The 65,737-nt window shown below is 36.8% G+C and overlaps 4 protein-coding genes across 4 annotated transcripts; 2 read left to right on the top strand and 2 right to left on the bottom strand.

The window, feature by feature from the left end:
- Positions 1 to 23,495: 23,495 nt before the first annotated feature.
- LOC109178481 (zinc finger BED domain-containing protein RICESLEEPER 2-like) lies at positions 23,496 to 26,299 on the bottom strand. Its single transcript, XM_019328114.1, has 6 exons — positions 25,667 to 26,299; positions 24,201 to 25,593; positions 24,040 to 24,107; positions 23,905 to 23,944; positions 23,721 to 23,791; positions 23,496 to 23,507 (listed from the first exon to the last, which is right to left on the bottom strand). Exons 1-6 carry the CDS (start codon positions 26,297 to 26,299, stop codon positions 23,496 to 23,498), a joined length of 2,217 nt encoding a protein of 738 aa, XP_019183659.1.
- A 1,429-nt stretch (positions 26,300 to 27,728) lies between these two features.
- LOC109178528 (putative oxidoreductase TDA3) lies at positions 27,729 to 29,785 on the top strand. Its single transcript, XM_019328162.1, has 2 exons — positions 27,729 to 28,762; positions 29,284 to 29,785. The coding sequence occupies exons 1-2, from the start codon at positions 27,898 to 27,900 to the stop codon at positions 29,658 to 29,660; spliced, it is 1,242 nt and encodes a 413-aa protein (XP_019183707.1). The 5' UTR covers positions 27,729 to 27,897; the 3' UTR covers positions 29,661 to 29,785.
- A 2,824-nt stretch (positions 29,786 to 32,609) lies between these two features.
- Positions 32,610 to 33,038, top strand: LOC109178480 (RING-H2 finger protein ATL1-like). The gene has a single exon (XM_019328113.1). It carries the CDS (start codon positions 32,610 to 32,612, stop codon positions 33,036 to 33,038), a length of 429 nt encoding a protein of 142 aa, XP_019183658.1.
- Positions 33,039 to 52,596: 19,558 nt separating this feature from the next.
- LOC109178443 (high mobility group B protein 3-like) lies at positions 52,597 to 53,690 on the bottom strand. Its single transcript, XM_019328077.1, has 4 exons — positions 53,503 to 53,690; positions 53,281 to 53,325; positions 53,087 to 53,170; positions 52,597 to 52,964 (listed from the first exon to the last, which is right to left on the bottom strand). The coding sequence occupies exons 1-4, from the start codon at positions 53,569 to 53,571 to the stop codon at positions 52,875 to 52,877; spliced, it is 288 nt and encodes a 95-aa protein (XP_019183622.1). The 5' UTR covers positions 53,572 to 53,690; the 3' UTR covers positions 52,597 to 52,874.
- Between the last annotated feature and the right edge of the window lie 12,047 nt (positions 53,691 to 65,737).

The following is a 65,737-nucleotide window of genomic DNA, read 5'->3' as shown; positions in this document are numbered from 1 at the left end:
AGAATCCTAAAAAGGCGTGCCGAGAGCCCATTGTGTTTACCGACCGAGATTTACCAGCCGGTGAAACACCGCATCGAGATGCCTTGGTTATAGCTATGGATATCAATGGCGTTGTCGTTCGACGAATCTTGGTGGACACCGGAGCAGCGTCAATGTGCTGTACCTCGAAACCTTCATCAAAATGGGAATGACTCGGGAACAGCTGAGTCCTGTCAAAACTCCCCTCGCCGGTTTCACAGGGGATTCGGTGGAGGCGGAAGGATCGATCACACTTCCAGTTGAGATCGCAGTTACCCAGACGTACAGAGACTCAGCATGAAGTTCATTGTGGTGAATCTGGCCTGTTCACATAACGCTATACTCGGCCGACCGGGTCTCGAGGATTTGGGAGCGTTGATTTCAATTGAGCATCTTTGCTTAAAATTCCGCACGCCAAACGGAATAGGCACGGTGCGCTGTGACCGTAAGGTCGCTCGCGATTGCTACCTACAGGCATGTAAAGGGATGGGCAAGCGCGAGATACAGGTCCATGAGATCACCGAGAGGCCCCCAAAAACAATGAATACCACGTCCGGAGCCTGCCGTCGAGTTGGAAGAAGTCGAGATCGACTCTACGCAGCCGGACGACGAGTCCGAATTGGAGTCGGCCTCCCGAGGAAGTAAAGGAAGAATTATAAAGGTGCTCCGGGAACACCGGATGGTCTTTGCTGGTGCCCGGAAGACATGCCAGGCGTCGACCGATCGATCATATCGCACAGACTCGCTGTGGATCCCGGGCATCGACCGGTTGTGCAGAAGAGCGATACCTGGCCAACGACCGAAGAGAATTTGTGAAGAAGGAAGTGAGCACGCTACTCGCAGCCGGACACGTCCGCGAAGTTAAGTACCCAGAGTGGTTGGCGAATGTGGTCCTTGTACCCAAGCCCCGGCGTGGCGGATGTGCGTGGACTATACCGACCTTAATAAGGCCTGCCCAAAAGATCCGTTTCCCTTACCGCGGATCGATCAACTGGTCGACGAGACGGCGGGGTCGGCGCTGTTGAGCTTTATGGACGCCTTTAGGGGGTATCATCAGATATTCATGCACTCGGCGGACGAAGAAAAGACCGCGTTTCTGACACCGGACGGAGTTTATTGTTACCGAGTCATGCCGTTTGGGCTCAAGAACGCCGGAGCCACGTATACCCGAATGGTGGCCGATTGTTTCAGCACCTGCTGGGAAAATCGATGGCCGCGTACGTCGACGACATGCTCGTCAAGAGCCGAGAGGAGAGCAAACACGCAGGGGACTTGGCCGACTGCTTCAAGGTAATGTTAAGGTACAACCTCTCGGCTGAACCCTAAGAAATGTGCGTTCGCCGTGCAAGGTGGAAAGTTCCTGGGTTACATGGTCACCAAGCGAGGTATCGAGCCTAACCCCTTGAGAAAGTACAGGCCATCATCGACATGCAGCCTCCCAGAACTATAAAAGACCTGCAACGGCTGACCGGGCCGATTGGCCGCCCTTAGTCGCTTCCTAAGCATGGCGGCAGATAAGACCGTGCCCTTCTTCGAAGCCATGAAGAAGAAAGAAGGATTCGCTTGGACACCAGAGTGCCAGCAGTCGTTTGAAGAATTGAAACAATACCTCTCGACACCCCGGTATTGTCCACCCCCCAGGAGGGCGAGCCTTGCTTCTGTACTTAGCGCCTCTCGCAAGGCGGTGAGTTCGGTATTGGTCCGAGAGGAAGAGCGAGTCCAGCACCCGGTTTACTATGCAAGCCGGTCTCTGAAGGCTGCCGAGTCGAGGTATACCGCCTTGGAAAAAATTGTATACGCGTTGGTGATTACCGTGCGCAAGTTGGCGCCCTACTTCCAGGCTCACACTGTCCGAGTACTGACGGACCAACCTCTCGGAAGTGTTTTGCGAAACCCGTCGTCGTCCGGGCCGCCTGGTAAAATGGGCCGTAGAACTGACCCAATATGGGATCGAATACCAGCCCCGGCCTTTCCGTGAAAGGTCAGGCCTTGGCCGATTTCTTGGTCGAATGGCACCGCAAGTGAGGAAGAAAAGGAACGCGCCGCGGAGAGCTGCCCGGGCGAATGGTGGGAAATGCATGCGGATGGAGCCTCGAGTCGACAGCACTGCGGAGGAGGTGTTGTGCTCATTACCCCCGAAGGATTTCGACTGTATTATGCCCTGAGCTATCTGTTCCAAGCCTCCAACAACCGAGTCCGAGTACGAAGCTGTGTTAAATGGCCTCCGACTCGCCAGGGCCTTAAGGGTCGAGAGGTTACGAATCAAGACTGACTCTAAGTTAGTAGTCGGGCAGATCTCAGGCACATGCGAGGCAAAGAATGCCCGGATGACTCTATACAGAGAACGCGCGGTTGAGATGCTGAAAGAATTCGAAGCCTACGAAATAGAGTATATATCTCGAACGGATAACGTAGAAGCTGACATATTGTCCAAGATTGCCTTGGAAGGAGTACCGGACCACCTTGGTAAAAATCTGTCAGAAAGAGGAGCTAAACCGACCAAGCATTGAAGAAGCACCGCTAAGGGTCCAGCAGGTGACCGGCGAGGAATGGGACCGAGAGAAAAATCCCGAGATGTTCTGGATAGAGGACATCCGGCGATTCGTAGAAAAAGGCGAGTTACCGGAAGACCAAGGAGTCGCGCGAAGGTTCGACGAATGGCCCCCTCTTTCCAGATCGTTGATGGGCAGTTATATAAACGGTCGTTCGGAGGACCTTTGTTAAGATGTTTGCTCAGGCCCGAGGCCGAGAAAATAATGGACGAAGCCCATAGAGCATCTGTGCGCGCACCAGGGTGCCCACACACTCGCTCGGAAGCTGGTCGTCCAAGGATATTATTGGCCCACCATGATGCGAGACTGTATTGAATGGATATCCAAGTGCGGCGTTTGCCAGGCATTCGCCAAGAAAGATACTCGCCCAGCTACTTTTTACACGCCGGTCACCACCGCTATCCCATTTGCCAAGTGGGGGATTGATCTGCTGGGCCCATTGCCAGTCGCCCCCAGAGGTTTGAAGTTCTGTGTCGTAGCTATCGACTACTACACCAAGTGGGTCGAGGCGGAACCACTGGTCACCATCACCGAGTACCAATGCTGACGTTTTTTATGGAAAAGGGTAATTTGCCGCTTCGGCCTGCCCGAGCACATCGTTAGCGACAACGGACGACAGTTCGATTGCCAGGCATTCACCGACTTCTGCCGCCGACATGAAATTCGCCACACTAAGGTGTCGGTAGCATATCCACAAGCCAATGGACAAGTCGAGAATGTGAACCGAACGTTAGTGGATGGAATTCGGAAGAAATTGGAAGACATTCGAGTGAATTGGGCGGATGAGCTCGACCGAGTCCTATGGCTTATCGCACCACCCAACGACGAGCAACGGAGAAAGTCCGTTCTCCCTCGCGTATGGCTTTGAGGCCAAGGTTCCAATTGAGGTGGTCGAGCCCACTCACCGGGTCCGTACCTATTCAGACACGGAGAACGAAGAAAGTCTTCGAATTGAGAAAAATTTCCTAGAAGAAAGGATGGAAGCCGCGAGCGCACGAATGGTTGAATACCAACAGGCGGTGAAAAGATATCACGATCGGCGGATTCGTCCGCGAGCCTTCCAGGTCGGCGACCTCGTGCTACGGGATCGACAGGCCAGTCAACCCACAGAAGGGGCAAGCTTGCGATCAAATGGGAGGGACCATACCGTATCGCCGCAGTTGTCCGAGCGGGGACCTACAAACTAGAAACCATGGAGGGCAAGCCCGTGGATCGAATTTGGAACGTCATCCACCTGAAGAAGTTTTATCAATAGACAGGGACAGAGCATGTATGGGCCTGCGGGTCCTGAAATACTTGAATAAAAGTACGAGTTACGGTTGACCACTCCAGGGACTCGGCGAGTATATAAAGAAACAATGGGGCACTGACCCTAAAACGTTTCTAAGAAAGTAAAAGCCTAAGGAGTCGCCTCGATTGAGGGACTCGGCGAGAAAGAGTTAGGAAACAAGGGCCCAGACCCTTAGTCGTTTCCGTGAAAAAGCCAAGAGGAGTCGCCTCGTCTGAGGGACTCGGCGAGTATATAAAGAAACAATGGGGCACTGACCCTAAAACGTTTCTAAGAAAGTAAAAGCCTAAGGAGTCGCCTCGACTGAGGGACTCGGCGAGAAAGAGTTAGGAAACAAGGGCCCAGACCCTTAGTCGTTTCCGTGAAAAAGCCAAGAGGAGTCGCCTCGTCTGGGGGACTCGGCGAGTATATAAAGAAACAATGGGGCACTGACCCTAAAACGTTTCTGAGAAAGTAAAAGCCTAAGGAGTCGCCTCGACTGAGGGACTCGGCGAGAAAGAGTTAGGAAACAAGGGCCCAGACCCTTAGTCGTTTCCGTGAAAAAGCCAAGAGGAGTCGCCTCGTCTGAGGGACTCGGCGAGTATATAAAGAAATAATGGGGCACTGACCCTAAGACGTTTCTAAGAAAGTAAAAGCCTAAGGAGTCGCCTCGACTGAGGGACTCGGCGAGAAAGAGTTAGGAAACAAGGGCCCAGACCCTTAGTCGTTTCCGTGAAAAAGCCAAGAGGAGTCGCCTCATCTGAGGGACTCGGCGAGTATATAAAGAAACAGTGGGGCACTGACCCTAAAACGTTTCTAAGAAAGTGAAAGCCTAAGGAGTCGCCTCGACTGAGGGACTCGGCGAGAAAGAGTTAGGAAACAAGGGCCCAGACCCTTAGTCGTTTTCGTGAAAAAGCCAAGAGGAGTCGCCTTGTCTGAGGGACTCGGCGAGTATATAAAGAAACAATGGGGCACTGACCCTAAAACGTTTCTGAGAAAGTAAAAGCCTAAGGAGTCGCCTCGACTGAGGGACTCGGCGAGAAAGAGTTAGGAAACAAGGGCCCAGACCCTTAGTCGTTTCCGTGAAAAAGCCAAGAGGAGTCGCCTCGTCTGAGGGACTCGGCGAGTATATAAAGAAACAATGGGGCACTGACCCTAAAACATTTCTAAGAAAGTAAAAGCCTAAGGAGTCGCCTCGACTGAGGGACTCGGCGAGAAAGAGTTAGGAAACAAGGGCCCAGACCCTTAGTCGTTTCCGTGAAAAAGCCAAGAGGAGTCGCCTCATCTAAGGGACTCGGCGAGTATATAAAGAAACAGTGGGGCACTGACCCTAAAACGTTTCTAAGAAAGTAAAAGCCTAAGGAGTCGCCTCGACTGAGGGACTCGGCGAGAAAGAGTTAGGAAACAAGGGCCCAGACCCTTAGTCATGTTCGTGAAAAAGCCGAGAGGGATCGCCTCGACTGAGGGACTCGGCGAGCAATTAAGGAAAACAGGGTTGAAGAGAAAGCCCCAAGCTCAAGATAATACGAAAGAGAAGAGAAAATGGTAGTTCTATTAAAAAAAAAAAGGCCCGAAAAGGAGGCCAGCCTTTACAAAAGAGACTATCCCAGACAGGATAGCCCTAAACTACTGGGGAGGGGGTGTCAACGTCAATCCCTTCGACTTGAGCCCCTGCCGTTGGTCCAGCCAGGGGAACAGAAGAAGGGTCCTCGGCCTGAAGAGAGGACTCGGCGAGCTCAGGAGGTGGTGCTGAGGGAAGAGTCGTCGGATCAGAGGCTGCCGGAAGAGCCGCCGAGTTCGCGGTCGCCGACTGTCCTTCAGTCGCCGGAAGAGCATCTATTACGGGCTTGAGGCCCCAGCTCTCGGGAGTGAAGGAGGATTCCCGGACCAACAAGGCAGAATGGATCTCTGTCTACGGCTCGCGAAAGCCGAGGCGATAGTCACGCTCGCCCAAGTCCAGGAGGAACTCGTCACCATCCGGCATCGACAGCTACTCCTTAGCAATTTCTTTCTGGCGAGCCTCTATCGCCGCCTTCACCTCCGCCTCGAAGGCAGCCGACTTCTTGTATTCTTCGACAGAGGTCGCAGCAATCGTCGCCACTTTGTCCCGCTCTTCCTCCCACTGACGGGTGACCCTCAGCATCTCGGAATTGTGCACCTCCACCACCTTGAGGTGCTTCGCCTGCTCTTCCAAAAAGGGCTCCTCCGTCTGGCGCAGCTTGAGGACCACAGACCGCATTTCGGTCCTGTAGTTCTGCAGCCGCTTACTCATCCCCATTTGGAAGGTGAGGTTCTGCGAAATGACCACGAGTCAGATAAAAAAAAAAAAAAAAAAAAAAAAAAAAAACGAATGAGAGGAATTCGATGGGAAACACTTACGCGGTACGACTGGCGCAGCGAGGCCTCAATGATGTACTCGTCCCCCAGCGCATGAGTCGCCTCCATGTCCTTAGGCAGGAGGACGTTTGCACACCACTTACGAACGGAGGAGGTGCCCATCCAGATCTGGGCATCCTCCTCTGCCTCATGGCACAGCCGGATTCTTTTTGGAGCCGGCTCATCAGTTTGACCGGCCGGGCGTTTAGAGCTGGGGCTCTCTGTTTGAGGAGGAGGCGGCTGCCGAGTGGGCGACACCACTGGCGACGGAGTCAAATCCACCACATTTCGAGGTGGTGGAGGAGTCGGCCTAGGAGCAGGAGACGGTTGGGATGAAGAGGCAGCAGCAGTGCCGGAAGTGCGCTGGGTCAGCCGACGCCTCATCTTTTCGGCTCTATCCGCCATCTCGGGAGTCCGCTCAACCGCTTCGTCGGAGCTGGAGGAGTCGGAATCGTACGGACCTGCGGAAAGGGGAGAAAAACCATAAGCATTCCGAGTCGGAATGTGGCAAGATAAGAAAAGAAGAGGAACGAGGGGTAACGAAGACTACCTACGGTGGCCGCACCCTCCGGTAGCAAGCCACGCTTAGCCATGGCTCGGACTCGGGACCAGTACTTGACAGAGTACGGCTCGAAGCCCTTCAAGAACTCGCCACCCAGGACCGCATCATCAGAAGGAACGGCACGTCGAGAGCAAGGCTTGAATAGAGCGGCCGGCCACAAGGTCGGAAAAGTGAAGGAAGAAAAAGCAGGGCGAACGAAGAAATAGAGGAGCTTCCAGTCCTTAATGGAATCGGACAGCCCCTCGAAAAGCTGCCGCCCCGGGCGAGCGTCGACTTGGACGAAGCCCGACGAGTGCGAGCCGACCTTGTTCACAGTGAAAAGATACCAGAACAGGTCAAGGTCAGGCTCGCACAACCACCAATGGCAGAGGTTGACGAAGCAAGTGAGGAGTCGGTGAGAATTGGGCACCAGCTGGCCCGGAACTAGGTTGTAATGGCGGTAAAAAAGGGAAAGAAAAGAACACGGGGGAACCCGGAAGCCAAAAGCAACCGAATGTAAATGAATACCGACATAACCCTCGGGAGGGTCGCAAATTTGCCGGCCCTCCGGGGCGAGGACTACGGCAGAAGGCCCAAGAAGGTATCGGGCCATTTCCAGGTCCACCGCATTAACGACGGATGGTGGCCCGGAAGGGCGGACGATGGAATCGAACTTACCTCGCGGCCGTCCGACGCCACCCAGCAGAGCCGCCACCGTCGTTAGAGGAGCGGGGCTCAGCGGAGTAACCGCCCCCGAAGAAGAGGGGGTCGGTGGAAGAGAAGATGTCGATGGAACGTCCGCCGGAAGTTCCATACGACGAGGAGAGGACGTCGATGGAATGTCCGCCGGAAGTTCCATACGACGGGGAGGAGAAGAAGAAGACGAAGAAGGAGAAGACGAAGAGGGAGAGGTCGTCTCAAGGTTATCGACCGAGTAACGACGAGAAGAAGAAGAATGTGAGGAAGAAGACATTACCTAAGTTAGGAGAGAGATCGGAGGAAATACTGAGTGGCCGGAGAAGCTCAAAGTTGAAGCTGAGAAGAAAGACTAGAGAAGAAAAGGGAAGGAGAGACGAAATGGCTATTTAAAGGGGAGGAATTTCAAAGGACGGCCACGTGCCGCCTTCTCGTTGGAGGAAGAGGAGGTGACGAGACGTGAAGGGACGCCGCATTTAATGCCTCAAAAGGCGGGGCGACGGTTCAGGCCTAGGGTTAGCCTACAGACGGCGCATCTGTCCTAGGCTAAGGGTCGAACATCAAGTGACCCGGCCTGCTAAGCCGGAAGCCCGTAGTGGGCCATGGCCTCTGGGCCCATATGATACGAGCTGGAAGCTCCTAAAATGACCCGGTAGAACCCGGCTCATCGAATGATATCAGCCGAGTTCACGAAGAGACTCCCGTAACCAGGTCGGCAATCAGACTCGGCGACTCCCTCACCAGGAGGGTCTCGCCGTAACAAGGCTAGGAATTAGTCCCATAGACCAGAGGTCGGACGACAAAATACTAAGAAGATGTGGGGTCGGATAGAAAAACACACAATTTATTTAATTAGTACGAAGATTACAAGGCCCAGCACTCGGCCGATGCAAATTACAAGAGAAAAAAACGAGTCAAGGCTTGGCTTCTTTCTCTGTCGACGGGCTAGCGGTCGGAGGGCCTTCCAGGAGGTACTGAGAGCGGAAAGGCAGAGGACTCGGCTCAGGCTCAGGCATTTCGTCCAGATACACGGCGGGCTTCCCGTCATCGATCATTTGCAAAGGCCTCTCCAGAGCGCTCGGCGACATGGCCACACCGAAGAGGGGAGGAGCCTCCCACTTCTCTTCTACCATTGGTTCGGGATCTTCCACCACCGGCTCCATCTCCACCCCAGATTCCGTCTCCACGTCAATGGGTTCCATTCACATCAAGTCCGGCATATCTGGAAGCACCACGATGGGGTCGGAGGCCGAGTCGCCCCACCAAACGACCCCTGTTAGCCAACCTTTTCTGCCTCAGTTGCTCCAGGCGAGCATGCTCCTTGTTACGAATGGACCAGCAGCGATCACCGTCCCTATAACTCATGGCGCCGTACCTTCGCGAAGTGGAGAATGTTGCGATTTGCATCAGCGGTGAAGGGCCTTTATATAGCCCAGCATAGGCAAATACCTAGGCGGTGATCGCGGAGGAGATTATAACTGACATAACTGAGCCGGATTAGACGGATGACACGAATCTCTGTCAGAGATTAGTTCCGCCAGATCCGCTCGAGAAGAGCGAGATTCGCACGCCAATGCAGGAAAAAGTAGATTCGCCCAGGATATGGGGAATCTTGCAGGTGTCAGACCGAAAAGATTTCGATGACGTGACCGACCCCTTGGCCAGTCGTCCAGATGAGTACGTAATAGAACACGACAAGACATAAGGCAAGGATAGCATTTATTATTATTATTGCAAGAAGGAGGATACAAATGGCAAGGAGCTTATTACAATGAGAAATATGAAAATGTTCCTAAAAGAAATCCCTCCGAACTATGGCCGACTTCGGTACATACGATCACTCGCCAGGCGAGGAGGAGTCGCCCCCAAAGAACCCCCCCGATGGTGCAGGCGGGGATGGGCAGAACGAGTCCCAGAAAGCTGGCATGAGTGGCGGCGCAATCGGCTCCTCGTCATCCGGATACACCTCCAGGTAGCGGGCGTAGTCCTCATCATTCATCAGGCCCGTGACCGACCCGTCCAGGTCGTCCAGCGGAATCGAGAAGGTCATCTTGAAAGTGAGTTGCTCCGGAACCGCCACCTCAACAAAGGACCCGTCTTGAGAAGTCACTCTGGCAGTTGTGGGAGTAGGCGGATGGCGTGATGGCGGGGTGACCTCGCGTCGAGAAGGAGTCGGCGGCTGAGGAGCTGAGGACATAGCGCCGGCAGGAGACCTCTGAGGGGCTGGGCGAGGAGTCTTCTTCCCGTGTTCTCGTTCAGGCCGAGTCCGCTTAGAGGGCAGCGGACGCCAAGGAGACCCGAAGTCAATCCGTTTTCCTTTCAGAGGAGAACGACCCATGATAGACTTGAGAAGGTGAAAGAAAAGGAAGGACGCCATTTATAGGGTCCAAGTTTAGACGGAAGAATCCAAACGGCCCCGCGAGATCCGGAGGAGATGGCTGAGGATCCGGACGTTACTAAAAGAAATTTAAGAACGAAGATACAATGATTGGGAGGGACGAACAGTTGCTACTTTTCCAAACCCGGGCTAGCGGACCGGGTGTGGAAAAGTGAGGGACTAGTTGATGGGGTGAGGACCCCGGCCCAAGGTATAGGAGCCCAAAGAAAATAGATAGGAGAAGTGGGCCAGCGTCGAGAGGAGCCCGAAGAGCAATTGGGCCGAGTCCGAGAGTCGGCCCAGGCCCAAGCATGGGGCCCAGTTCCGAGCTGCCAAGAGGAGTCCAGTAGGAGCTTAGGCCGAGACAAGGAGTCGACCGAGGCCCAAGCCCAGGAAAGGACTCGGCTCAAGGAGCCGTTGAGAGCATTGAAGAGGCTCGTTTAAAAAGGGAGCCGTTGAGACATTGAAAAGCCGGACACGGTCAGGCCGTTACAAGCTTGGGAGAGCCGTTGGTCGACCGAGTGATGGCGTCCAACGGCTCCGTATCTTAATTAGCCATGAAGTCGGCCATCAAAGGCCTTCAAGTTGGTAGAGGAGGAGTCACTATATAAAGGCTCCTCCATTCTTGTAAAAGGGGGACGATTGAACACCCAAGGAGGGGAGAATACCAAAAAGTTCTAAGTGCTAGCATAAACTCGGAAATAGTTATACATTTCATTAAAAGGTGCACCCACCAGCCGAAGGTTGTGTTGGACCTCCTTGGGCCTGAAAACCCTAAAACCATCACATACCGACATCTATCCTTCCAAATGCTATTAGGTCGTAGTGTGGAAGATTTTTTATGTTGGAAATTTAACCTTTAGAGGAGAAACTATATTGAAATTCATTACTCCATATAGTTAAAAGTTATAGAAACAAATATTAATCAGTCATGACCTATGAACATAACATTTACGTCACCCAGAATTAAAGTTGACTAAAAATCTGTAAACCGTAGTGGTGCAGTCGTATAGAAATCGTCATGGTTTGAATATTTTTGGGGAGGGAAACAGAAAACTCGGAAAAAGCAAGGGTGGAAAGCAAGAAAAAGGAAAAATAAAAGAGATACGGCGATCATGGGACACGTTATTAACGCTCTAACGCCCTCTAACTGTTAATGGGACACCTGTCGGTGTTCTCGTGGACCATCGTCCTTAAGTTTGTTTTATCCGGTAACCTTTCCGTCTCCGAACCGTTACGGCATGTGCGAAGCGCCACATAATCACGTGCACCCCACCCCGGTTAATGGAGACACACGTGCGTCTTGCGTCCTCTGTAGCAACAGCGGAAGGAATCTCAAATTCTCAATCTACCATGCCGCCAGTTGAATTGTCAGATCTATCCTCACGTCCATCTATACAAAATCTCTTATCTTAACGAGTAACACAAGGATAGTATAGTAATTGAATCGGCTCAATTGTTTGTAACCATACGGTTGAAAGTACTGTCGTTTTGTACGATATTGCCAAGTGACTTTGGCTTCACGTGACAGTGAAAGGTGGGGTAGTTTCCTGAGACACTTGTTTAGTGGGCATTAATCCACATTACTTAATGGATTAAAGCATTAAGACAATAAGCATATGAAATGGTCGGTCAATTATTTATACATTATAAAAGTTGGTCTTACTATTCAATAGAAAACACCATGTAAATGTAAATGACACAAATGCAAAACAGGTTTCGCGAATTTGAAATATTATAAAAAACAATCCTTGAGTTAATATCTCAATGAATTGATATTAATAAAACAAGAAGATATAGGTCCTGTTTGGCAAAATGGCTGTTAGCTGATAGCTGTTAGTTGTTAGCTGATTGTGTTAATTAGAGGGTATAAATAGTTGATAATATTAGCTGATCGTAGAAAAGTGTTTGGTAAATTAGCTGTTAGCTGATAGCTGTTTGGTATAATTTCTTTTCTCAAAAAGCTAATTGAAAAAGTTGCTTGGAGTAGCTTTTTGAATTTTAGCCTTTTGGAGTTGCAAAAAGTTAATTAACCAAACATTTATATTGATATTTTGACTAAATCAAACAATTAATAATGGTCAAATAAACCAAAATTGACCTATAGGCCAATTTTTTACCAAACAGGGCCATAGTAAGTTGTCTGAACAAGGTTTGTCGTTTGTTCTGCATCAAGCAAGGCAACAATTCGTCCTTTAGTACATGGAACATAAATTTAGTTTCATCCCTTCATAAACGAATGAGTATTTACACTACAATTAACATATACGAAGTATGTTACAACGACTAAATCTATATACATGGAGCTTAGGATACAACTATCAACAACAAATCTTCATCCCAAATTGGTCATAGTATTATCCTCATGAAAGGACATTAAATGAAAGTCCTAAATTTGGTTAAGTCCACACGTCATTAAGTGATACTTAAGTATGCGCAATATTCTAGTGTCTTTGAGTGGAAAGGGCAACTCCAGTCAGATTGGTCAAAAGTAGTTTTTTTTTTTTTTTTTTGGTATAAATCACAATGTGGTTCGAGTCTTTCTCTGTCTGTTTAACGGTCCAGGTCCATTCGGTTCGCTCCGAGAGGCACATGAGCTGGTCCAAAGGGAATCGTCACTTGTGATAATCAAACCTGAGTTATCCTAGAATTCTCCCCCACAAAGAGAGCTCATTTGTCACTTGAGCTACCCTGTTGGGTTAAGTGGTCAAGTAGTTGACATAATAACCATAATGTTCTATGTTCGAATCCACATTTGAGTCGTCTTTTTACCTTCTTGATTTGAGCTGGTCAACAATAGACAACCTAGGTGCGTTTACCTCCATATGATTGCAACTAAAGTAAAAAGACTGATTTTACTTAGAGCGCATATTTGAGTAGCTATTGTAAATTTGTTTATAAATCAAAATTTAATATTGGGCAATAAAGTGATGTACTAAATAAGCAAAATTCGTAATATTTGACTATAATTTTCTGCAAAAATAATTCTTTCTCCACCCATCATCATAGATCCTATATTGCATCTAAATTAGACTATAACTAAAACTTATATAGTTAAATAAACCCGCAACATATACTGTTCAAACGGTCAAACCAACTACCATAAACTTTAGCAAAAAAAAAAAAAAAAACTCCTATTATGATTGTTATCAAAATTAAAAATGTAATAGTATACCAGTCATGCATTAAATTCTATGCAAGGACTAAAAAGGACAACACGACGTATACACAAAATTAAAACTAAATGTCCCAAAAATATTGTAAGGAATAGGTAAAACATGATTTTTTTTATTATAAAATCAAGAATTCGATTTTGGTCAATTTTAATACTATAATTATTTTCATTGTGTGATTTTTGAGTTATTAGAAATATATTTATTATTCATATTTTGTAGTTTGAGATATATTGACCTTGTTTGGTAAAAAAATTGGCCTATAGACTAATTTTGACTTATTTGATCTCTATTAATTATTTGATTTAGTTAAAATATCAATATAAATGTTTGGTTAATTAGCTTTTTGCAACTTCAAAAGACTAAAATTCAAGACTCTTAACAACTTTTTCAATTAGCTTTTTGAGAAAAGAAATTATACCAAACAGCTATTTACTAACAGCTAATTTACCAAATACTTTTCTACAATCAACTAATGTTATCAACTATTTATACTATTTACTTAACCCAATTAGCTAACAGCTAACAGTCATTTTACCAAACAGGGCATTATGTGAAAATGTGAATGGGGTTAGAGGATTAAGGCACGTGAGGAATAAAGAATAATATTATTAGGGGTATTATAATTTATAATTGGGGTGGTAGCAAGAATTTGGTGTTTAGCTTTTATTATGATTTATGAGGTTCCCACTTAAAACACACGTTGGAACATTCGACCGCCACGTTTCACAACCTCTGACACTCTAACTTCAGACACACCATAGTCCTGTCCATTTCTTCCACGCTGGCATTGTTAGTTGAAAATTCCACCCAACTCCGCTTTGTCTCTTTTCACCCAATCGTTATGCTGTGCATCCGTATGCACCATGCATGGTGCATACGGATGCCAAAATGACGTCGTTTTATTAAAAAACGCGCGTCTCTCTTTTAAAAAAAATTCAAGTTCGATTCCCAGCAACAACGTTATATTGTTCATTCATTTTAGAATTTTAGTTCATAGATTATGGAATTATAGTTCATTGATTATAGAATTATAGTTCATCGATTATGGAATTGTAGTTCATCGATTCTGAAATTTTAGTTTATAGATTATGGAATTTTAGTTCATTCATTCTGGAATTTTTAGTTCATAGATTAGATTATGGAATTATAGTTCATCGATTATGGAATTTTAGTTCATATGTTGTTGCTGGGAATCGAACCTGATTTTTTTTTAAGGAGAGACGCGCGTTTTATTAAAACGACGTCGTTTTTGCATCCGTATGCACCATGCATGGTGCATACGGATGCACAGCATAATTTGCCCTTTTCACCTCACCTTCTATTCTATCATCCGTCTCACATGATATATATAAAGCTCGGTAAAAATTTGTCCAAGGCCGTCTCATCAATTTTTGTCTATAAAATGGTAGGGTCAAAATAAAATATAATACATATACTAGTAAATATAATGTTAAATTATAAATAAAATATTTATTATTTATAAGAAAAAATATAATGTTTATTTTTAAAAAAATAATACTTTTACATTAAAATATAAAATTATTATATTTGTTCTTAAAAGTATTATATTTTTCCTATAAGTAATAAATATTTTATTGATGATTTAATATTATATTTATTAGTATAAGTATTATATTTACATATTAACCCGATTAGAACGGTCCCTCTCACAGATAAAGATCTCACACGAGTATATGGGTGTTGATTTTTTCATAAATTAAAGATAAGTTTAACGTTTTATCTTTTTTAAGAAAAAGGGAAATAATAATATAATAATAGTCGAGTGATTTGATGATGAAGCGTGAATGAGAAGAAGAGGTCACGCGGCGCACACATCTCAAGGACGGAAAGAATGGGGCCGTTGGATTGAGATTTGCCAGCTATAACGCATTACTTCTTTTTGTTTTCGTTTTCACAGGTGTACTCCATATGCCTCTCTGTTTGCTTCTGAATCTGCCCTTCAAATTTTTCCCATTTTTTAAAAATTATTTTTACTTTTTACTAATAATTTTTCCTCAACTTGAATATGAATGATATGTATTTCCGTCTATTATTTTTAAAATTTAATTATAAAAATACGAATGTTAAAATTAATCTGAAGAATATTTGAAATTGAAAGTGTACTGCATTAGTTAGTAACTGTACTGCTCCATAGTACCGGGTAAATATGAATATGTTGATGCATACGTACATGCATGCCAGGGTTATGAAGGTACGACAAGTCAACTTTTTTTTTTTTTTTTTTAAATACACCTTTGCTTTATGTCTATAATATCACATTTTGATGTTGCCCACCTAACTCTTTGTTCATTTTTTCTTTTGCTGTAGCTTTTGCTTTTCAAAATTGACACATTTTTTTTTAATTCATTAAATCCCAACCTACTCATATATTAGTGATATTTTTTAATGTTAAATTCATTATAAAATTTCATAAGATAAGAACGGAATAAGCTCTATTATCTTAAAACTAACTAATAATATTAGATTTCGATTGCGATAGCAAAATTTAACTCAAAACTATTTTTGACATTGCAGTTTTGTTAATAGTCCGTTTATCAACAATATCAAACTAATAGTGTTAGTTTCATGACTTGTACAGTCAACGATTGCTCAACATAACTAGTCACTAACTTAGAAAAAGAAATACTTTTAAATAGTAAAACATGTATATGGCTTTAACAATGTTGCGACCCATTACATGCTATTTTACAGGTATTTATACAAACTAGTAATTGACTCGTGCGATACACGGACTAAATATTAATAATATTATTGTAAAATTTTAGATGGTATTTAATATTTTTTTTTAATAGAGATAAGAGCATTGACTATCCTTGACCAAAAATGAAGTTTATCATTAAATCTTTGTAATTGGTTTTATGCAAAAATAAAATAAAATATAATTGTAGGTAATCTTCTAAAACATCGTAACAAATCACCCAAATTAAGCTTCCGTGAACAGAAAAAAATGTCCCTAAAAATTTAGGTTGACCATATCGAGACTGGACATATGGCCAATAACAAAGACCGAACATATGGCCAATAATATAGTCCCCTAGTCGTAGGCTTGTAGCTGGTTTCTATGTCATGCGAATATTATTTATCCAAAAGGTTGAATTCCAATTCTAAGGGCCCCACACCCCGATCCAACAAAATATTTGGGATGATGTAAATCATGGTAACTCAACTCATGCGAATATTATATGTTATGTGTAACTTATTCCAGTTAATATTCAAGTATCCTAATCTTATCGGGTATCAGCGTTCAAATTTTTTATGGCCGATGCAAACGACAGTACTACTAGTTTTAAACAGACTGTCTTGGTGGCCACTGCCTCAGCTTGCTACCATCGACAGACCCTATCTCTCTTTCATGCCAAGTTCAATCACAAGACTCCTCATCTTCACCCATCAACTAAGTTACGGTTGAGCATAAAGCATAAATGCGCAATCTAATTATTGACGTAAACTTTTATTTGAGATTAAACACATATTGCAATTTAATATAAGTGTTAACTCATGCCAAATGACAGGTTCAAATCTCTATGTTATTTGATAAAAAGAGTTTATATACATGTTAAGCATATATATATATACTATATAAACATAAATGACTAATGCAATTATTAGCTTAGGCTTGTATTACATTTAACCTGCAACAATCATTAATTAAATTAATACGCAGTAATTAGACTAGAGAGAAAGCAATTTCAAATTGAATTTCAGCTACAAATATAATATTGTAGACTAATGAACAATAATTTCAAAAGGAAGAGAGAAAGTATCATTCTTATACATGAAGTGATCTCATGTTGGAAGTGGGCATTTAAAATATTGCATTAAACAAATACAAATTTAAAATAATTAAAAAAAAAAAAAGAATTAGTTAATTGTTATGGGTGAAAAAAGTGGGAAGGATTGTCACCATCAACATAACAGTTGTAATGCAATACTGTTAGCAAAAAAATAGGGTAAGTGTAATGGTACCTTTTCCTTAACTGTCAAATTAGGCAAAGCAAACAACAATTAGTTGAAAACAAACACTGGTCAAAAGTAGTATTCCATTAAAGATGACAGCCTCATATGTTGCTCTGATTTGACGTATTAATCACTGTAGTTTTGATCATTCCTGTACACTAGCTAGTAGCTACCAAAGCATGCCATTATATTCTAGCATGAAGTCTATTACTCTATCACTCTATCTTCTATCCTCATCTCATCCCATATCTTCAAATTTTAATTTTCCAGTTCTGCAGGATTAGTTCAAGTGATTAATTATCTGATTTAAAGTCAAAATTTTACTAGTAGTTAAGATCGGTATTCGATTATTACCAATAACATCTTGGAGTTAGGGCTTTTTAGACTAGAGTTTGGGTCTTTGGACTCTTAAGTTGATAAAAGTGTAGAGATGGATCCTTTGTATACAGAGTCAATAAAAGTTAACAAAGAAGTAAAATTGTGAGGTTGGACTACACGCGGTTTACCTCTTGAGAAAAGATTATGACGTATGCTGATAAACTTAAATAGTTCAATTTTTATTTTTAATTTCCCAGTTTTTTTTTCCCATTTTTCTTTTTTGGGCGTAATAATAATTGGTGTTTCGTAATTATTGAAACCAACCAAATCCAAAACAACAGTAGCAAAAAGTTTGATGTTTTTGTCTGTACGTACGTACTCCGTTCTTGATGCCATCTATCTAGCGGTTATCTCTTCTGTGATGCGTTTGGATGCAAGAATTATTTGGGTTTAAAAATCTGCAGGATCTTTGCTGCCTAGCTCCATGCAACAAATTAAAGCATGGAGGCCATTTAATTTATTTTATTTTATTTTTTGCATTATACAAAGCAATGTTGAAAAATTGCTAGCACCCTCTAAGCGTCTGGGGACCGCCTAGCGCCAATTAATGAACATCTGGGCATGATTTTTACAACACTGATATAAAGTATACAACTAGCTAGGCTTGACAAGTACGTAATAAGTTACGAGTTGTGTTTGATAGGAATTTATAACATTAGCGTTGTAATAAAACTAATTCAATCGAATCTTAGTTGGGGATAGAGAAGTATTACAGATTTAGTTTGTATTGATTAGCGAAGGCAGAGGGCAGGAATAAGTGAGGAGTGGAGCCTGCAAGTCATTGTCTTTACCCAATAGGCCAATATAATGGGGTTAGGTTAGGAGTCATTATCCATACAGACACCATTGCTGATATAGGCAAAATCGCTTTCGACTTAAAAACTAAATCATTCGTTATACACTGCATTTCTTTTATATATGGCTTCTATATATAATTATGGTGACGTGGTGGCATCACCACTAATGGACCGAGGCTAATAGTGAGACTATACAATTATATATTATATTATATGGTGAATAAGAAGGTGGGCAGGGGCATAAATAGAGGGAGAGGGTAGGTGGGCCCTGGTGTCAGGATGGTTCATTGGTGTCCTTTCTCTTGTGATGGGCTTTGGGATCTTTCATTTTCCATCTCCTAAGAGTTGGGCTATCTTCTTTTCTCAGATTTGTCCTATCCTCATGGCTACTATTGAGGTCTTTTCTCTTTCGGAGATGATTAAAATGGACCCCTGGGAGGCCACTCCAGTTTCAGACTGGCAGTTAATTTCAAATTATTCGTTTGGACCCTCTCCTTTCCACACTATTGGAAGTATATGTAGCAATTTTATTTTATTTTTTCTCTTTTTGCAGCTTGCTAGCTAATTCAGTTTCATTTTATTAATTTAAAGACAATATGTACAAGGCTTCTAGTGGGATTACACAAATTAAAGTTGCTTATATCGTATGGTGCACTCAAATTAAGGATGACAATAATGGTACAACTTGAGGAAGGATATTATATTCAAGGGAGAGTAACATAAAATATAATATAATTAAAAAAAAAAAAATTAAACTAGGCGAGTATCTTAAAAAAAATCTTGAAAAGGACTCTCATAGCTGGGTCTGAAGATTTTGGCACAATCATCTAAGAGTGAATGTTGACTAACAAGGGATCCAGAAAGGAGGAGAGTTCAACACACATAGTCGAGCTAGTCCTCTAGGACGACCTCAATAGGAAGCTCTAGAATAGAAGGTATGCAACACTATTCTAAGAAGCACTGGTAAACTCCGTAAGCTCTATTCTAGCTAGGAAGCACCGAGTATATCTCGCTCTTGTAAGCAAATTAGCTAGGAAGTACTAGCTAGGTAAATTATGTTTCATGTGAACAAATTAAATAGTATAAGATGGTAAAATATGCTTTGCACAATTATGCCTGCCCACCGATGCTCATGTGTATAATGGAGATGTAAACCATACATGAAAGACTTTCTGCAGTGAATTTCATCGTGACAATGTTGATAAGAATTAGATTTATAACTTTCTATTATGAGAATTATGCTTTATCCTTCAGGGTCTTTATGATATATTTTTGAATCATAGAATAAGGAACTTCATTCATTAGGTACTGAAGATAAGAGAAATCTATCATTGTACTTGAAATTAGGATGAGGACAGGAAAATAATCGAGCACTCCCACATTTAGTTTGTCCCGTTAACATTCTTTATTCTTATCTTCAACCTGCTCAAACAAACAAATAAATAAAATAATCCATATAGGTGAAAAAACATTGGAATAAAAGCATGAATTAATTAGATAGTTTAATCGTATGATGTTGATGGACTGCGCAATTAGGTTGGAATTTGAAGACAGCTAACAGAAATCTGTCAAACCCAACGAGTTTTTTTTTTCTTTTTCTTTTTTAAATAAATTGTTTGGTAGAAATCATGTATATGTTCTACATTCGTTGGACTAATTCTGATACCCAAATTAAAGATCCCGCCCTTAAGGCACTCCACTATAGTCAAGTTTCATCTACAATTTGTACATTTCTACACACAAAAAACCCTAATTAACTCGCACCCTATACCAATATGGGAAGTCCATATCTATATTGTCATGATGGGTTTGAATCTCCACTTTGACACCAGAAGCAACACATACTAATGACGATTGATCTGACCACGTAAGCTAGTCAACGACTTCTGTTATTGTTATTATAGGCATGTATAATGACAAATTATATTGTGGACAAGGATCCTATTGCATGATGAACCACGAAAAAATATTAAATTTTAGTATATTACTTATTTATTTTTACGTATTATATTAAAAATAAACCTTTAAAAAATACACTGTGCTCTAAAGCAGAATGATTAAGGCATGCACTAATTCACCAACAGAAAAAAAAAATAAAAAAAATATAACAATTTCCTAAAAAATTGTGGGCTAAATATAAAATTCAGTATAGTTATGATGATGGCTCTTATCCCAAACCTAAACCCCCGACATGAGGAAGAATAAAGTTTGGACCAATGGGAGATACTAAATTTAATTGCCTAATCCGTAATCATTAAGTTGATCAAATTGTGATGCACTAAGTTAACGTTTAATGTTGTTTTTAATGCACTTAGCGACAAAGGAAATAATTCACCAACCCTATACTAAGCCCTACACAATTCTGTTGAAGCTAGCAACGAACACTGTTTCTGTATGTATGGGCCACGAAGAAGTCGTCGCATGCATGGCAACAGTGACAACCTTAACATTAATATATAATTAAATATTTTTAATTAATTATGGGTGGTGAAGTGCGGGCATGAATTGGAGAATTAGTAAACTGATTGATACGGAGTAGATATAGAATATTAATTAGCAATTATTAAAGAGGAGACCAGGTCATCAACCACTAATTTGTCGTTAGAGGTTCATTAATGATTATCAACATTGTACAGTACTAGGATGTGACAATGACACAATGGGATGTGCTAATTATTGGGCTGGCTTTCTCATTTAGTGGGGTGACAATTAATGGCGCAGTTTTAATTTACTGCCCATGCACACAACTAATATTTAATTAATATATGTATTTAAATGAAATGAGTTTGATTTCGTCTTGTTAAATTTTAAATATTGTATGTGTGAATAGAGTAACAATTATTCCGTATTAAAAATACTCTCTCAATTAGAATTTGAATAAGACTTGAGTTTAGAAGAATATTATGTATAGCGTAAAAAGAAGTTAGACAATTATACATCGAGATTTGGTAGACCCTACTTCACTGAGGCAAAGTTGTCAATCACACAATTTGTATGGTTAGGCATGTTCTCATATTTTTGATGAGTTGAGTTGAAATATTTTTTAGTATGGAAAATCTTAGGGCGAATTTGCCCAATTTGTGTAGCATGCGAATTACTAAGCTAACTATTAGCCCGGTCGATTATTTATTTATTTGTAACATATTATAGATTAGATTGTTCTGTTTTGACATCTCTTTATGACAAATTATTCTGTGGACCTGGATTCACATTGGGTTTAAAAATACACAATTTACTTTTTAAAGATTTACAATTTTTGATGACAATGTATTGTATTTACAAATTTCTAAAACTTAAAAATACAATTTATATTCTAAAAATTACAAATCCAATACTAAAAAAAATACACAATTTAAGACCAGGATCCACCCTAGTCCATGGTATAACAACATCTCCATTACGAGATTTTCTCAATTTTTTGAGATTACGGATTTATAGCTTCAAAGGAAGGGTACTGGATTTTTATGCCATGGACCCGTATCCACCTTGCAAGGTGGACACGGGTCGAATACGACGCCGTTCTGTGGCACCATTTTCCCTCCACCAATCATTTTTTTTTTGTTTTTTTTTTTTTTATTTGTCAAAAGAAATTTAGCAACATAAAAAATTGTGAATATATTGTTACGCTGTGAATATAGAGTTCTGTAGTTGTGAATATATATAGAGATCAAGAATTATGAATATAGAGTTCAAAAATTATGAACATAGATTTCTATAGTTATGAACACAGAGTTCTGTAATTGTGAATATAGAGTTCAATAATTCTGAATATGGAGTTCAAAAATTATGAACATGAAGTTCTATAATTATGAACATAGACTTCTAGAGTTCAAAAATTATGAATATGGAGTTCTATAATTATGAACATAGACTTCTAGAGTTAAAAAAATGATGAACATAGACTTCTGTAATTGTGAATATTGAGTTCAAAAATTATGAACATAGAGTTCAGTAATTATGAGCATAGACTTCTATAATTGTAAACATAGAGTTTAGGAAGGAAACTGCCGAATCTGAAGACAAACGCCACTAACGACAAAAGAAAATAATTTTTTTTAATTGACACGACGTCGTTTTCTACCAAAATGATGTCATTTTGACACCGTGTTCCACAACATAATTTGCCAGGGGTACATAATCTGGGCAAATTATTGTGTGGACCATTTATATGGACCATAACAAAAAGTACATTTGTAATATACTAAATGTACATTATTTTTGTATCGTATGTACATTATACAATATAATGTACACTCAGTACAAAAATAATGTACATCCTCCGAATACAATGTACATTATTTTTGCACTGAATATACATTATTTTGTACTGAATGTACATTATTTTATAGTATGCAAAATATGGTCCATACAACTTGTGTGGACCATGGTCCACACAATAATGATTGCATAATCTGATAATCTGCAATTAAGCCGGCCCACCTCGTATTATCCCAATAGTTATGCTGTGCAACCGAATGCACCATGCGCATGGTGCATACGATGCAAAACGACGTCGTTTTGGCTAAAAACGCGCGTCCCACTTAAAAAAAAAATGCAGGTTCGATTCTCGACAATAACATTATTGTGGATATATAGTTATGAATTTCTAGATATATAGTTATGAATTTATGGATATTTAGTTCATTCATTGTGGATATTTAATTCATTCATTGTAGATATTTACTTCATTCATTCACTGTTGATATATAGTTATGAATTTATGGATATATAGTTATGAATTTCTGGATATATAGTTATTAATTTATGGATATTTAGTTCATTCATTATGGATATTTAGTTCATTTATTGGGGATATTTAATTCATTTATTTGAGATATTTAGTTCATTCATTGGGGATTTTTACTTTATTCATTCACTGTTAGGGGTGTGCATCGGACGGTTCGGTTCGGTTCGGGGTGGGGTTTGACTAAACCGCTCGGATTTCGGTTTGGGAATTGTAAAATCGGTCCTAACATTTTATTTATTAAATCTTTTGGGTTCTTTAGTTTTCGGGTTCGGTCGGGTTGGTCGGATATCCGACTCGTGTTCGGGTGAAGCAAAATTGATATAATAATAATAAAATTATAAAAGTAAATCAAGTAATGAAGCAAAATCCTTAATGCCTTAATGCCATACAAAAAACCAGAATTACATATTACAGTTCACAACTTAGCAGATTACACTTTACAAAAAACCAGAATTACAGATTTACAAATTCACAAAAAGCCATGTTGAATTGTTGATTCCTGATCACAAAAAGCCATCCTGATTCTTGAATCTTGATCCTAGTCTAAATCTGTAAATCTGTAATACTCCTAGTGTAGTAGTGTTCGAGACTGCTATTCTTCTTCCTGTTAAAATTTAGTGCAATTTAGTAAAGGAAACAAACAAGTGAAACAACTAAACAAGTAAAAAAATAATAAGTCAATAATAATTATATATTACTTAGCAAATAAGAAAATGATATTATAATATTGGCTCAGTAAGCATATTTGTCCATATCAATGTATGGATTAAGGGCAAATTGCTTCAAATCTTCAACAATTGAACATTGAGCAACATACCAGCTTAATCCTTATTTCAGATCTTTGGTGGAAGCTTTCATCATTGCCAATTTGCAAAAAAATATCAAAAACTAAAAAGATAACATTACCAGAATTACAGATTTACAGTAATGCAAAACTGCAAAAGGCAGCAACTTTACTTACTCTTACAAGTTAGTAAGCTACCAAGCCTTTACTTACTTACTCATCAAGGGAAGCAACTTAAAGTCACCAAGTTTCATTGCCTTCACATCAGAATATAAAGTCAGTAGAATAGTTGAATACAAGATTAAGATATTAATATATCATATAAAGTATAGAGATTGGAGAAGACCATTACAGGAATACTTGGAAGTGTAGTTCCACAAGTCCTCCCACCAGATGCACTTCCACCATCAACACTAAATTCTGCAATTAAATCAAATAAGAAGAAGCTTGTTAGAATTCAATTGAATGAAAAAAAAACTTAAATTGAATGATTGAAATAATACATTATTTTACCTTTCTCAAATCTTTCTAATTCTTCTAGATTTTCTTCAATTGAAATGGGGGTATTTGGCAGCCTAAGCCAATCCTGGGTACATACCAAGGCTTCCACAATTTTAGGAGTTAAAGAACTCCTAAAAGGATCTAAAACCCTCCCAGATGTACTAAAGGCAGATTCTGAGGCAACAGTTGAGATAGGAATAGCTAAGATATCCCTAGCAATCTTAGAAAGGATAGGAAACCTTGCAGAATTGACCTTCCACCATCTCAGTATATCAAATGAACCTTCATCTTCAGTTATTGCCCCACTCAAATAATATTCCAACTCAGTTTTTTTCCTCCCACCAGTTTCCATTCTTTCTTTCTTAATTTGGGCCTTCAATAGATGTTGTGGCCTCCCAACAGGGGCAGAAACAGACTCAACAACAGGATTAACAGACGCTACAGAACCAGAACCAGTAGCTGGGACAACAGATGGGTTATAACTCACAGCATAATCGTCATACAATTCATTCAAAGCAGCCAACAATTTCTCAAGGTAATCTTTTCCTTTTTTGTCACCATACATATGAACTAATTGAGTTGGCATATATTCTAACTTGTCCCTGGGGTCTAAAATGTTTGCAAAGAAAATCATATAATTCATTTTATCAATATCACCCCAATATTTTTCAAATTTTGCTTTCATGTTAGCCCCCATTAGTTTCACAGCCCCATCAGCTTCCACCATTTCATTCAAGATACAATACAGATCAGATATTTCAGAGAAAAATGTATTAGCTGTCACATATAGGGACCCTGAAATTCTGATAGTCATCTCATAGAAACATTTCAATAGCTTAACCAAGTTGTTCACATACTCCCAATCCAGAGAAGTAGGAATAGAATCACACAGATCAGATTTGGAAGAGTTATCACTGTATTCATAGTCATCAAATACTTTCTGGTAGATCAAAGCAGACTGTAACATCAAATAGGTGGAATTCCACCTTGTTGGCACATCAAGACACAATGATGTTTTTTGCTCAATTCCACTATACTCTACCAAATCCCTAAACTTCTTCAACCTTGAAGGAGAACTTCTGACATATCTAACAACCTCCCTAACCCTCTTAATAGCAATATCACATTGTTTTAGACCATCTTGTACCACCAAGTTCAGAATATGAGCAATGCATCTCATGTGAAGATACTTACTCTTCACACTAGATGATCCCCAAGACAACACTTTCCTTTTTAAAAAACCAAGTGCAACATCATTTGATGAAGCATTATCTACTGTCACAGTAAACACATTCCTAAGCCCCCACTCTATCAAACAACTTTCAAGTGCTTTTGCAATATACTCACCCTTATGTGATGTAACAGGGACAAAAGATAATTTTTTTATGTAGCTTCCACTCCTCATCTATAAAATGTGCAGTTACAACCATGTAGTTTATCCTCTGAATAGATATCCAAGAGTCAGTTGTAATACTGACTCTTTGAGTGTTTCCCTTAAACAAGCACTTCAAGTTCAATTTTTCTTCTTCATAAATGACATTGATATCCCTACTGATTGTCCACCTAGATGGAATTTTAAACCTAGGACAAGCCACTGCAATGAACCTCCTAAACTCTTGCCCCTCAACAAATATAAAGGGAAGTTCATCTATGATAATCATTTCTACCAAGGCTCTCTTAATGGTTTCCTGATTAAATACCCAAGTCCCCAAATCTCCCACAGTTGGTTCAGATGCATCACTAGTAGCAACAGCTTGAAATGTCAGAAGGGACTGCCTAGTATCTTTAGAGTGAGGGTTTTTCATACAGCTAACCATGTGGTTCCTTAAAGATGTGGTACCATGTTTTTTTGATTGACATTGATACAATTTTGCACAGTAGATACACTTTGCTTCTATAGTAACATTATTACTATCAGTAATCTTTTGAAAATGATCCCAAACTCTTGATCTGGATTCAACCACTTTCCTTTTCTTTGCAGGAACTGCAGCAGTAGGGAGCACAGTCTGTTGAGTAGTTGTGTCAACAGTTTGGGCTTCCACTGCTGTTGCTCCTTCAGCAGAAGAATTGGGAGGTTCACAACCAGAACTAGGTATACTGATATTGTCCATCTATAAAGTGTGGAACATAATCAGTACACATACTAGGAGATTGGAAATCATAATACACATAACATATTAACATTTAACACTTAACTGTTACATATTTCCAACTCCATATTTCCATCAGGGATATATCAAACATTCAAACTATCAAAGAGACAAAGACAACAAAAGGACTCTCATCTCTGAATGCTAAATGCTAATCATCATATGGAGTATGGACAACAGTCACAACACATAGGCAGTTAGGCAGTATATATAGCTTCCACATTTCATCAAACATTCAAACTATCAAAGACAACCACTATACTCTCATCTCTGAATGCTCATCATATGGACTATGGAGTATGGACAATAGTCACAACACATAGGCAGTTAGGCACTTAGGCACTATATATAGCTTCCACATTTCAGAGGCAATATATATCATAATATTTAAGGGTCCTCAATCCATAAATAAGAAAGACAACAGAGTCACAAATCATAACAGTTTCATATATTCATAATATATCACATTATCACAACTCACAAGTTCACAAGAATCACAAATCATAAATAGGGTTGGAGATTTACTTCTTTTCTCACACAAATTACCCGGAGAACAAGGGCCTTCAAGCAACGTCCAGACCTCCAGCTGTCCACAAGTGAGTCAGTCAACAACCGAACAAAGCCTCCACCACAAAGCTTCCACCACAGTCTCACAAAGAGTCAAAGAGAACACCAGAACAGCTGAGAGCCTGAGACGGTGAGACCCCAGAGAATATCGAAGACAGAATCAGAGAAACGACTTCTACCGGACTATCAGAAATCTCAGAGATTGAGACTTGAGACTTGAGAGAACTCAGAGAAAAGGCTTCCACCGGAGAATCGGAGATTCTCAGTCTCAACTCTCAAAGATTGAGACTTGAGAGTTGAGAGAACGGGAGAATTGAGAAACCCTAGGTTGAGAGTTGAGAGTCGAGAGAGAAATCAGAGAATGAGATTAGGTCTATGAGAGAGTGAAGGCTCAAGGCTGCGCAGCGTACAAAGGATCATATATATAAACTAGGGACACGACGCCGTTTAATATACATCCATTCTAACCCTAGGCTTCATCGGGTTGTCGGACGGGTCGGGTGAGCATTCACTAGACCCAAACCGACTTCATTTATCCGTTCAAATGGCTGGGCTGGTTCGGTTTTATGAGGTCGGGCGCCGGTTCGGTTCGAAAGGGTTATTTTACCCGAATGGGTCGGGTTGACCCGACGGTTTGATCGGGTTTGTACACCCCTATTCACTGTAGATATATAGTTATGAATTTATGGATATATAAAAATATTATTACCAGAAATCGAACCTGATTTCTTTTTAAAATGAGATGCGCATTTTTAACCAAAACAACGTCGTTTTGCATCATATGCACCATGCGCATGTTGCATTCATAATTTGCGGTATTATCCCATATTATGTTGAACTTTGGGCTGATCTGAGCCCAAATACACAGACTGTGGACCACAAGAGTTTTCTTGAACTCGGGTTTAATGGCTAGTAGTGAGTAACCCCACGTGTCGTCTCTAGCCTTGCCTAGCCTAGCCTAGACTAGACATAGCTAAAGTGATAGGCAATAGATGTTGCTGACATCATCCCCACCCATTGCAGTATTTTCACTGCCCCGACGATATCGACGTCCAAAACCGTCATCTATTGTCTTCATACGATCCTCGGCGTCAATGGAGGCTGCACAACCGAAAAAAGTGGTGGTTTGCGGCGGGGGAGTGATCGGAGTGTGCACCGCTTATTTTTTGTCCAAAAAGGGTGCCGCGGTGACCTTGGTGGAGAAGTCCTCCATCGCCTGCGCAGCTTCCGGCAAGGCGGGAGGGTTTCTAGCCCTAGATTGGTGCGACGGCGGCCCCCTCTCCGCTCTCGCCAGAGCTAGCTTCGATCTCCACCGTTCGCTCGCGGAACAACTCGATGGTCCCCAATCGTACGGCTACCGTCCGCTGACAACCCTCAGTTTCAGCATCAAGGAATCACAGTCGTCGAATCCCTCGAGAAGCCGTAGCCCAGCGCTTCCGTCTTGGGTCGACGGCCCAGCTAAGGGCCCAAGAACCATTGGGACTGTTGGTACGACGGCCCAAGTCCACCCTCAGCTATTCACCAAAGCTTTGTTGTCTAAAGCGGTGGAACAGCACGGCGTTGAGGTGGTGATCGGTAAATTAGAGAGAATTGAGGCGGCGGAGGGGAGAGCCACGGCGGTGGTGCTGGAAGGAGGGAGACAGATAGAAACCGACGCTGTTGTCTTGGCTCTTGGGCCATGGACTAGCAAATTGAGCCTTTTGAATTCCATTTTCAGGGTATATGGGCTTAAGGCCCATAGCATTGTCTTGGAGCCCAAAGCTCCTGATTCAATAACACTCCATGCATTGTTTCTTAGTTACTACCCGGCCCAAGGTGGCGGCCCAATGGATCCAGAAGTGTATCCTCGTCCCACAGGTATGTATGTTACTATGAACCAAAGTTGTGTTCAAAATGATTCCTATGACATACGTGGTTGAACCCAATGTGTGTTTTTTTTAATCATGTTAAAAATTTGTTGTTACTATCCGAAGGGGGATCGGGGTTCACCTTACTACATGAATTTGGATTCAAATATTTACAATTTATATACTAAATTAAATAATAATTTACAATTTGTATAGTACGAAAACCCGTTATTAATATATATGTAATTGATTACCTTGTGTTGTATTCATACACAATATTAAGAGATTATGATTTGATGACCCTGTATTATATTCACAAATTTTTTATGTTTTAACTTAAAAACACAATTTATATTGGTAAGTTTTACAATTTCAATATTAAAATACACAATTTATACGTTGTTTAGGACCTGCCTTAACTTGATATAATTAATTGACTAAAATCAAGAAGATCTATAGACCTCTCAACTTGATTGACTTAGCTAAGTTGAATAAGTTTTTCCAAGCTATAGAAGATGGTAAATTTGACAGGGGAGGTATATGTATGCGGAATGTCAGCAAAGGCAGAGGTCCCCGACGATCCAGAGCAGATAGCTCCGGTCCCGGAATCAATTGCGGTGCTTAAGAGAGTAGCCGGAAATGTGTCAAGCCATTTGGTGGAAGGGGAAGCGGCGGTGAAGGCGGAGCAATCCTGCTTCCTGCCTTGCACCGATGATAGCGTGCCGGTTATCGGCGAAGTTCCCGGCATGAAGGGATGTTACGTTGCGACTGGCCATAGCTGTTGGGGTATCCTAAATGGCCCTGCCACTGGTGCTTCCATGGCGGAACTTGTGATGGATGGTCGATCTAGCATCGTTGATCTCAGCGCATTTAGTCCGTCACGATTTGTTCGCGCTGCCAAGTCCTAGAACGAACTTTTGGTGTGTGTGTATATATATATATATTGATCAAGAAGGTTTCATTCTGATAGTACAGTGTTTCATTCTTGGATCCTAGAAAGCATGCTGAATAAAGTTCTATTGGTTTCTTAAAATTGTTAAACAAATTAAGATTCTTGGTCCAAAACTCAAATGATTAACTTGATAATTATATGATTACAAGTTCAATTTCTAGTGGGGACATATTATTACTCTCTCTTTTTTTTTTAAATAAAATAGATCAATTATAGACGAGATTTACTCCATAAGCATCATCACAATATCAGATAGTCATTGCAAGGTTCCCTTATTACTTAAAAAATACATATGATCGTCATGAAATATATGGACTCAAGTAGCCCAATAAGTTCAAACAGTTAAATACCTAATATATAGGAGCTGTCCAAATCCGAAAGCCCGAGCCTATTAGGGTATGCTTGAGTAATATCATTAGTAGCATTTCATATCACACATAGAGCTCTCTCAACGGCAAATTTCCGAGTTTAAAAATGCACAATTTATATACTAAATGTAGGCCTGTGCATCGGTTGAATACGGATATATTGGATTTCCCATCCGCCAATCCGATCAGTTTTCGGATTAAATTTTGGTCATCCACTCTTTCATTTTTTTTATGCTATACCCTATTGGATATTCAACTTCGGATTACGGTTATCCAAATTCAGATTTCGGTTTGTATTCAGATATATTAAAGTAATTTTAAAATAATTTTTTTAAAAAAAATTAATAAAAACTGAAATAAAATACCATTTTACTTTACAAATTACAAATACTCTAGTATAGAGCTATTCAACCTGTTCTAGCCAAAATAAGTAAATAAGTAAACAAAATAAAACATACAAGTTACAAATTACAATCATAGCAAATACAATTATACAAATTTACAAGTTACAACTTATAAACAAAAATCTAGGTTTAACTTCAACAAAATTCTAAGTTAAACTTCAGGTCTTTCAACAGTCAGCGCTCAACAGCAAGCCAGCAATCAACAATTCTACACTTAACACTACTCTTCTTCTTGTTAATATCAAAACTTAAAAAATATTAGGCAAGTGTATAACTAAGTAAACAGTTAACTAAGTAACAATATTAAGCTGTAGCATTAGGCTAATAGGCTCAGAACGCATTTTTTTCCATATCAAGTAAGGATTGGGGGCAAATTGCTCAAAATGTGTTATAGTAGCACATTAGCAACATACTAACTCCATTCTATTTATTCAGACAAAGGTGGAAGCATCATCATAGCCAGCCAAGAAAACACACATTAATAACTTACTAAACAAAATAATGCATTAAAACGGCAAGTCAGAGGTATACCAGAAATCTAGAATGACAGCAGTCAGCTTTTTTCTTACCAGAATTTCAGAAATGGGACATCAGTTGGCTCAACTCATCTAAGGGCAACAACATTTTCATAATAGAAAGTTGCCAAGTGACTTAGAGGTTTAATAGTAGACAACTTGTGGAGTACAACAGGCCAACAACAAATAACACCATAACCGATTAACATAAACAAATGGGAATGTTAAACAAATAACAAATACATTACAGGAATTGATGGAAACATTAATGGTAGAGTAGATGCAGCTCCAGTGGGCAACTCTGCAAAATAGAATAAGAATAAGAATACGGAAATAAGAATAAGGAAATAAAGAATTAAGAAACCAAGTGAAAAAAAAAAAGAAGAATAAAGAATAAGAATAAGAATAAGGAAATAAATAATTACCCTTCTCTAATCTTTCAACTTCATCTAAGTTCTCCTTAATCGAGATTGGCTGATTTGGTAATCTCAACCAATCTTGTGCACAAAGTATGACTTCCACTATTCTAGGAGTTAAAGAACTTCTAAATGCATCAAGCACCCTTCCACTTGTATTAAATGCACTTCCATAGGCAATTGTTGATATAGGAAGTTAGGAACTACAAACACATCTCTAGCCATTTTGGAGATAATATGAAATCTCTCACTATTGACCTTCCACCACCTTAAAACATCAAAACAAGCAGATTTATCATCCTCCACAATCTTTTCACTCAAGTAAACTTGCAGCTCAGTCTGCTTACTGCTTCCAACACCACTCTCCATTCTATGTTTTTTCAATTGACTCTTCAACCTTAATTGAGGCCTACCAATTGTAGGATTTGTAGCCTCAGACTGGACAGTCAGGACAGATTGAGTAGAGGATTCTGACTGGGTAGCAGGGACGGAGCCAGAAAATTAATTGAGTAGGGGCGAAGTTTAAATGGCAATAGAAATGTCAATTACAAAATATCAAACTGGCATAATAAGATTAAAATACAAAATACTTTATAAATTACAATAGAATATTTTTTATAGATTACACAATAGTTAGAGTCGGAGTCAAAAATATACATGTGTGGGCTGAAAATGTGAAAATATTTATGACAAAATATGATACATAATCCATTAAATAAAAATTTTTGAATAACACTATATTCATAAATACTTCTAAATTTTACTTTTTTTTTTTAGTTAGATCAACTTTAAGTTTTTCTAAATTAATTTGAATACAATGAAGTAGACTAATGAAGTAGATCAACTAGTAAATTAATTCGAATAAATTTATATGAAGTATAATATAAACTTGTGTACTACATTAATTAGAGATAAGAACAAATTGCACTTTTGGTCCTGTGAGTATTAGGGTACTGACAATTTGAGTACGTGACTTTCAAAACTCCCAATTTAAACCTTTAACTATGCAATTTTTGACAGATTTGGTCCTCCGGGCCAAATTGCCGGCCAATTTTGGTCGGAAAAAGATTTAATGCTTCGAATTAATTTCTGATGAGGGTAAATTTGTCATTTCACTCCCTTCTTCTTCATTCTCCCTTTCTTCTTCGTTCTTCTTCTTCTTCGCTCACCGGTTCTATCCCTTTCCATTTTGAATGCATTGAATGTTTGGCTTCCACATTGAATGCATTGATGTTTGGCTTCGTAACAACGCCAATTGTCCAATCTGCAGAAACTGCATTTCCTCGTCGGCGATTTTTTCGAACCCCGGCGGTTCTACTGGCGATTTCACGGTGGCCGGGAGTAATGAAGACGGCGGCGTTGTTATTGAACTTGATGAGGATCTGTCGATCATCTCGTCTCCGACACCGAAATTTGCGAGAAAAAATCGGAGAAAATTCAGGCGAGTTACCAGCGTTGGGGATGAGTGCATTGACATTAGGCAAAAGGATGAGCAGTTTGCGGTTCAACCGATCAGGAGATCTTTCTCGATGGACTCGGCGGGGGACCGGCGGGTTTATTTGGCGGTTCAGAAGGAAGTTCAGCAGCAGAAACGCCGGCAGGATGAGATCATAAGTTCCGCGCGAGAGTAGCAGTAGCAGAATTAACAAGAAGTCGTTTTTCTCTTTCGGGAATGGATGAGGATAAAAAAATTCAGTTCAAACTGCAGGTTCATTTGGAACCTTAGCTTGACGTCATAATATAATTCTTGTTCTTCTTTTGACTTTTTAGTGATTATCATTTATGTTTTGTACTCTGATCTGACGTTTGCGTTTTCTGAATTGAAACTCAAATAATATTAGTCCCAAAATGGAAAGGGATAGAACCGGTGAGCGAAGAAGAAGAAGAACGAAGAAGAAAGGGAGAATGAAGAAGAAGGGAGTGAAATGACAATTTTACCCTCATCAGAAATTAATTCGAAGCATTAAATCTTTTTCCGGCCAAAATTGGCCGGCAATTTGGCCCGGAGGACCAAATCTGCCAAAAATTGCATAGTTAAAGGTTTAAATTGGGAGTTTTGAAAGTCACGTACTCAAATTGTCAATACCCTAATACTCACAGGACCAAAAGTGCAATTTATTCTAGAGATAAAATAAACACGTGTTGTTAATAAGTTTTGAACCCATGACCATATACTTTTTATTAAAATCAAATTTGGAATTCAACCAACTAAACTACTCAAACAATCAATATTTTAAATATAAATATAAATGTTATATAACATTTAATACTATACACATACATATATATAAAGGGGTGGGGTGGGGGTTGTGGGGGCAGCTGCCCCCACTGCCCCCAGGCTAGCTCCGTCCATGCTGGGTAGAACTGACAAAGTATGTAGTTGCATAGTCATTATCAGTGTTGAAAAAGATGCTAGGCGCCCAGGGGGCGCTCGATTTTTTTAAAAGGTTATTCGCCAAAACGACGTCGTTTTGATGAATAACCTTAAAAAAATTGGAGTTCGGCCGCCTAGACCGCCGAGGCAGCCGACAACGGAGGAGGCCGATTCCGGCATTCCTCGACGCGGTCGGGCGCCTCCTAGCGCCTAGGCGCGATTTTGGCAACCTTGGTCATTATACAACTCAACCATTGCAATTTGGACCTTGGCAAAACAAGCTTTGCCTTTCACTTCTTCATATAGCTGGACAAACTGATATGACATGTACTCCACCTTATCTCTGGGGTCTAGAATATTGGCAAAAAATGACAAAGTTCATTTTTTCTGGATCCCCCAATATTTATCAAACTTGTTTTGCATTTGTGTCCCCATTGCCTTTTAAATACAGACAACATATAAAAAAAAAGTTAAAACAGAATCAAGAAAATAAAAACAACACAAAGCAAATCAAATTAAAAAGTGTTTACCTTTTCAGTCCCAGCCTCAGCTGTAACCATATCTTCCAGCACACAACTCAGATCAGAGATATCAGAGAAGAATGTGTCAGATGTGACATAACGAGAACCAGGTATTCTCACTATCATCTCATAAAAAGTTTTCAGAAGCTTCACTAAGCTTTCCACAGAACACCAATCCAGAAAAGAAGGAACAACACCCAAGTCAGCAGAAAAAAGAGGGTTCATTTTGCTCATATGCTTTAAGCACTCTTTGATATTGAATTGCAGTGTTAAGCATAATGAAGGTGTTGTTCCACCTTGTATGGACATCAAGTTGTAAAGCTGATTAGCTTCCACCACAATGAGATCAGCAAGCTCTCTAAACTTTTTCAGCCTAGCAGGTGAGTTCCTAACCCATCTCACTGCATCCCTAACCCTTTTCACTAGCTCATCTGCAAACCTCAAACCATCTTGGACCATTAAGTTTAGGATATGGGATATGTACCTCATGTGCATGTACTGCACCTTAACAGAAGAAGAACCCCAAGATAACAACTTGCTCTTAAAACCCCCAAAGCTGTATCATTAGAAGAAGCATTGTCCACTGTAACAGTGAACTCATTTTTATTCCCCCACTCTAATAGACAACTCTCTAGGGCGTTTGCAATATACTCCCCCCTATGAGAAGAAACATGGACAAATGAAATTATTTTTTTCTGAAGCTTCCACTAATCATCAATAAAATGTGCAGTAATGCACATATAATTAATCATATGGATAGAAGTCCATGTATCAGTGGTTAAACTGATCCTTTGGGTGCCCACCCTACATAACTTCTTAAGGTTTAGCCTCTCATCTAAGAAAATTTGGTAGATGTCCCTATAAATTGTCCATCTAGAAGGGATCTGAAACCTTAGACAAGCAACAAGAATAAACTTCTTGAACCCCTGGTCCTCAACAAACCTAAAAGGGAGCTCATCTATGATTATCATCTCACACAAGGCCCTCCTAATGGCCTCTTGATTAAAGACCCATGTCCCCAAAACCTCCTTAGGAGCCTGTGTTCCAGAAGTGGAAACAGTATTGAATGTGGTCGAGTATGGACAGCCTTGTATCCTTTGAATGAGGATTTTTAAGGCAGCCCAACATATGATTTCTCAGAGATGATATGCCATGTTTTTTAGATTCGCACTCAAACATATTTTCATAGTAAAGGCACTTGCCTTTAATCACTTTCCCCTCAAAATCTAGGATCTTTTCAAAGTGACGATTCTACACTTTTGATCTAGACTCAACCTCGTTCCTCTTTTTTTGCAGGAATAACAGGAGTCACCTGAGTTTGCTGAGCAGATGTCTCAGTGCCTTGGACTTTTCCTCCATGTTCCTCCTAAGTTGAGGGTTGCTATCCACTACTATAACACCCTCACTTTCTAACATACGGGCCTAGTATTATTCATATGCTTAAAGATGGGAATAAGGATAAAGATAGGGAATTATAACATACTAAATAACCAAAGTAAGCATTAATGGGGATGCTACCGCCGTAGCCACCCATACAAGAGGTGACTAGCCGGCTAAACCACAGAAGACAAGTCTTATAAATCCATCAATGAGGGTTCACAGACCCAACAGCTAGAATCACAAGCTCAATATCTAATAAGAAACAAGGCTCATTGGCCTAAGTGTCTAAGCACTACACAAGAAACCCAAAAAGTAGTCTATGGCTACATCAGTCTAATCATCAAGAAACAGGATGGTAAAGAAGTAAGTAGATACTAGGCGCTAGAGACAATCACTACAATACTATCTAACTCACTACAAGAAATTTCACATTTAGTAACAACAAATGTTGAGTCACGGAAACTATCAATTTTGGTCACTATTGAAATTAGTGACAATTTTTTGAAGTCGTCACTATATCCTCCATCACTATTGTAGTAGTGACGACTTTTGAAAAGTTGTCACAATTACTGACTACTTTTGTGACAATATTTACTTACACTAAAAGTAGTATTTAAGTGATAATGATAGTTGTCACAATAAATGTATAATTTGTGACGAAATATGTTATTACAAAAAATTGTTCTAGTGACAACTAAAATCGTGGCAATTAATTATTTTATTGTGACAACACTTTAGTCACAATAGTTGTACTTATTTGTGAGAATTGTTCTTGACGCAAAAACGATTATCAGTGACCAAAAAGTGCTAGCAATAATTACTTTGTTGTGACAACAATCATTGTAACAAATGTTGTATTTATTTGTGCTAATAGAAGTTAACTCTAAAACAATCCTTAGTGGTGACTAAAGTCGTACAACAATTCAATTTCTTGTAACCATCATCTTCGTCACTAATATCTTTGAAAATAGTAGCATCGTATTTGTCACTCAAATACTGAAAATTAGTAACAAAATTTGTGTCACTAAAATAAGTTGAAATAGTGTCACTATTGTCAATCTGAATGTTTTTATAAGTGAACATTACTTGGTCCCAATTATTTTTTCAAATAATACTAGCCAAGTGCACAAAATATAAAATTATTTATTTCAAAATCTTGTCATAATTAAATATTTTAATTTAATTATTATTTGGAATAAAATAATGCATTCAACAAATATTACTCGTTAAATTAATATATATATATATATATATATATATATATATATATATATATATATATAGACATCATTGTCTAACAAATATACTTTGTAAGAAATACAACTGAATTCAAATAAAAACGTTTTAAAATTAAGTGTCTTGATTATTCTTCACTTATAGACATCATTGTCTAACAAATATACTTTGTAAGAAATACAACTGAATTCAAATAAAAACGTTTTAAAATTAAGTGTCTTGATTATTCTTCACTTGGGGTAGTTGATGGAGATGCATTGCTTAGCATATTTTGAAGCCCTTAATTGCTTGCTAAGTGAGCAAAAATTTGCTTGATTTCAGCAGCTTGTTTCTCTAAAGCTGCTTGTGCGATTTCTTTAAATTTTGCAACTTCTTCTTTTAAATTCTTTTCACGCTTCTTTGAAGCTTTTATTTCTACTTGAAGAAGAATATTCTCTTGGGCTTTTGAAGTTATCCCCTTAAGACCTAAATCACGTGCATAGCTTGACTTTCTTTTTAATACCAAATCAAAATGCTCAACAAGTGGTAGAAGTGCAGTTGAAATCTTTTCTTTATTCTCCTCTCCCTCTTCTTGAAGTTTATTCTACAATTAAGATAAATCTTAATAATTGAGTAAATTAATTTAAGAAATGTCACAACATTTATATGACTATAATTTTCATACCATGATTTCTTCTCCATTTGGAACGGACCAAGTTTCATTAGAATTTTTTCTTGATGCCTTCCAAACTTCAACAACATCTGGCTATTCATTAGAGACTTTGTCTTTCTGTAAAATAGAGAATAAAGATAACAAAAAGAAACAATTAACTACAAATTTTATTCATAAAAAAACATGACTTCAATTTTCATTAAAAATAATTTACTTTATCATCTCATATGCAATTTGTACAATTGACTTTGTACCACTAACTGATTTGATCTCTTGATTTCCTCTATTATTTTGGTTTCTTTCGCTTTGATTATATATATATATATATATATATATATATATATATATATATATATATATATATATATATATATAAAGAGTTATTATTAATAAAAAAAATAAAGTAGAAGAGAATCAAGAGACATACAAGACCACAAATTGGGGCAACAATATCTACCAATTAAAATTATAATATAAAATATTAAGTTCAAATTACCTTAAATTTTGGAGTCTCCCATTTGTTTTCAATTAACCATCTCCAATCATCTTCATTGACATCATTTAGACAGTCTTTAGATTTTAGATAGCTCTTACATCAAAGATAATGTATGTTTTTATAATGTAATTGCACTTGGTTCATGACATGAAGTTGCACATCATTTGACAAATTAAATTTGTCCTGCAAGTCATATATAAAAGCATCTAAATTCATTAATTTGAACAAGTAATTCTAACTTTATTCCAAACCTAATATAATATCGAAATTATTTAAATTTTTAGTCTTACCTTTAAAAATATCCACATTGTATTGACATCGTCGTTAGGAATCTCTTTCCAACTAGAGACTCGAAGTGGTGTAAATTGCTAAATGCACATAGTCACTTCAGCTTTGAACAAATTAGCATCTTTACTACAAACCTTATGGTATGGTGGAGGAAATAGAATATACATTTCTTCGCCTCTAGCTTTTTTCTTAGCAAGTCCTGTATTGATTGTTCTCCCTCGACCACGTTTTTAAATTTTTTCGTTTCCTACAGTAAAATTAAAAAAAAAAACAATATATAAGTATACAATATTATATATAAAAAGAAGAATAAATTTTAAACTCAAAAAAAATTAAACAATCACATCACCTGTGTAGGGGTGTTGGCGAACAGAGATTTCGGAAAACTACTCGTGTTCGTGTTCGTGTTCGGTAGGTGTTCATTTATGTTCGTTTTTAAGGTAAACGAACCATTAACAAACAAAAATTAGAGCTCGATTAATAAATGAACAGAGCTTGAACAGTTGTATGCTCAGCTCGTTTGCTAACAGATTGTAAACAAGCTCGTTTGTGTCCGTTTAATAATGTTCGTGAACAAGCTCGTTTAATAATGTTCGCGAACACGAACGTAGATTATTTCTTGTTCACGAAAGAATTGTGATCATAAACATGTGCAGGTGTTTGGTTATTAAAGGTTCACGAACGTGCTCATGAACGTAAACTAACATGTTCGTGAACGTGTTTGTTAACGAACATGTTTGTGAACATGTTTGTTAACGTTAACAAACATGTTTGTGAACGTGTTCGTGAACGTTAACAAACACGTTTGTGAACGTGTTCGCGAACGTTAACAAACACGTTCGTGAACGTTAACAAACACTAATGAACGATTAACAAACGAACACGAACAGGATTTTCAAAAACCTTAACAAACGAACACGAACACCCCAAAATTATTAACAAATGAACACGAACAACCTTCGTTCGTTTATGTTTGGTTCGTTAACGGTCCTACACCTGTGCCACCAATAACATGTTCTTCTACTATACCTGCAATGTTTGATGTTTCAACTATTCCGTTGAGTTGTTGATTAGAAACCTCATTGTTTTGAGGCTCATCCACCACATTAGAAATATGCTTATCAGTTGAAATTGTTCTTGATCTCAATCTTTTAAGATTGACCATTCTACTTATATAAATAAATAAAAATTGAGTTATTAATAAATCACGATTAATATCTATAAATTGAAATAAGATCATTTTCATCTTAAAAGAAAAACAAGAAACTAACAAACAAATGAACACATTCTGTTTATTATGTACCCTGTTTATCAGTACAAATGTCATCCATATTGGTGGAAGATAAAAACAGACATTCTGGTAAGTACAGAGAAATTAAAATGCATAATCGAATATGAATTAAAAGAAGTTGGTGGAAAAATAAGTTTGAAATTTAAAAGCTAAGGTAGTCTCTCAGTGAATTGAAAAGGTAGTGCAAATAAATTTAGGAGATAACTTGTGCAGTTCAACTTTGATACAAGTGTTTTTCTCACCTTCAAGTCAGCAAAAATGGTGAATGTTTCGAAAACAAAAAAGACATATTGCTAATCCAAGGAGTGCAGAAAGCACACCTTGCACAAGATCACCCAATACAAGAAGGGGAAATATAGCCTTGCTGCTTAGGGGAAGCACCGTTATGATCGCAAACAGTCAGGTTATGGAGGACATAACATAAAACTATGCTTGACATCAGTGAAATGAAATGATATCAAATCTTTTCAAGTGTATGCCCACAAAACTATGCTTACTGGCCTATTCTCCACTAGTGAGGGGATTGACAATAAAGTACTATGAGGCAGCAAATCGAGAGACTGGCGATGTAAGGTTTCAGGAAAAAAAGGATTAAAAAATAAAGAAAGAAAGAAGCATGATTTTATTGAAGATTAAAATTGCACACAAATCTACAAGGTTCAACAATTATATATACATCTAAGAACAAAAACAAGTATGTACTGCAGATCAAAAATAAATCTAAATATATACAATCGAAGAAGAAAACCAAGTATTTACTACAGATCAAGATTAACAAATCTATATATATATATATATATATATATATATATATATATATATATATATATATATATATATATATATATATATATATATATATATATATATATATATAGAAAGGTTCAGATGCGGTTGAATGCTTCCCGTGCGGTTGTGTGGTGGATTAATGTGCATGAGATTTGTACTCAATGTGCGCGAGTGTTGTGCTTAATGTGCCTGAGATTTGTACTTAATGTGCGTGAATGTGTAAAATGCAGCAAAAGATATTGATGTCAGCTTCTTCCCCATCCCCAGTAGCCATTTACCCCCTCCCTCCCTGATGATGATGATGCGGAGGCGAGCTATGGTGGTTAAAAATTATGGGAATAATACAACAGAAATCCACACTTAGCTCCTGTGCAAATTTTACTGTGCGTGCGTCATTTATATAAACATTCAACTGCACTGAAGGTAGCTGATAATCCAGAATCCATGGCCAAATTGAAGGAAGAAGTAACAAGAAGCTTGGTCGTTAATGTGCGTGAGTTTCTGTTCTGCTTCCTTCTGAGCTCGTAATTCTGAAATACGCACGCACATTAAGCACAAATCTCACGCACATTAAACACAATACTCAGGCACATTAAGTACAAAACTCACGCATATTAACATGACGCACATTAAGTACAAATCTCAGGCACATTGAGTACAAATCTCACGTACATTAAGTATAAACCTCACGCACATTAATCCACCGCAAATCCGCACGGGAAGCAACAAATGCACCTGATCCCTTCCCTATATATATATATATATATATATATATATATATATATATATATATATATATATATTCTCATAACAAAAACATGTTTTGCAGATCAAGAATGACGTCCGTATGTGGACAAAAACAAAAGCATGTAAATATGTTTTAAATAAAAAATACTTTGATGATGATGTAGGAGATGAAATTCTCTAGACCAGTTTTTTGCTTCTGTGAGTGGTGTTTGCTATGAAGGTTTTTGGTATAATTCTAAACTAGTATTTGCGCCCGTGCGATGCACGGAATAGATTTGTTGTAATATATTAAGAATATTTTGATCGATATATAATTATTTAAATTAGAACATCAAATATTATATAGTTCAATTGAATATACGGGTTTGATAATTTATGTGTTTTTATATTATCATTGTATGAATTTAAGCAAATAATTGCTCAAATTAATAGCTAATGTGTAGATGAATGCATGTAGTGTTATAACTTTGAAGATTTTTTTTTTTTTTATCATTGTTCAGTATTTTTTTTTATAAATTATAAAAATGTGTTCGTTCTCTAGCAACTCAGTTTGAGTTATATGAATGAATTGTTATCTTAATTCATTTGTATGGAGGATATTTTTTTTGTCTATACATATAACAATTTTGTCATTTAAAAAATATAATATCAACGATTTTATTTACACATTGTTGAAAACTCTTTGTAGACGACATTGGTAGTAGCAACACAATCTTGTCCATCATCGTCTAGAGCTAACACCTTCAATTGATCAGGATTGGTGACTCGGTGAAAATATATAATGGTATAATATTAGTCAATTAGCGATCCTTTTATATTTTAAATAAATTAGTAATATCATATTCATTTTCAGTCAATTATTCTTTTGTATTTTTAGTCAATTAGAATATTACATGGAGTGATATTTTTACCTAATTTGTGTTCCATTTTTAATTGAGGATGTATAATATTATTATTGAAATATTTCTGTTCCATTTGTAATTTACCTTTACTATTGTTTAAAATATGCACTTACTATTTATGATGTAGAATATTATTATTGAAATATTGGCGTTCAATTTTAGTTTCCCTTCCATTTTAATTAAAATGCAATGATCTAACCATTTATTTTTTCATATTAGTCAATTATGAATAATTTTTTATTTGCAGTCAATTATTAATATTCATTTCCTTTTAAATTTTCAATCCATTAGTAATATCATATTTATTTTCATCCAATTACTTCTCTTTTATTTTTAGTCAATTAATCAATTAGCGAACTAAAATATCAAATGCAATGATATTTTTACCAAATTTTCGTTTCATTTTTAATTGATGATTTAGAATATTATTATTGAAATATTTCCATTTCATTTTTAATTTTCGCTACATTTTTAATTTACCTTTACTATTGTTTAAAATATGTCTTTAGTATTGATGATGTAGAATATTATTATTGAAGTATTTCCTTTTCATTTTTAATTTACCTTTACTTGATAGTGTAGAATATTATTATTGAAATATTTCCATTCTATTGTTTAAAATTGTGTAAAATTTATGACATATTTGTGATTTGATGTATTTTACTGTGTAATATTATTGTGAAAAATTAAAATGCAATGATCTGACCATTTTTTTTTCTGTTTTAGTCAATTATGAATATTTTCTTATTTTCAAACAATTGTTAATATTTATTTCCTTTTTCAATTAACCTAATGTTTGTTGCTAAGCACCTTGTGCTCAGATGGCATGTAGTAACTTCTTTTATGTGGGAAGTCATGAGATCGAGCCTTAGTGAAGGTGTTGGTTGAGAAAATATGTTTGAATAGATACTTATTTATTTACCTAATTTCTATTCCATTTTTAATTGATAATATAGAATATTTTTGTTCTTTTTTTCATCCTTTTTTTTTTTTTTTTAAATTTACCTTTACTATTTACTATTGTTTGGGCGATAAATCAAGTAAATAGAATTTTGTTTTTAATTATATTATAGATTTTTTTTTCTTTTTCTATTGTTTGGGTGTGAAAGTAAGGAAGAAGGATTTTCTTTTTAATAATGGTATAGATTGAGAATTTTTTTATATTTTCCTATTTAACTGAGTATTATTAGGATTAATCAGTGACTTTCGTTTCTTTTTTTATTTTTAGTGAATTAAGGATCCTTTTATATTTTTTTATTTTAATGCTAACTTTTAATTTTACTGATTATTATTAGTATTAATTATTCAGTAAATTCCATTTCATTTTCTATTTTTCGTAAATTATGAATCTTTTTTTTTCATTTTTTTTGTAGGATTGTTTTTACTGTTATTTTTATTATGACCCCTTTTTTTTAAAAAAAAAAAAATCTTTCATTTTCATTGAATTAAGAATCCTTTTTTATTTTCAATTTTACTGATTATTATTAGTATTAATCAGTAAATTTCGTTTATTTTTCCATTTTTAGTGAAGTAATGATCTTTTTTTTTCTTCATATTTTACTGCTAATTTTCTGACTGATTATTATTACTATTAATTAATCAGTGAATTCCATTTCCTTTTCTATTTCTCGTGAATTAAGAAACTTTTTTTATTATTTTAATTTTTGGTAGAATTTTCTTTTTTTTTTACTGTTATCCTTATTATGACTTTTTTTTTTCACACCCTTACGTTTCTTTTTTCATTTTTATTGAATTAAGACTCATTTTTTATTTTCCTATTTTACCAATTATTATTAGTCATAATCAGTAAATTCCGTTTATATTTTCATTTTTAGTGAATTAAGGATCTTTTTTGACTGATTATTGTTAGTTTTAATTAATTAGTGAATCCCGTTTCCTTTTCTATTTTTTGTGAATTAAGGATCTTTTTTTCTATTTTACTACTAACTTTTTTACTAATTATTATTAGTATTATTAATTGGTATTTTTTTTTATTGTTTGGGCGGGTAAGTAAGAAATGGGGGTTTTGTTTTTAAGAATAATATAGAATTTTAGTGAGTTAAGGATCCTTTTTATAGAATTCTCTTTCAATATTTAAATACATTAGCATAGTAATTACACGAAAGAAGGAAAGAAAAATTATTAGAATAATAGTATTTTCACCCGTTCGATGCACAGAATGGATTTGTTGTAATATATTAAGAATATTTGGATCAATATATAATTATTTAAATTATAACATCAAATATTATATAGTGCAATTGAACATATGGTTTGGATTATTTATGTGTTTTGATGTTATCATTGCTTAAATTTGAGCAAATGATTGCTCAAATTAATAGCTAATGTGTAGATATACGCATGCGGTGCTGTAATTTTGGAGATTTTATTTATCATTGTTTAGTATTTTTTTTTTTTATAAATTAGTCAAATGTGCTCATTCTCAAGCAACTCAGTTATAGGAATGAATTACTATCTTAATTCATTTGTATGGAAGATATATTTTTTTTTTTGTCTAGATATATAGCAAATTTGTCATTTAAAAAAAATGTCAACGATTGTATGTACACATTATTGAAACATCTTTCGACATTGGTAGTAGCAACACAATCTTGTCCATCATCGTCTATAGCTAACACCTTCAGTCCATCATGATGGGTCACTCGAGTGAAAATATATAATGGTAGAATATTAGTCAATTAGGGATTTTTTTTATATTTTAAGTCAGTTTGTAATATCATATTCATTTTTAGCCAATTATTCTTTTTTATTTTTAATCAATTAGTCAATTAGAATATCATATGCAATGATATTTTTACCTAATTTTCGTTCGAGTTTTAATTGATTATGTATAATATTATTATTGAAATATTTCCGTTGCATTTTTAATTTTTTATTATTGTTTAAAATACGCCTTTATTATCTATGATGTAGAATATTATTGTTGAAATATTTCCGTCAAATTTTAGTTTCCATCAATTTTTAATTAAAATGCAATGACCTAACCATTTATTTTTTTTCATATTAGTTAATTATAGATCATTTTTTATTTGCAGTCAACTATTAATATTTCATTTCATTTTATATTTTCAGTTAATTAGTAATATCATATTCATTTTCAGCAAATTATTCTTTTTTATTTTCAGTCAATTGGTCAATTAGCCAATTAGAATATCAGATATAGTGATATTTTACCCAATTTTCGTTCCATTTTTAATTGATGATGTAGAATATTATTATTAAAATATTTCTGTTTCATTTTTAATTTTCATTGCATTTTTAATTTAACTTTATTATTGATTAGAATATGCCTTTATTATTGATGATGTAGAATAATTTAACGGTAATTTATTTTTATACAATAATTATGCATAATATTATTAATTTAACGGTAATTTATTTTTATACAATAATTATGCATAATAAATTAATATTATGCTAATTAATAACTAATAAAATTTATTATTAATTTGACCATTAAAATTAGTCTGGATGGAAAAAAACATATATGAATTGGTTCAATAAATCTTAAATATTACCAATTGTTTGGTTAGAAAATAATCATTATCAAATTAAAATTGATTAATTTGACAAATTATACTTAAGATAAATATTACAGATTATTTACTTATATAAAACTTTTATTGAATTATTATTTTATAATAAGGAGTGAAAAATTATATATATATATATATATATATATATATATATATATATATATATATATATATATATATATATATATATATACCACATTGGTTATTGGTTATATACCATATTATGGATTTACGTCCATATGAGAATATGAAAAGAATAAATGTACAACCTAATTAATACTACGCATTACATAATAAATATCATACCTAATATTACTATACATAATACCATACGTAATTATTATTTTTAATACCATGCATACAATTACCATACATACTTGAACTGGTTATCAATATAGATTTCTTAAATTGGTTATAAATCATATTATGATATTACGTCCATATGAAATAATATTAACATACATAAAATTACCATACATACTTGTTAATATTTAGATTTATTAAATTGGTTACAATTCATATTATGGTAAAATAATTCTTATGCAATATACGATTTGAAAACTCAATGAATGTTAAGATTCCGTGCAATGAACATATATTCCATCATGTGTACTCATTTGACCAAAAATATGAAGGTTGGTTCAATAAATCGTAAATATTACTAATTGTTTGGTTAGAGAATAATCTTTATCAAATAAAAATTAAAATAATTAAATCTCTATCATATTCATATGCTATTGCTTTAGGCTTTTGTCAAGGAGCACTACTCATGATCCTCAACACATTGCCATGGCTCCAAATCCTTGTGTTACTCCTATTGGTGCTGGAAGGACCGTCACATCAGGAAAAAAAATATTAATAGTCCAAACTCATTCAATGATGTCCCCTCTCATGCAAATGACCTGCAGATCTAGTTGCTCAGAGTCCACTAATAATCAGATGGTCAGTTTTTTTTCTATCACTATAAATAGTGCATTATTTAATCCTGCCCAGAGTCCAATAATAAACAACTTTTAATGGATTGAGATAAGGTATTAGAGAAATACCTTTAAATGGGTTGAGCAAACTCGTCCAGATTGATGATGAAGAAGATGATATATATGATCAATATAATCATAGTTTATATAATATATGTAGATAGATTTTAAATTTCACCAATGGTATATATGATTTTCTATTTATTAAAAAAAAGAGTTGAAAAAGGATACAGAGATTTACCAAAATGTGTAGGTGTAGTGCAACAGCTCTTCTGGATACGCAGAGAATATGGGTCTTGTTCCTCCTCTTCTTAAAGGTCCCTGTTCTCTACACCATTGCTATGCAGTTGCAGAGAATATTCCCTTAAGGTTCTTTGTAACTTGGTACTGTTTGTATTGAAGAGAATGTGATGTATATATAGGTGTTTAGATATGATTAAGGGTAACATTTATGGTTTTTATTATAATACCAATTACCAATTACCAATTAAAATTAGAGTTACCATTTTACATTTGCTTACCAAGAAATTATATATAGATACTTAATTTATATTTGAAGAATATATTTACCTAATTTACTTTATATACAGTAATAAGTATGTCTACACATAAATGAATAATATATAATATATAATTTCAATATTTTGATAATTAATTAAATTAAAAAATTAGGATATTATATTATATAAATGCCGCTAAGTTTTGGGGGAAAATTTATATGATTTTTATATTATTATTATTATTATTTTTTTTTTTTATTATGCTTACATTATTTCATAAGATTTTTATTATACTTGAACAATAATATTTTCAATTATATTATACAATATAATACCATACATAATATTACCAATTATGTAATATAACAATTAATAGATTTTATTTAATTCCCATTTGACATTTACTTACCAAATAAACTTTACTATAAAAGTTTTGGGGAGAAAATTTGTTAGGAGGATTTTACTTTTATATATAAAAATTAGAGTTACCATTTTACATTTGCTTACCAAGAAATTATATATAGATACTTAATTTATATTTGAAGAATATATTTACCTAATTTACTTTATATACAGTAATAAGTATGTCTACACATAAATGAATAATATATAATATATAATTTCAATATTTTGATAATTAATTAAATTAAAAAAATTAGGATATTATATTATATAAATGCCGCTAAGTTTTGGGGGAAAATTTATATGGTTTTTATATTATTATTATTTTTTTTTTTATTATTATGCTTACATTATTTCATAAGATTTTTATTATACTTGAACAATAATATTTTCAATTATATTATAGAATATAATACCATACATAATATTACCAATTATGTAATATAACAATTAATAGATTTTATTTAATTTCCATTTGACATTTACTTACCAAATAAACTTTACTATAAAAGTTTTGGGGGGAAAATTTGTTAGGAGGATTTTACTTTTATATATATATATATAGATATAGATTTGATATATACAAAGAAATAAACATTCTAATAAAAACCTAGTAGATGAGGCGCCTCTGAAACCAAAAAAAAAAAAGGGCGCCATCATCTTTTTTATCATTTACTTTCCAAATTTACTAAATAATTACTAAAAGATAATAGTTAACAATAAGAAATATTTGACTATGCTTAATATTTTAAATAATTAGTTTTTTGGTAATATAAATAAATAACAAAAAAGACTAAACTTGTCCAATAATGAGGTGACATAAATAAAAGTTATGTAATGATGAGTTTATGGCACACCCAGTTGATTCTCCAACTTGGATAGGTTTTGATGCTTTGCATCCCTCTTTTAATAGACTCACGTAATGTTAAACTTGGTTTAGCAAGTGATGGTTTTAACCCATTTATATTAGTTCCAACCCCCCACCATGGCTATGTATGAAAGATCCTTTATTTCATGATGTCACTTTTGATTCCTGATCCTAAAGCTCCTTGAAATGATATTGACGTATACTTAGAATCACTAATTGATGAATTAAAATGCCTTTGGGAGATAGTTGTAGAGACATATGATGCATTTTTTGCCAGTAATTTTTAGTTACATGCAGCTGTTTTATGGACCATAAATGATTTTCCAGCCTATGATAATTTGTCGGGATGGAGCACTAAAGGAAAATTGGCATGTCCTACTTGCAATATTGAAACATCTTCTCGTAGGCTTCAGAATGGGCGTAAAACATGCTATCTTGGTCATCGTTGTTTTTTTTTTTAATTTTTTTTTTACCAACTAAGCATTCTTGGAGAAAAAATGGTAAAGCATTTGATGGTACCAAAGAAAATCGTAGTGCACCAAAACAACTCTCAGGGGATGATATTCTTGCACACTACAATCAATTTTCTTAGGTGAAGTTTAGTTTATTTTACGCATTCATGTATTATTTGTATTATGCTTGTTAATTTTTTTTATCTCTTACATTAAAATTTTTGTTAAATAGGTGACTTTCGGTAAAAATTCAAAGAAGAGGAAATGCGGAGATGTTATTTTACTTGGAAATTGGAGAAAAAAAAGTATTTTTTTCCAACTCCCATATTGGAGAACACTTGAATTATGGCATAATCTAGATGTCATGCATATTGAGAAATATGTGTGTGGTAACATAATTGGAACTTTATTGAACATTGAGGGGAAAACAAAGGATACTATACACACCCGTTTGGATTTAGAGTTAATGAACATACGTCCTGAGTTTCATGCAACTGCCACAGGTAATGGCAAGTATGTGTTTACCCTGCATGTTATACACTATCTAAAAAAGAAAAACGAAGGTTTTGTCAATTCTTAAATGATCTAAAGGTTCCAGATGGCTATTCATCCAATATATCTCAATGTTTGAAAATCACTGAATGTAAAATTTTTGGATTGAAATGTCATGATTGTCATGTGTTTTTACATAGATATCTCCCTTTGGCTATACGTTGTTGCTAGGTAAAGAGGTGTGTGAAGCTTTAATTGAGTTGTGCACATATTTTAGAGAGTTATGTGCTAAAGTTTTGCGTATTGATGATTTGGAGAGACTTGAAAAATCAATTCCTTTTACACTTTGTAAGTTAGAAAAGATATTTCCTCCCTCATTTCACTACAAGAAAAATGCACATAGACAACGGTTAATAACCGTTGTCGTAGGGGTATAATTTCTGTTGTTGAAGCCGGTGTTGTTGTAAGTCCCGCGCATAGACAACGGTTTTTTAACCGTTGTCTTTTCTAGAAACAACAACGGTTTTTTAACCGTTGTCTATTAAGTGTTGTTGAAGCCGGTGTTGTTGTAAGTCACGCACATAGACAACGGTTAATAACCGTTGTCTTTTCTAGAAACAACAACGGTTTTTTAACCGTTGTCTATTAAGTGTTGTTGAAGCCGGTGTTGTTGTATGTCACGCACATAGACAACGGTTAATAACCGTTGTCTTTTCTAGAAACAACAACGGTTTTTTAACCGTTGTCTATTAAGTGTTGTTGAAGCTGGTGTTGTTGTAAGTCACACACATAGACAACGGTTAATAACCGTTGTCTTTTCTAGAAAAAACAACGGTTTAAGAACCGTTGTCTATTGAGTGTTGTTGAAACCGGTGTTGTTAAAAGTCATGTACATAGACAACGGTTTTAAACCGTTGTCGTTTCTTTCAAAGACAACAGTTTTTGACCCGTTGTCTATTCAATGTTGTTGAAACCGGTGTTGTTAAAAGTGATGCACATAGACAACGGTTTTTAACTGTTGTCTTTTCTTTAAAAAACAACAGTTATAAACTGTTGTCTATTGTGTTATTGAAACCGCTATTGTTAAAAGTCACACTCATAAAGTGTTGTCTTTTGTAGAAAAGACAACAGTTTCAAACTGTTGTCTTTTGTAAAATAGACAACGGTTTTTAACCGTTGTCTAAACGGTTTTAACTATTTTTAACCTGCTGAAATTTTAATCATATAAAAATCAATTTATCCATTCACCATGGCCAAGTGTAGTTACAAAAGAACTAATTAACAAGTCTAAATACTTCCATGAACAATTCTAATCGAATCATATATCATCCAAGTCATAATACTACAAAAAAAATTCACGAACCAAGTCTAAGGATGCCAACTTCAAACCCAGCTCCTTTACTCTGTCCGTGTACCATGTCAAAGAGCTAGAACTTTCACTGAACTTCCTCTCTACCTGAATTTGTCAATACATTCATATCAGTGATGTTGTGTGGGTGAACCAAAGAATAAATAGTAGGCATGACATGCTCTTCAATACCAACTTACATCAGAAAGTACATCAGAAAGTTTAACAGACATGTATATGCCTCAAGTTTGGAATGAGTTTTACGAAGGTTTATGAGATCATTGACTTTGGTAGTTAACTCATCATTAAGCCATGTGTGATGCCTCTCAATTAGTATCATGATGTACATGATACTAACAAAGACATGTTTCTCATAGATATGTGACCTCCTTGAAGTATACTTTCTTCAAAATCTCTACAAAAAGTGTCACATTTTCTCCCTCATTAATGTAATCAAGCTCTTCAAAGAAGAGAGCAGCCCATTCATCAACTAATCCAGCCACAACAAAAGAGATGCTGCCAACAAATTTCCATAAATGCAAAAGTTATGAACCTGGCAGATTATATTAGATCTAATGGAAGCAAAGTATTATGAGAATTTAGTAGTTTGATAGGTTAGTGGATGCACCGGCTCCTATAGGGTTGAACTAAGTCTGCCCTTTAAGCTGACAATCATTCTGAAACCAAATCTACCAACCTCATCCCCTGTATAAAAGAAAGGCCTTGATACTTTTCTCTTCACCAAGTAAAAGCATAAAACATATATCTACCATACCTGATAAACTCTGAATTGCAACATGGAAGCATTCAGCCACAGCATTGCTAAATCGCTCTACCCTTTCTTGTTCATTAGCCTTTTGGTTCTCTATGCAAATGCATTTTCTTTGGCAAATGCTGAAGTTCACAAACACCAGTTTGTTGTAAGAATTTGATCCTAACAATGCTCTCTTTTCTCAGTATTTAATTTTTCATTTTCATTTGGTTTGTATTTGGCTCTCATAAACTGGAAGATACTGATTAGAGTTGTGAAACATATTCAAGCAACACCAGTGAAGAGGTCGTGCAATACCCATAACACAATAACAGTGAATGGACAGTTCCCTGGACCAACCTTCGAAGTGAACAATGGTGATACCTTAGAGATCAAGGATATCAATTAGACATAATACAATGTCACCATTCACTGGTAAGACCATGAGATCAACAGACCTATAGATCATTGTTAAATGAAGTCACCAAGTAATTAAAAATTTGAGTATTAATTTGTTAGCAAACTAGTAATGCTCATCACATCAAACGTAGAATATGAGAACACGTGAATGATCAGTAGTCACTTAAGTAAGATTTGTTCTATCTTGCCCAGTTGCACATAAGTAAACAAAGACAGACTACAGGAAGTCAATTAACAACAACTTTATTAAATTCCACTTAGTTTACCCTGTCCAGAGACTGCTGTTCATTTTGATTCATTTAAAACCATCATCTCAAGGCTAAAGTTTTATCTTGTATTCTTGTTTGTGAGAATAGAAGACATTAAGATTGATTACCTTTATAGGAAGGTTAGAGACAGAATCAAGCCAAGTAATAGTCCCTGAGAAAGAAGAAAATAAATTAGTTATCAATTATCTTGAAGATATTTGGTTCACGAAACTATGAAGAAATAAAATCAGACCTGGATTGGTTGGACGGATTAAAGCATATGTATTCAATTCTATAGATAAACCCCCATTTGTAATTACAAACTGGATTCTTTTAACTTTGCGCTTCTTCAATAAACGCATTCTTAATTGGTCCTTCAGATCTTCAAATCTGATATATAGAAAATAGTTACGGAGCATTTACAAGTTACAATATAAGTACAGACAAGTAACCGGGGGAAATTCTGGAATCCTGTGAGTATATAATAAGATGTAGCACCACCAAAGCTGCTCTAAAGGTTGAGGGAAAACATTTCAAGATTGATATTGTCCACACATCTTAATAATATGATGACATGTTTGCATTCTCATAATAGAAAGTATATATATGTGTAGATACATTCTTGTCAAGTATGTATTCAACAGAAGTATGAAAACCATCTAAGTACTACACTCATTAACATGCAAACGGTAGACTATATCATGAGGAATTAGTCTGAATTGTGAAACAATTGAAATACCAAACCCTACAGTAAAGGAAACTTTGTTGCAACAGACCTAACAGCTTGCTTCATGCTCAGAGTTGTCTTTCACCTCAGAAGTCTGCTCAGATTCTTCAGACACGGTTGCTTCTGAGCTGCTACTCTTCTACAATAGAGAAGTAGAGGATAATTTAAAAAGCCATTAGCGGAAAATCATAGCAAAAAGTAATGTAATAATGATGTGAAATAAGGAAAATATCAAAAGTGATCAATTTCAAAGAGAATTACAGAGACATTTTTCTTGAACTCTTGCATAGCTTTCTCATACTCAGACTTCAGAGGTGATGCCTTTGCCACATATGGAGCTTTCTCCTAACAGTAGAGTCCATATAGCAAACGTGTGACAGATGTATCGAGCAATTTAATTCAAATTTAAATACACAAACTTAATAATAACTCTAAAGCAGAAGATCAGAGCTCACAGAGTCAGACATTGCCTTCCATTTCTCACCACCAGCTTTCCCAACCTTAAATGAAATTAAACAGGAAATAATCTATCAATTGAAGCTTTGGTTCAATTTTAATATACAAAAACACAATAGTGATAATGCTTAAAATAATAATAACATTATGATCGTATCATCCAAACAACTATGCAATTAGTATTAAGAATAACTTAAATGCAATGCTTTAAGAAATCTCACAATGGCCATAGATTTGTTATCAGGAAAATTCTCCTTGTAATTCTTGCGGAAATCACTCTTGTATACCATAAAATCATTGCAATAGTAGAAACAAAATCAAGCAAATAGAAGAAAAAAAAAAACCTAAATATACATACGAGAAAACGAGGAAAATAGAGTGAAAATATTGAAGAACTATTAACAATATGAAATAACATAACAATATACATGAACACTATGCAGAGGCGAATGGTTAATTATTTATAGGCAAGAGGAAATCAATAAATTAAAATTTCTCACAAACTCACATCGGAGCCGGCGGCTGTGGCGTCGTCACAGGGAGGCCGCCATCGTCGCAGGGCAAGGGAGGGGTTCAGATCAACGGCGTGGCAGCGGCTGTGGCGTCGGCGTCGCGGTGGTGGCTGTGGCTTTGTCGCGGTGGCTGTGAACGGTGGTGGGTGTGACGTGAAGCCGGTGGTAGTTGTGCGATGGGTGCGAAGCCGGTGGTATGTTCAATTTTGTACTAGTGTTTTAGAAGCAATTAGACTTGGGCGCCTAAAAATAAGGTTTTGGTGGGAATGAGATTTGAGTGAAATAATTTTCAGATAATGATGATGGTAACAATATCTTTCATGTCAATAGTCAGAGTATACTTTTAAAATAAATATATAATTAAAATTTTGTCACTAAATCATAAACTTTTAATTAGAGTAATTTTTTACTTTCACAAAAATTATACAAATAATACATTTAGTGAGGGGTTTTTCTACCCATCACTAAATTTTTGTCACTAAAAATTGTTTTTTTTTTTTTTTGTAGTGTAAATATTCAAAATTTTTATATTGTAGATTCATAATTTCTATACTAAAGTTTTGTGATTTGTGAATACAGAGTTCAACATTTGGTAATATGAATATCGAAAATTATGAACATAGAGTTCTGTAATTGTGAATATATATAGAGTTCAATCATTATGAATATGAATTTCAAAAATTATGAATATATAGTTCGGTAATTATGAACATAGAACAGTGTGCACCATGGTGCACACAGTTGCACATCATAATTTGTCCTTTATTACCCAGACAGATGGCGGCCCAATTATTACAAAGATCGCGGCAAAAGAAATGGGCTATAACTAACTGTACAATATCAACTACTCTTTCATATCCATTCTCCACGTGTCCCATGCATGCCGGAATGGTTGATTACCAACATATAGCTAACCTTGTTAGTCATGCGCTAGCCGAAAGGATCGATTACCAACCTAGGCCCCTATCATACCGCCCTTACGCCGATCCACACCATACCGCACCATTCGGAACACCACACCGCACCGCCGGGGCCGTACTAGGCCATGTCGGACCGGCGCGACCGCACAGGGCCCCCAATTTTTTTAAAAAAATATTATAGATATAATCTATTATTTTTTATACTTGATAATTATTATTATTATTATTATTTGAATTCATAGATTGGTCTTAATTGTAATTGAAAATAAAACTTTAATTAATTAAAATTGAAATTTTGGTGAATAATTTTATATTTAAATATGAACGAAAATATAATTATTAAATTAACTTTTGAATTGTATTCTTTCTTTGTTCAAATGCCCGGAGGTCAAAGCTGCCAGCCCAAAATTATAAGTAAAAGATAAGGTGTAACACTTTAGTAAACAAAGGTTGGTGTGGTTTGGTGGGTTTAGTTTTGTTTGTTATGTTAGAGGTTTTGGGTTCTATCCTTCCTGGTAGCATCTTTAACCTATTTTATACAATCATTGTCTTTGTTCTCAGAGACAACACAGAAGCAAACTGGTTATATCCTAGATGTTACGCTTAAATATATAAGTGTTGGTGTAGCTTGATGGGTTTAGAGTTTATTATGTTAGAGGTCTCAGGTTCTATTTTTCCTGCGGGCATCCTAACACAGAAGCAACCCAGTTATATACCAGATGTTGCACATTCATACATAAGATGTTAACATCTTTTTTTATATTTTAAAGACAACGGTTAAATAAAACCGTTGTCTTAAACAAATAAAGAACGCGCAACGACAACGGTTTTAAAAAACCGTTGTCTTTGTAGTGTTGTGTATTCTAGTGCGCTTAAAGACAACACACCAACAACAACGGTAAAAAAACCGTTGTCCTTTAAATAAAAAAGAGCGTGCAAAGACAACGGTTTTTAAAAACCGTTGTCTTTGTAGTGTTGTGTATTCGAGTACACTTAAAGACAACACACCAATGACAATGGTTAAATAAAACCGTTGTCTTTTTTAAAAAAAGAGCGCACAAAGACAACGGTTTTAAAAAACCGTTGTCTTTCTAGTGTTGTGTATTCCAGTGCGCTTAAAGACAACACACCAACGACAACGGTTAAAAAAACCGTTGTCTTTTAAAAAAAAAAAAACGCACATAGACAACGGTTTAAAAAACCGTTGTCGTTGTGGTGTTGTCTTTTCACAAAATGCACAAAGACAACACACTTACAACAACGGTTAAGTAAAAACCGTTGTCTTTGACAAAAGTGTTGCATCAAAGACAACGGTTTTGGACCAAACTGTTGTCTTTTATACAAAAGACAACACTTTTCTTAAAAACTGTTGTCTTTCTAGTGTTGTCTATGTGCATTTTTCTTGTAGTGTTTTTTGACATAATGGTGCATTTAAAAATGCATCTTGTGACTGAGGCTAAACTTGGTGGGCCAGTACAATTTCGATGGATGTATCCAATAGAGCGATATTTGCGTACACTAAAGTCATATGTGAGAAACAAGGCACGACCAGAAGGATCAATTGCTTAGGCTTATATTGTGCAAGAATGTATGCATTTTTGTTCTAGATATTTGCATGGATCTAAAACTACATTGAATCCTTTTGGGAGAAACTATGAGGGTAGTGATGTCTCCCCTCATTCCGGGTTATAAGTTTTTTCACAAGTTAGTAAGACTTTGCTTGGAAAAAAATATGATGAGTTGACCTTAACTAAATTGGCCGAAGCAAGAATGCATGTGCTAGAAAATTGTGAAGAAGTTAGAGAGTTTGCCAAGTAAGTTTTCTTAATTTTCAAGTTAGTCTATATATATATATATATATATATATATATATATATATATATATATATATATATAATCAAATTTTATTTATGGGTCAAGAAATATGTAAGTAATATAAGTTTATTTTTAACATATAATTCTTTCTACTAATTGAATCTAACATTTTATTAACTATTACTCATGATAGGTCAATTAATTACACAATGAAGGAAGTGAAATAGTCACTAATCAATTGTAGCATTAGCCTATGGGCCAGACAAACGTATTTATCGCTATAAAAGCATACTTGTCAACAACTGGAGGTTTAATACAAAAGACAGGGATTTGCAACTAAAATCGCAAAATAGTGGAATTCTTGTGAAAGGTGATGTAGATACTGACAACTTGGATTATTTTGGTGTATTATACCTCAAGTTTCTTAGCTTTAATCTCAAGAGTCCTCCCTTTCTATCCTCAAGCTTGATCTTCTCATTCCACAACCTCTTAAGACTCCAAACCAAACAACACAAACAACAACATTCATACACACGCACATTCATAATGAGATAACAAGGAAGAAGAGAAATGAAGGAAGGGAAGAAGAAAGAGGAAGGGGGAAGAGAAACCTTACTGGAAATGATTCCCTAAGCTAGCTTGTTGTTTTTGACCATCCTCAGGTGAAGAAGCAGAGCAACGAGAAGAGTGTGAGGAAAAAAAAAATATAGCTATTGTTGCTTATATATACATGAAGCCCTAGGTTAAATGGTCAAAGATGTGGCTGATTTGGTCTCTTAAGGAGTCAAGGAATATTCTAGTGTTTGGAGTGGGTTTGGTCTGAATTTTTGGGTCAAGTGCTGGGTTAGGTTTAGGAGAAAATATGGTTTTCTAGAGTAAAATAGGTTAGGTTGACTTTGGGCTTAAAATAAATAATATAAGGATCACAGGTTCGTCTCAGATAGAATTTTAGGTCAAGATTTTAGAAGATAAATATATCCCTTAAGTAGGAGTTATAAAATCATATATAAATATATAAATACTTTGTATAAAATTATTTGGAATAGAATGTTTTAAAATACTTTATTTATATTTGATAAAAATCATTGTATGAATGAAATCACGCGAATAAATTTTATTTAAAATTTGATAAAATATGAATTTTGGAGGATAAATATTTTGGGGTGTTACAAGATGCTCTCCATCGAAGATGGTGGACCTGCAACATAAATAGACTTCCTTGAGACGGTAGGGGCCGTTTCAAGTCTTTGAATCATACGTCGAACAATTGACTCAGGCTCCGGCGGTCGCATTCCTATGCTCCTTGCACGGCTCCTAGTTAATGGTGTTTCGGTCTCTCGGTTAGCTTCAGAACCAGTTGTTGATGAAGACTTGGAACTAGCGGCTTGGGCATAAGACTTCTTAAACATTGAGCTTCTTGACGCCATTCCGATTGCTAGTAGAGTTCCTTGCTGATGTAGATCGATAGTGAAGAGATGAGAGGCAGAGCGGTCCCACTAGGTGTGCCAAAATCTGTAAACACAAAAAAAGGTAAACTTTGCATGTATTCACAAAATTCGTTTACAGTGTGTGTAGTTCAAGATGCAGGTACAAAATCTCTGTGTAGTCCTCTGATTCTTCACTAATGTTGAAGTGCCTCCGGGATTCAAATAGCGTAGCCTCCAGGATTCAATTGGCGCGTGCCTCTAGGATTCAAGTAGCGTAGCTTCCGGAATTCAATTGGCGTGACTTTACGAACGTCAAGAATTTAGAAATAATCGACCCTGCAATTGATTCAAATTGCCTGCAAAATCAACAAAAATGCGTTCAAGTCTTCAAGCGTTCTTCAATGCCGTTATCTATTGAAGTGCCCCCGGGATTCAAATAGCGTAGCCTCCGGGAATCAAGTGTCGCGTGCCTCCGGGATTTAAACGGTGTGATCTTCGACAGCAAACGTCAAGCTCCGAAGCAATCAACTCTGCAAAACATCAAATTAAAGCGTCTGCAATGGCTTCAAGTTGCCTTCAAAAGGCTCCAAGATCTTCAAAGTACCTACAAAAAGGCTTCAAGTCAAGATCTTTAAAACCTGCAAAAAATTCCTTAAATGCCTTTAATTCTTCAAGATCTTCAAATGCCTTCAAAAGAGCTCTCAAATCTTCAAGCCTTCAAGTTGTCAAGCTTTCTTCAATGCCTTCAAGCTCTCAAGTCTTCAAGTTGTTCTCAATATATTTAAGGTGTGATTAGAAGAATGGAATTGAGGCTCTATTTATAGTGAAGTTTGTAACTAAAATCCCTCAACAAACTCCACTAAAATTTATTTAATTAAATTAATTAATTATCTACTAAAATGAACCTGACCAAAATCAAGTCTAGGTTCATTATTCTATCATCTAATTCAAATTCAAATTAAATTATAATTATCTAATTCAAATATAATAAAATCATATTATATTTAAATTATAATTATAATTATATTTCAATTTTGAAATGGGCTTAGACCAATTAATTAATTAATTCAATAGCCCAAATCAAATTTACTTGGACTAATTAAATTAATTTAATTATCATAGCCCAATTAATTAAATTGGACTAATGATCAACCCTGAAATTGGGCTCGATAATGATTTAATCGGTCTACTTGTCGGCTTCAAATTTTCTGTGTCTACAAATTGCCCCCTCGAGACTTTCTTGGACACGCCACTTGAGAGCATACACTGCTTGAAAGTATGTAGTGCATGGAAGTCTCGAAACTATAAGACCATTTCAACTCGTGCCAAGGAGCCTTGTCGGATATGAGGCAGTTTCAACTCGTGCCGGGGAGCCTTGAATTAATATGAGGCAGTTTTGACTCGTGTCGAGGAGTCTTGAAGTAATATGAGGCAGTTTTGACTTGTGTCGGGGAGTCTTTAAGGAATATGAAGCAGATTTGACTCGTGCCTGGGAGCCTTGAAGGAATATGAGGCAGTTTTGACTCGTGCCGGGAAGCCTTGAAGTAATATGAGCGTTTTCAATTCACATTGAGGAAGCTTGAAGAATATTTCCTCCATCACATATTGTGGTATAATGTGTTGAGGCACATTCTTCTCTAGCATATGGGTTGATTAGAGGAATTTTCATCTTCATTCCTTGGTTAGTTGGAGTAATATGGAACCGCTTTGACACGTAATCCGTCAATGTGACTGGAACTCGTGCTTTCATGTGGTCGCCGCAAGTCCTCCCATCAATAGAGACCTTTAACATTCTTTTCTTGACCCACCTTTTCATAACTTGCTTAGATGGTCGTGTCGCATCATCAACGTGATGTTGTTTAGCATGCTTAATACCATGCCAAATATCATACTCGGGTTTGGTATCATAAGACTTGATGTTAAGAGGGAATAAACACATGTGTCGTTTTCTATTCCCCTTCACATTGTTCCTCTCAATGAGTAGCGAAGTAGATTTACCGCATGAGATGGAAACTTGATTAGCGCTTGCTGTGGCATCTGCAAGTTCAATTCTCCCATCTCGAGCTAACTCCATTACTTTATCCTTAAAGACAAAGCAATTTTCAATTGGATGTCCGACAAGTCTGTGATACTTGCAATAACTCTGATCATCCACCATTGATGCCTCGTGTGGTCGCCTCATTTCTGGCAAATCAACGAGATTGTGCTTTAGTAGCTCATCAAACATATGTGGGACATCAGCATCCAAGAATGGATACTTCTTGTTTTGTCTATCCCTGAAAGAAAGCCTTCTACTACCCTGTAATGATCTAGAAGCATCCTTAGACGCACTAGTAGCTTCAGTGAATATCCTAGCTGGTTGAATATTCACATGCATAGCATCCATGCTTTCATATTTTTTAAAGGCATTGCCGCCGCCATTTTCAACGTCATCATGACTCTTGGCCCCATTGTAGAAGCTTTGAATGTGTATGTTTTGTCCACCATTAGCTGTTATGCTTAACTCCTTGTCGTGGACGCGAGTAGATAATTCCTCAAAAGTCTTAGGCTTGAGCCCTTGGAGGATGTAGGAAGAGCTCGAAGTGCATGCCTTGGATGCACATTTCAATCGCGGAGCTCTGTGATATCTTTTCCTTGCAATTCAAGCATAACTCCCTCCATCTTTCAATGTAAGCGGCCGAGCTTTCACTATTCATTTGGCGAGTGGTGGTGAGTTCTAAGAAGCTGACGGTTCTTCTTGTGCTGTAGAAGCGGGTCAAGAACTCGCGCTCCATGTCATGCCAGCTATCAATGCAGCTAGGCTCCAAGTCAGTGTACCAATTGAAGGCAGTACCCTTCAAAGAGCGGACGAACTGCTTGACAAGAAGATCTCCATATGTCCCAGCGTTGTTGCATGTTTCCACGAAGTGGGCGATGTGTTGCCTTGGATTGCCTTTTCCATCGAATTGTTGAAATGCTGGAGGATGATATCCAATGGGCATCTTCAAATCCTCTATCCTTTGGGTGTAAGGCTTGGTGTAAGTGTATGAAGGTTTTTCCCCCTCAAGCTTTCCTTTGATAGCTCCCATGATGAACTCGTTAAGATGATCTACAGGTATCATGCCCCCTGTGACTAGAATGCTCCTGTCCGAAAGTGGTATGTGCGAAGTTGATTCCTCGTGTACCGTAGTTCGCCCAATGCAAGTTGGTGAGTGCGAGGCATCTTCTCCTTGAACCTCAGGTTGTTTCCCTGGAGCCCGGCTAGTTTCACCATTCCTTGTGCTCTCGACCTTTTCAGCTAAGTCGTTGATTCTCTTTTCTTGCTTTTGAAGGAGGGTGGTAATCCCTTCAAGCGCCTTAGTGATGCTCGCAAGCTGGTCTTCTATAGTTGTCGCGCTTGTTATCATAGCCGGCATGCTTGTATAGATGCGTGACCATTCTGGCGCGACCTTCCACATGCTGGACGACAGCGGTGTCGGTGACGAGCCTCCGATGTTAGCGTTTCCTTTTGGGGATGTTGGACTCCTACTATCATCAGCTCCTTTCAAAGATGTTGGATTCCCGCTATCAGCTGCTTCTTTCGGAGATGTCGGACGCTCGCTACCAGCTGCTCCTTTTGGGGTAGTCGACTTCTCGCTATTAGCCGCTCCTTCTGAGGTAGGTGACTTCTCGCTATTCGCTGCTTTTTTCCAAGATGTTAGCATCCCGTTGCCAGCTGCTCCTTTCGAAGAAGCCAGCCTCCCGTTATCGGTTGCTCCTTTCGAAGATGGTGGACCTGCAACATAAATAGACTTCCTCAGGACGGTAGGGGCCGTTTCGAGTCTTTGAATCATACGTCGAACAATTGACTCAGGCTCCGGCGGTCGCATTCCTATGCTCCTTGCACGGCTCCTGGTTAATGGTGTTTCGGTCTCTCGGTTAGCTTCAGAACCAGTTGTTGATGAAAACTTGGAACTAGCGGCTTGGGCATAAGACTTCTTGAACATTGAGCTTCTTGACGCCATTCCGATTGCTAGTAGAGTTGCTTGCTGATGTAGATCGATAGTGAAGAGATGAGAGACAGAGCGGTCCCACTAGGTGTGCCAAAATCTGTAAACACAAAAAAATGTAAACTTTGTATGTATTCACAAAATTCGTTTACAGTGTGTGTAGTTCAAGATGCAGGTACAAAATCTCTGTGTAGTCCTCTGATTCTTCACTAATGTTGAAGTGCCTCCAGGATTCAAATAGCGTAGCCTCCAGGATTTAATTGGCGCGTGCCTCTGGGATTCAAGTAGCGTAGCTTCCGGAATTCAATTGGCGTGATTTTACGAACGTCAAGAATTTAGAAATAATCGACCCTGCAATTGATTCAAATTGCCTGCAAAATCAACAAAAATGCGTTCAAGTCTTCAAGCGTTCTTCAATGTCGTTATCTATTGAAGTGCCCCCGGGATTCAAATAGCGTAGCCTCCGGGATTCAAGTGGCGCGTGCCTCCGGGATTTAAACGGTGTGATCTTCGACAGCAAACGTCAAGCTCCGAAGCAATCAACTCTGCAAAACATCAAATTAAAGCGCCTGCAATGGCTTCAAGTTGCCTTCAAAAGGCTCCAAGATCTTCAAAGTACCTACAAAAAGGCTTCAAGTCAAGATCTTTAAAACCTGCAAAAAATGCCTTAAATGCCTTTAATTCTTCAAGATCTTCAAATGCCTTCAAAAGAGCTCTCAAATCTTCAAGCCTTCAAGTTGTCAAGCTTTCTTCAATGCCTTCAAGCTCTCAAGTCTTCAAGTTGTTCTCAATGTATTTAAGGTGTGATTAGAAGAATGGAATTGAGGCTCTATTTATAGTGAAGTTTGTAACTAAAATCCCTCAAGAAACTCCACTAAAATTTATTTAATTAAATTAATTAATTGTCTACTAAAATGAACCTGGCCAAAATCAAGTCTAGGTTCATTATTCTATCATCTAATTCAAATTCAAATTAAATTATAATGATCTAATTCAAATATAATAAAATCATATTATATTTAAATTATAATTATAATTATATTTCAATTTTGAAATGGGCTTGGACCAATTAATTAATTAATTCAATAGCCCAAATCAAATTTACTTGGACTAATTAAATTAATTTAATTATCATAACCTAATTAATTAAATTGGACTAATGATCAACCCTAAAATTAGGCTCGATAATGATTTAATCGATCTACTTATCGGCTTCAAATTTTCTGTGTCTACACATATAAGACCATCCACAGTGCTTACATACGTGTACTTAATTAAATATGACTTTTACCCCTTGTACTGTATTCTTACATACTATTTTAGTATCTCTGCATTGTTTAAACCCGTGAAATTTTATTTATTTATTTGTGGATTGTTACCAGAAATACAAAATAATGAAACTGTACGAACACCACTGGTCGGTGGGCACTAATTGTTTACTAATTACGCAACTAAAACAGTTAAAAGCAGGTGAGGTGTTGATTCCTTGCTTACTCCACTCCCACAAAAACATCTTCAGATTCCATTTCCAGCTGCACCACAGTACACATATACTGTACACAAGATCTGCAGATCCATGCTGCCCAATAATACCCATCACTCACATGCAAAACAGATTTCTTCCAACTTTTGTGGACAGTACTTAGGACAAGGTTACAGCTGATAAACATACATACATAAATGCTAAGATATCATCGTAATCTGCTACTGTTCTTAGCTCCAACTGTATATGTTCGATCCCATTCTATGAACTTTAAGATTAACACATATATATATTCTAATTATGTTGGACGGAGTGTTGTTTTCTTCGTGATCACGGGAGTTATGCGTCGAAGGTTTGTGATTCCTCGCTGAATATATTATCCATTTCTTCAATTCTGTTTTTCTTGTTATTCCCAGTTTTCTAACACTCTGAAATTAAATCTAGTGTTTTTCTAGATAGTTTATTAGTGATTAATTTAGAAGACAGCCCACGTGCACTCACAGCTTATGGAGCCTAACCTTTTTTTACTATTCCCAGATTTGTAATAGCTAGACTAGGCTTTTTGGCACCCACAAAGTTGGCATTTGCTAAATTATGTGCCAAGCAATGATAATGGAGACCCTAGAGCAGTTAAATATATAATTAATTAATTAATGTGTTGTAGGGTTACGATGTAACAAAGACAATAGTCTTTAGTATGAATAATATTATGTATTCAGTATTTGAAGATAAGTGTTAATATTATCGAATGTAATTCAAATAATATATATAATTGTTGGTTTTATGGTTTATGGATAATCGGACGGTAGATCAACATTACCGTAAAATAATAAGTAAAAGAGAGTATATATGAGAAAAAATAAGAGTGGAGTAACTTAACGTTAAGTGTCTTGAAAATCGGATCCCTTACAATGTGACCCGTGGGGTATTTATACAAGGAGTATGGTCTTGAAGAAGGCAAGAAAGAAGAAATTAACTAAAAGAAACTTAAGAAAGCTTCTAAAATTGCTAGAGTATCTTTCTTAGGTGAGAAAAGGAAGTTACTTGGCGTACAAGGAAAGAATCTCCGCTAGATCTGCCTTTAACTGCCTCTGGAGAGTGCACTCGGTCAGGGACACGTCGGCTGTCTAGCTTGGTCGCCCAATCAAGCTAATTGCTGAACTGCCTGAGTGCCATGCGATCGTCAGACAGACAAGGGGCCTGCTTTCCCAAATTGCTAAGTGTCTCGGGCACCTCTACCTAATTGCCTACATTGTATCTGGCTGGATGCCCGGTTAGGGGTATCTATCACCAGTCTTTCACTTTCTGAACTCTAACCAAGTGACTACTCAAAAAAGTAGAAAATTCACCAAGCGTAGAACTCAGGTCCTGACTAGCCACTTGTCAATCTTTACATGGTAGCAAGGTTGGGGTAAGTAGTCAAACAATAGATAGCAATCAAGTCGGTCTCTCTGGTCACCCTAACTAGTTTCGCATTTTCCCGACTGATTCCGTCACATGTCATAAAAATCCTCTATCAAAATCGAAAAATGGTCACACACACACACACACACACACACACACACACACACACACACACACACACACACACACACACACACACACACACACACACACACACACACACACACACACATCAATTCATATGGAATGAGACTAGAAAAATCTCTAATATCTACAAAACGATAACTCAATTAGTACGGGACATCATTATTATGTTCTTAGAAGTGCTTGTGACTAGATTGCGACAATGCTTTAGGGATCACCATTGAAAGAGCGAAGGGCCATATTTGATGAGGGAAAGAAAACCATCAACTTTGAACTCACCAATTCCGGCATTATAATTTGCTAATAATAAATTAAAGCACATGTTGCATTCTGCCCTTCCATCATGCATGTTTCCCTTTATTATATGATATGATATTTCTTTGTCAAAATTAAAGTTTTCCAACATTCCAAGAATTAGGCTCCAAGTTGCATCTATACTAACAAGGACTACGTAGCGTACACATGTTTGCTTCAATTCAAAGCTCAACAAACTCTCTTCTTCACATGCAAATATATATGACGAAACGTAACTTTTGCAGGTCAACAATATCATGCAAGCAATTCGAGATATGAATTGCAGTAGAAAGTAAACTATGTGTAAATATAATATATATTTTGCTTTGGAAGTTATTGTCTAGTTGGAGTTGTTACATGTGTATAGTCTAACCCAATCTAGCTATATATTGATTAATTACTTCTATTTATAGGTAAAAAGTCAAAGTCTTCATTGCTATATATATATATATATATATATATATATATATATATATATAGAGTTGCATT

This window comes from Ipomoea nil, unplaced genomic scaffold (genome assembly GCF_001879475.1).
Source record: "Ipomoea nil cultivar Tokyo-kokei standard unplaced genomic scaffold, Asagao_1.1 scaffold0848, whole genome shotgun sequence".
Lineage (NCBI taxonomy): Eukaryota > Viridiplantae > Streptophyta > Magnoliopsida > Solanales > Convolvulaceae > Ipomoea > Ipomoea nil.
The sequence above is the reverse complement of the archived record's forward strand: the minus strand, read 5'-3'. Positions and strand labels throughout refer to the sequence as shown.

Excerpts from the sequence above, each read along its gene's own strand:
- LOC109178528 (XM_019328162.1), top strand. The coding sequence starts at position 27,898 with ATGTTGCTGACATCATCCCCACCCATTGCAGTATTTTCACTGCCCCGA. Across the intron at positions 28,763-29,283 it reads AGTGTATCCTCGTCCCACAG|GGGAGGTATATGTATGCGGA; the intron begins GTATGTATGTTA and ends TAAATTTGACAG.
- LOC109178480 (XM_019328113.1), top strand. The coding sequence starts at position 32,610 with ATGTTTGGCTTCCACATTGAATGCATTGATGTTTGGCTTCGTAACAAC.
- LOC109178481 (XM_019328114.1), bottom strand. The coding sequence starts at position 26,299 with ATGGACAATATCAGTATACCTAGTTCTGGTTGTGAACCTCCCAATTCT. Across the intron at positions 23,945-24,039 it reads CTACACTTCCAAGTATTCCT|GCAATGAAACTTGGTGACTT; the intron begins GTAATGGTCTTC and ends TCTGATGTGAAG. Across the intron at positions 23,792-23,904 it reads TAAGTTGCTTCCCTTGATGA|TTTTTGATATTTTTTTGCAA; the intron begins GTAAGTAAGTAA and ends TTATCTTTTTAG.
- LOC109178443 (XM_019328077.1), bottom strand. The coding sequence starts at position 53,571 with ATGGTATACAAGAGTGATTTCCGCAAGAATTACAAGGAGAATTTTCCT. Across the intron at positions 53,326-53,502 it reads ATAACAAATCTATGGCCATT|GTTGGGAAAGCTGGTGGTGA; the intron begins GTGAGATTTCTT and ends ATTTCATTTAAG. Across the intron at positions 53,171-53,280 it reads GGAAGGCAATGTCTGACTCT|GAGAAAGCTCCATATGTGGC; the intron begins GTGAGCTCTGAT and ends CTCTACTGTTAG.